Raw genomic sequence first — 72,089 nt, 5'->3', positions numbered from 1 at the left:
TATACATATTATTACATATGTAAATATATCTCATATATATAGTATATATAGTCTTTCAGATGCTAAACTCTCCAAATATTCATTTAAACCCACCTGTATGGTTTTCTGTCTTTCTTCTCTCTCCGTGTCAACCCTTTATTGTGTAGATAAACTCAGCCTCTTAGCTCTCTTCATTCTGTGGGTTCTGCTTCATACGAAGAGTAGGTAAATAAATAATACTACTTGAGGTAAGGATTGGGGCACGCATGTGAGTTAATAAAGACCTGAGCTAGAGGTATGGGGTGGAGGAGGTGGTCTCTCAGTTAAATTCATGCACATCATTACTCCTCCACCATTTGAACAAAATTATTATTTTAGCAAAATAAATACAGTCAAATACTTTAATATCATGCTTTGCTGTAATGTGAGTTTGGATATTATGTGAATGTCAGTAGACTTGTATCATTTATCCAGCATCCATGCCCAAATGGGAGGAAGCTAATGTATGAGGGGTTGTTTGGAAGCAACTGCTTTGTTATTTTTTTGGAATGGGACTTTCTCAGTTCAATGTAAGGTCATTCACGTACTCTATAGGTTTTACTGTTATACAGTTACAACGTGGCAGTCTAATTGATAATAATATTTTTACTTTACTGTTTTAATAGCATAACACATTTTAAGGGACAGAATTTTGTGTGCCCCATATATATAGTTATAATAGAATACCTCATATGGATTATATGAAAATAATATTTAATAGATGCTCATTCTAAAGAATTATATATAATATAATATAAAAAATACAGTAATACAAATAATATAAAAAAAGAAGAAAGTAAAAAAATTACCACATCTTATTACCTACCAACTGATATGAACATTAAAAACCATTTCCTAGAAAACATTATAATTGAACACCCTAGGGAGAACACCATTCTATGTAATACATATAACTATATTTCATTAATAATAAAAGCATGTTTTAAAAGAATGTCCTCATATACAAAAGATAGGTATATAAAAGACGATATCTAAACCAGACACATTCTTGTGCGTACAAGGTAATAAACTTCCATTATAGGTTGTCAGCTTAAGAAAGGGCCTTCTGTCTGTGTGAGTATCAAATAAAACTAGAGCAATAGGATCTGAATTTATAGTCTGGTTCACACAGCTCATCTCAATAAATCTTTTCTGTTGATAGTATAAAATTGCAAAATAAGGAACCCCTCCAGGTATTACGAACAGACACAGGCCACAAGTGATAATAGCAATAAAGATTCTCATGCCCAGGAATTAGCAACTCAGCTAAACTACAGCCCTTACAAAATGGAGCTTGAGTTGGGCTTCTTTGGCCTGGATGTCACATTTGTTCCAATGGGTTTTTCTCCAATAATGTAACCCTGGCATGTGTGGTGGGGTTGAGTGGGGTAGGGTGGTCTTGGATTATTTACCACCTGCTTGTAAACCTTAAGGAAATTAATTATATCTATATGTCTCCTTGTGAAAAGTGTCTCTTCATGTCCTTTGCCCACTTTTTAATGGGGTTATTTGTTTTTCTCTTGTAAATTTGTCTAAGTTCCTTATAGATGCTGGATATTCGACCTTTGTCAGAGGCATAGATTGAAAATATTTTCTCCCATTTTGTAGGTTGTCTGTTTACCCTGTTGATAGTTTCTGTTGCTGTGCAGAAGCTCTTTGTTTAGTTAGATACCATTTGTCAATTTTTGAGAATAGAAGGTGGAAGGAGGGAGAGGATCAGAAATAATAATCACTGAATACTAGGCTTAGTACCTGGGTGACTAAATAATCTGTACAACAAACCCCTGTGACGTGAGTTTACCTAAATAACACACCTGTGCATGTACCCCTGAACCTAAAATAAAAGTTTAAAAAAAAAACAGTAGCAAGAGTCACTAAAGAAAACTTGCATCTATAGAGGCAAAGGTGGATAAAGTCAGTTTAGGGCAGGAGAAACAAAGGTCTTTTTTTGTTGTTATTTTACTGTTGTTGTCTTAAGACCATATAGCATGAACAAAAATAGAACAGTGACGTTGACAACTGAGTCTCAAATCTTGTCTCTGCTGCTATCCAGATGTTGATATATGTGAGTAATTTAGTCCTATAAGCCTCTGTTTCCCTATCTCTAAAATGAAGATAACTCTTCATTAAGTTGTTGCAGCAATTAACTAGAGCAAACAAACGTTAAATTACCTAGTTCGTTCATCTTCACCTTTGTCTCTTTCTTCATGTTTCTGATTAATCCCAGTATACTGGTAAGAAAATAATATGATATATATCAACAGTGCAGAATTTAAATCAGATTATTCAGATGATCATGTAGGACCCAGAAAAATAAACTACATCTCCCACCTCTCAGACCATTTCTGTGTCCTCTGGGATATGTTATTTCTCTCAAAGGATGATATATTCCCCTTTAGTCACTCGCAAGAGTAAGTCCTTTTCTAACTTCCTGGTCCTGAAGACTGAATTTAGTTTCACAGCACGAGAAAGGAAAAAGTCTTTTGTATTTCTCTCAGATGCTGAATCTAGCTGCTTCTAAGGAAAATAATTCAATGTTTCCTGATGAGTAAAATTCACCGATGTGTTTCTACTCCTATTCAGGAAATGAAGGTCCTAGATTATTCACTAAGAGGCAGGGAAGCTTACCGAAGTCCAGAGAATATGATCACCAGCAGGTTAAAGATACTGAAAACAAACAAACAAAAAAGATTTGTGGGCTTTTGAATTTCTGAATGGTAATCATCATAGTCTTGCTGGGTTTGGGGAAGAATACCTGCTTAGCTAGGTTTGAACTTTTTGTAGAAAAGTCCAAGTACTATTTTTTAGATGATCAACATATGAAATCTTGTTTCTATATCTGAACTTAAAACAAAACAAATAGCATTTAGGGAAGATTCATTTGTCAATGAGAAATTAGTCTACAGGATGAAGGTGAGTGTGCAGAGACTAGAAATTTGGGGGAATACTTTTGTCTTATACATATGCACCACTCATTGTAATCATCTGTTTAATTCTGACATTCAGAAGTTTGGAATTGCTAAGTCGATCTTTAATAATATTGGTAGTAGAGGTAGTAGTGATGGTAGTTATATTTGTGGTGATAAGTGTTGATTGCTGCAATTTTAGCACTTCCTACCTAAGGTATCCTTTTAGAGCTTTCTATACCCTAACTTACTTGGCCTTTACAATGTCTAACAACAGTCATAATACAATAGTTGTTACCATCAATTGTGGGCTTTTCATGTGCTAGAAACTGGGCTAAATTCCTTATACACAGAATCTTATTTAACTTTCATTTTAACTCGATAAGGTTTGTATTATTTTCTACAATATATACGTGGGAACTTATTTTCAGAGGTGTTAAGTAACTTGCCAGAGGTGTGAATATATTCTATGTATTTACATAGTTTGTAATTGGTGTAGCTAAGATTTAAATACACATCTAGATGATTATACATCCTGAGCCAGGTTTTCATCATTATTTGCTATTACATGATTTAGACATATCTTATTATTGCTGATGCCATTAATAGCAGTTCATTTTTATTTGGGGCCTTCTCATAATATCAGACATTATACTAGACACTTATTATTGTGTGATCTTGGTTAATATTCACATAGCTTTACCATTGCTTTTATCCCTGTTTAATAGGTGAAGACACTGAGGTTCGGAAGAATGAGTCCGTTGGGCTAAGGTTATACGTCTTTTGAATGACTCAGGTGAAATACTAATCCAGGCCTGTGCTGGTTCAAAGTCGATGGCCTTTCCACTAAAATTCACTGGCTGTATCTACCTAGGGGTGAGGGTAAGTAGAGGACACAGCAACCAAATAATGGTGACTGCATCATTTTAGGTATTGTATATATATCATACTTTATATATGATATTTATATATAAATATCACATATATAATATTATATATGCTATATAAAATATGATATATTGTATTATGTATATGATATAGACCATATATAAAATATGATATATATATGTATTTTCATCCACAGTTGCTGGCTCATATCTCTCATAACCTTTATTACAATAAAAAGAATCTCTCTCTGATGCTCTCCTATCCTCCTTTCACCTGCCAGAGAGTGTCCTGCTCCATATCCCAGAAGAAAAAATGCTACACAGAGAGGCCAAAAAGAATCTGCACTGACAGGCATTGCTGAGTTTAGTTCGTACCCTTTTTGTCCAATCATATTTCAGTATGGTTGTATGTTTCAATCATCTCTAGGTGAAAAAGCTACCATAAAAACTCAAGAGGGCAGGGCTAAGAGAGTTTCCAGATAGCTGAACACATGGAGGTTCCTGGAGGGTGGCGCACCCAGGGAGGGCATGGAAGCTCTCGGCCCGTCCTGCTATGCACTGCTTCATCTGTATCCTTTGTAATATCCTTTATAATAAACCAGTAAATGTAAGCAAGTCGTTCCCTGAGCTTGGTGAGCCATTCTAGCAAATTAATCAAACCTAAAGAAGGAGTTATGGGAACCCCATCTTGAAGCTGGTGGGTCAGAAGTTCTGGAAGCCCAAACTTGTGACTGGTGTCTGAAGGGGTGGGATGCGGTCTCAAGGACTGAGCCCTCACTTGCCAGATCTGATGCTACCACCAGGTAGATAGAATCAGAACTGAATTGGAGGACACCCAGCTGATTTCTGCTGCAGAATTGGTTGGTTGCTTACTTGGTGGTACAGAGAACCCCACACAATGGGTCACAGAAGTCTTCTGTGTTGATGATTGTTGTGGTGGTGGTGTGAAAGCGAAGCAATAAGTGGCTTGTGTTTTTTTCCAAACAAGTATACAGACACCTACTGCCATGTTGAAATAAGTGTTAGCTAAATCTCTGGCATCCGTAAGACAATCATATTAGTTGTGAAATCACCAAGCTGTGCTGATGTATGTCAACTTAAAAAAACACACACACAATTTATACATTTGGAAAAGAAGACTTTATTTCTTATAAAGGTGTACAGCGTGCTAGGTGGCCACCCCACAGGCTGGGAAGCACAGCCCCCGACCAAGACCGGAGACAGGCTCTTCAGTGGAGGAGGGGTTGGGGTAGGAGCTTTATGTTGAAAGAACTGGCTAAACCTATGTATTCAAGAGGTTACAGAAGGAGCTCTGAATATTCATGAAGGTAGTCCTGCTGCATGTGTACTGAAGGAACATGCATGTACGGTAAGGCCCATGTTCATTTTGGGGTGGAGACTTAACACTTAAATGTATTACAATTAGGCCTTATATGTCGAAAGGTCTTTTCTGGACATGAAGGCACTCCAGTGTGCAGCCTCTGTAAACCAGCCAGAACCAATCCATGGTCAGGAGAAAGTGACTGAAGTCAGTCCCCTGTCTAAAGTAAGCTGTAGTTACGGCTGGTGAAACAGGGGGTACAGCTTGTCAGTGTCTGTGACTGGGAGGGTTGTAATTGTTTTAATGTTGCTGATCTCAAGGCCAGTGCTTGTTTAACTGCTAGAGAAAAAGAAAAACCTTGTGGCAGTCAGAACATAGTTTATTCCTTAAGTGTAGGAGTGTGTGACTTAACCCTTGCTTGGCATGGCATTAAGTCCCATTTATAATTTGTTTCTTTATTGCCGTGAAGAGTCTGCTCTGTGAATCTTATGATCTCTGCTTTAACATTAATGCTGTTTTTATTAATTTAACATTAATGTTGTTGTTTATTAATGTTTATTAATTTAACATTAACATTTAATTAATTTAACATTAATGTTGTTGCATCTGAACCATAAAGAGAGGGGAGTTATCATGAGGTGTGTCTGACCTCCTGTCTTGTCATGGCCAGAAACTCAGTTTTAAGGCTTTTCTGGGGTCTCCTTGGTGGCAAGGAGGTCTTTCTGTTCAGTCAGTGAGGGGGCTTAGGATTTTATATTTAGTTTATACATACAAAGATGAAGAAAGTGAACTTTAATCACGCAACATCAAAGAATAGTAACGTAAGACGGGCCGAAAGGGGCTGCATAAACATGTTCTGATTTCCTTTACCAGACTCTTATCCCCCAGCTAAACTGAGGTGAAGCCTACTGGAGAGAAAAGAAGAGCCTCAACCAACTTTGCAACTGACTTGAATTAGCTAAGCCAAAATACACACTCAAATCCGCAAATGAAAACATGTAGACTTCCTTGAGAGTCACACTGCATCCTCGTCGGGGTGATGCGCTTATCTGGAGTGAGAGAGATTGCTGAAGATTGTCTCATTATAGAAAATATCATGATCCTGGCAGGAGAGACTCAATTTTTACCTAAATTATTTTTATATTTGATGCAATTCATGTTTCACTTTATAAAATTCATCTGGAAAATTAAATGGATAAGAACGGATAAAAAAATTCTTTTTTTAAATTATACTTTAAGTTCTGGGGTACATGTGCAGAACGTGCAGGTTTGTTACATAGGTATACACGTGCCATGGTGGTTTGCACCCATCAACCCTATTTCTCCTCTAGCCCCCCACTCCCTCAAAGGCTCCAGTGTGTGATGTTCCCTTCCCTGTGTTCATGTGTTCTCACTGATCAGCTCCCACTTATGAGTGAGAACATGTGGTGTTTGGTTTTCTGGTCTTGTGTTAGCTTGCTGAGAATGATGGTTTCCAGTGTCATCCATGTCCCTGCAAAGGACATGAACTCATCCTTCTTTATGGCTGCATAGTATTCCATGGTGAATATGTGCCACATTTTCTTCATCCAGTCTATCATTGATGGGCATCTGGGTTGGTTCCAAGTCTTTGCTATTGTGAACAGTGCTGCAGTAAACATAAGTGTGCATGTGCCTTTATAGTAGAATGATTTATAATCCTTTGGGTATATACCTAGTAATGGGATTGCTGGGTCAAATGGTATTTCTAGTTCTAGATCCTTGAGGAATTGCCACACTGTCTTCCACAATGGTTGAACTAATTTATACTCCCTCCAACAATGTAAAAGCGTTCCTATTTCTCCACATTCTCTCCAACATCTGTTGTTTTCTGACTTTTTTAATGATCGCCATTCTAACTGGCATGAGATGGCATCTCATTGTGGTTTTGATTTGCATTTCTGTAATGACCAGGGATGATGAGCTTTTTTTCATATGTTTGTTGGCTGCATAAATGTCTTCTTTTAATAAGTGTCTGTTCATATCCTTCACCCACTTTTTGATGGGGTTTTTTGATTTTTTCTTGTAAATTTGTTTAAGTTCCTTGTAGATTCTGGATATTAGCCCTTTGTCTGATGGATAGATTACAAAATTTTTCTCCCATTCTGTAGGTTGCCTGTTCACTCTGATGATGGTTTCTTTCGCTGTGCTGAAGCTCTTTATTTTAATCAGATCCCATTTGTCTATTTTGGCTTTTATTGCCATTGCTTTTTGTGTTTTAGTCATGAAGTCTTTGCCCAAGCCTATGTACTGAATGGTATTGCCTAGGTTTTCTTCTAGGGTTTTCATGGTTTTAGATCTTACATTTAAGTCTTTAATCCATCTTAAGTTAATTTTTGTGTAAGGTGTAAGGAAGGCATCCAGTTTCAGCTTTCTGCATGTGGCTAGCCAGCTTTCCCAGCACCATTTATTAAAGAAGGAATCCTTTCCCCATTGTTTGTTTTTGTCAGGTTTGTCAAAGAGCAGACAGTTTTAGATGTGTAGTGGTATTTCTGAGGTCTATGTTCTGTTCCATTGGACTATATGTCTGTTTTGTTACCAGTACCATGATGTTTTGGTTACTATAGCCTTCTAGTATAGTTTGAAGTCAGGTAGCGTGATGCCTCCAGCCTTGCTCTTTTTGCTTAGGATTGTCTTGGCTATGCAGGCTCTTTTTTGGTTCCATATGAAATTTAAAGTAGTTTTTTCCAGTTCTGAGAAGAAAGTCAATGGTAGCTTGATGGGAATAGCATCGAATCTATAAATTACTTTGGGCAGTATGGCCATTTTCACAATATTGATTCTTCCTATCAATGAGCACGGAATGTTTTTCCATTTGTTTGTGTCCTCTCTGATTTCCTTGAGCAGTGGTTTGTAGTTCTCCTTGAAGAGGTCCTTCACATCCTTTGTAAGTTGTATTCCTAGGTATTTTATTCCCTTTGTAGCTATGATGAATGGGAGTTCACTCATGATTTGGCTTTGTGTTTCTGTTATTGGTGTATAGGAATGCTTGTGATTTTTGCATATTGATTTTGTATCCTGAGACTGCTGAAGTTGCTTATCAGCTAAGAAGATTTGGGGCTGAGATGATGGGGTTTTCTAAATATACAGTAATGTTATCTGCAAACAGAGACAATTTGACTTCCTCTTTTCCTAATTGAATACCTTTTACTTCTTTCTCTTGCCTGACTGCCCTGGCCAGAACTTCCAATACTATGTTGAATAGGAGTGGTGAGAGAGGGCATCCTTGTCTTGTGCCGGTTTTCAAAGGGAATGCTTCCAGTTTTTGCCCATTCAGTATGATATTGGCTGTGGGTTTGTCATAAATAGCTCTTATTATTTTGAGATACGTTCCATCAATGCCTAGTTTATTGAGAGTTTTTAGCATGAAGCGCTGTTGAATTTTGTTGAAGGCCTTTTCTGCATCTATTGAGATAATCATGTGGTTTTTGTCATTGGTTCTGCTTATGTGATGGATTATGTCTATTGATTTGCGTATGTTGAACCAGCCTTGCATCTCAGGGATGAAGTTGACTTGATCATGGTGGATAAGCTTTTTGATGTGCTGTTGGATGCAGTTTGCCAGTATTTTAATGAGGATTTTCGCATAGAAAATTCTTGATAATAAAGGATAATTAGGAAACATAGTGTACTACATTTAAAAATGGATTAAGTGGCTAGATAAACTAAGTGATTTAGGTGCTGGCATATTTCAGGGCTCTTAGAATAAGAAAGCTTAGATTCTTTGGGCAGCTGAAATTTTTTTTTAATTTATAAAAGTTATTTGCTTATTTATCTATTTTTTACAGATGGAGTCTCTCTCTTTTTTTAGTCTAGAGTGCAGTGGGGTGATCAGAGCTTACTGCAGCCTTGAATTCCTGGACTTAAGTGGGCCTCCTCTCTCAGCCTCCCAAGTAGCTAGGACTACAGGTAAGCTCCACTGTGCATGGCTAGTTTTTAAATTTATTTCAGTAAGATATAGTGTCGTTTTGTTGCCAGGCTAGCTGCAATCTTTAATCTATTTTATGCCCTTAGCCTAATCGGGTGTTCTCAGCTTTCTAGTTATCATAATCAGACTAATGACCCCAGTCTTCTCAACTGTCTTTCTCCAACTCCACTTCTAAATTCCAAATTTTCCATTTCACTCTTTTCTTCTCAGTCCATTCTTCAACGGGATTGTCATTAGGGAAGTCCATCCAAGGCGGGTTGTGAAAGTTTACAGTTTATTGCAGGTGACATGGGGCTCTGCTGGAGCAAGGAGGTAGGCTGTACAGTTTGTATTTATTTTGTCTACTCTAAACTAGATTTCCCCAGTTCCCTGTTTTGGTCGAGAGCTGCAATAAAAAAAGTATAATGACTTTATTGTGTTCTCCAGTTGCCACATACACACTTACAATTAAACCAAGCACCATGAGTCAAATGCCGACTTGTGTGTCATTCTTGTTTGCAGCCTCTTCCTGTCTCTAAGCTGGCAGATTTAATAGTTCCCTTTGGAAACAATGTTAAATCCAATGATTTTATTTCTATCATTTGACTAAATGAATAACCCAGGAACTAGCAGTTTTAAGAGATGTTTCAAACATGATTTTATATATATATACATATATATATTTTATAAATATATCCAGGTTTTTCATGACTAACTTCCCTTTAAGACACAGTTTGACATTTTTATGTTGTTAATTATATTATTAAGTTGAGTATTTCAAATAATGATGATTATATTTAATAAATTGTGTTATAATGCAGTTATATGAAGGGTGGCTATATCTTAATGTTCAACGTCTGACAATAAACAGGTTGCTCAGGACTTAAAAATAACATAGGAGACAGACACACTTCCTCCTATAAAAGACTCTGTTGTGACCACTTTGCGAATCTCAATAGTGAGGAGGATAGATGCTTACTGAAAAGGCAAAGTCTAAAATTGTAATAGACATTGTTAGTTGCCCTCAATATCCATTACCCTCCTCCTTTAGTAATTTTTTAAAACTCTGATTTTTTGTTAAGAGTGTATGACAGAAAAAAGTTTCCACTTAACAGTCTTTCTAGTAGATAGGAGTAATCATTAGACTGAATGTGGCAAACACGATTAGGTATTGCCAAAACAGTGTTGTGTAACAAGCCCCTCTAAAATTCCATGGTTATAAGTATAAGCATACATTTGGTTTTTTTTTCCGAGACAGAGTCTCTCTCTGTCACCCAGGCTGGAGTGCAGTGGTGCGATCTCGGCTCACTGCAGCCTCCGCCTCCCGGGTTCACGCCATTCTTCTGCCTCAGCCTCCTGAGTAGCTGGGACTATAGGTGCCTGCCACCACGCCCGGCTAATTTTTTGTATTTTTAGTAGAGACGGGGTTTCACCGTGTTAGCCAGGATGGTCTCGATCTCCTGACCTTGTGATCCGCCCGCCTTGGCCTCCCAAAGTGCTGGGATTACAGGCGTGAGCCACCACGCCTGGCCTAAGCATACATTTCTTACTCACATATCTGTGAAGTCTCCTGGAGTTCAGCTAATGTAGAACTGATTTAGAACTTCTGGGCTTGGCTGTAAGTATGGATAGGGTCCAGATCAGCTTCCTCTGTCTCTTATCCTGAACCAGCAGTTCTCTAAAGGCATATTCTTCTCATGACAAAAGACAGAGAACAAACCCAATTACACAGGCACTGTTCAAGCTTCTGTTCATATTACATTCACTAATATTTCATTGGCCAAAGCAAGTCATATGGTCAAATCTAAAGTCAAGGAGCAGAGAAATATTTTCTGTCTGCTATGAAGCCAAAGCAAGTTACATGGTGTATTAGTCCATTTTAGCACTGCAATAAAGAACTGCCCAAGACTGGGTAATTTATAAAGAAAAGAGGTTTAATTGACTCACAATTCTGCATAGCTGGGGAGGCCTCAAGAAGCTTATAATCATGGCAGAAGGCACCTCTTCACAAGGTGGCAGGAGAGAGAAGAAGCATGCTGGAGCAGGGAAAACTGCCTTATAAAACCACCAGATCTCGTGAGAACTCACTCACTATCATGAGAACAGCATGGGGGAAACGACCCCATGATCCAATCACCTTCCACCGTGTCCCTCCCTTGACACATGGAGACTAAGGAGATTACAATTCAAGATGAGATTTAGGAGGGGACACAGCCAAACCATATCACATGGCCAAGCGCAACATCAATAGAAAAGGAAATAAACTCCTCCCATGAAGAAAGATGGGTAATGAATATTTGCTGCAGAACAATCTAGCCTACCACAAAACCTAAGTAAAAGTCTTACGTGTCAGCCTTCTTTAAAAGCTTTCTTGCTTATGCTCTTTGCCCCAGTGATGACTACAGTTCTAGTTGTCATCTTTGTTCATGAGATAAAGGCTCAATGCCATACCTAGAGATGGCAGAACAACAAAGTAGAAAATGGGTTCCTGAGATCTTTAAACAGAGCCACTACTAGCCCTGTTTTCAAATCCTCTGAACTTTAAATGATAGCCTGATATTGACCATGTTGGAAGTATGTACACTACATAAATCATGAACACTCCAAGTCAGGGCATTCCAACTCTCCTGCAGAAAGTCATTTTTTAAATGTTCACCAGAACATTCTGAGAGGCTCTGTTAATGGCATAAGTGTTCTGAGGATAATTATTGACAGTAAAATTAGTGGCAATTGGCTTATAGACAAGATGACTATACTATATTATATATATCGTATATATATAAAATAATTACATTGGGACAGCATATATACATATATATATTGTACAGCAAATATATTAATATATAAAAAGTGGGTGCTGTTAATAATTAGACTGGAGCAAAAATATAAATATATTTGCTGTTTTGGGGGATGAATGAAGTGGAATGGAGAAATATTTCCCCTCACATATGAGACTCTAGTGGCCCTTGGAAGAGTTGTATAAATATATCCTAGCACTGTTAACATATTGGGTTGGATATTTCTTTGTTGCAGGGGACTGTCCTATGCGCTGTAAGATGGGTTAACAGCATCCCTGACCTCTACACACTAGGTGCTGGTAGCCTCCCATCTCCCAGTTATGACAACCAAAAATATCTCCCAACACTGTCAAGTGACCCCTAGGGAGCAAAATTGCTTCCTTCTGTAAACCAATGTTGTACAGTGTAAGGGTAAAAACAAATCTCAAAACAAAAACCACAACAAACATGATTTCCTAGGTGCCAAGAAAGAAAGATATCCCTTCTTTTCTCTTACATCATTTTCTTTAAAAAACAAGTAATTGTAAATTATTTCTGTCTTTTTTATTTGGATGTAAATCTTCCAAAAAGCTAAAAGCGTCCTAACAGTTTTATTATTCAGGAGTGTTTTTCCTGAAGAAACTTGGAGCCCTGTCTTTGAACTGTACACATAGGGAAGATAGTACCCCTATATTTCTGTCTATAGGAGTTTAACTAGGTTCCTGGCTCTCAGTTGTAATTACCAGCATAGCATAGCATAGCATAGCATAGCATAGCATAGCATAGCATAGCATAGCATCGCATCGCATCGCATCGCATCGCATAGCAGAATAAGACATTTTGGATAAAGACAATCAGCCAACACAGATGTCCACGCAGTACCTAGTGAATTTAGGATAAACTACGTAGAGCAAATGGTTCTGTCAAGTCTTCTTACTGGTGGACAAGTTATCCTTTATCTTGAGAACATACAGGCAATGGGTTGCATCTGCCTTTTTTTTTTTTTTTTTTTTTTTTTTGAGACGGAGTCTCGCTCTGTCACCCAGGCTGGAGTGCAGTGGCCTGATCTCAGCTCACTGCAAGCTCCACCTCCCGGGTTCACGCCATTCTCCTGCCTCAGCCTCCCGAGTGGCAGGGACTACAGGAGCCCGCCACCATGCCAGGCTAATGTTTTCGTATTTTTATTAGAGAAAGGGTTTCACCGTGTTAGCCAAGATGGTCTCGATCACCTGACCTCGTGATCTGCCCACCTGGGCTTCCCAAAGTGCTGGGATTACAGGCGTGAGCCACCACGCCCAGCCGCATCTGCCTATTTTTATAAAATGGTGAGACTTCTTTCTGTTCTTACAATTGCTTTAGCAAATTGCCTGTGATGTGCATTGCAATCTGGTTTAATGTTTATCTAATAATGAAATTGCTTAATTATTTTCTACCTTTGTGGAGAGAATTCAGTGGACTGGCAGAAAATTTTATTTTTATTTTCCCCAGTGAGAACATCAGGAATGAGAAGGAATTGGGAAAGTGGAAGCAAAATAGGACATAGGGGTGACTACAACTGTGTCACCATCAGAGATAATAAACACATGGAGCACTGAGTCTTAAGTGTAACTCTTTCAAGGGCCACTGTCATCTCATATATGGGGGGAAATGTTTCTCCCTCACATCACGTCTGCTCCTAAGTGAAGATGTGCTGAAGATTGCTTCCCAGTATTGTCCGTCTTCTCACCATTGTTCTGGGCTCCTCTAGTGGCCACCCTCTTCCCATCCCACTTCATTCATCCCCTAAAACAGCCACTTAATCAAGACTATTATGTATTGTAGATTTTCTGGAGAAAATGGGATAGGTGATACTGAGGAAGAATGCAACATTATAGCACAGCATACTCACCAGTAGAAAACTAAATACCGTACAGTGTAATCATTATTCTAAAGTTTCTCCCTTGCCACAGGGACTTTTCCACTAGGCAACTTGTTCTCTCTTCATCACTGGATTTACCACTTTGGACTTCCTATCTCTAGACCAATGGCCATAAAAGCTGCCTGATACATCATTTTTGTGTGACCATTTTTACTTCCCACAGTGTCTAAAAATACCATTTATCTAGGCAGGTACTATGCTTAGTCCCAATTGTGAAAAAATGAAGCAGTTAGCAATATAAGCAAAGTGAATGGGGTGCAATTAAGAAACGCCAGATATTAAATTTAGGATCCTGAGATAAAATTGATGTTGAGAAGAGAGGAGTGTCATAGCAAGTAGAGAAAATAGGAAGGAAACAGAAGAGAATAATATACAGAGAAGATCAAATTCAAAAATAGTTATAGTTACTCAGAAGAAAAGCAGATACATGGACAATAATTAAATCACCTCAGTGGCAAAACCCAAGATTGAAGATTCATAATGTCTTGTGACTGAGGCCCCAGTGCTTCATGAACCCTCTTGATTCTAAAAATATATTTAATTATTTGAGAAGGCTTGTTATATGTCTGCTCATAGATTTGATCTTACAACACTTAATTATTTATCATTCGCTTAGCCAAGCACCAGAATAAACACTGAGGATACACTGATGAATAATTTAGACAAGTCTCTGCCTTCATGGGGATTATATTTTAGTGGAATGCTCTCAAGAGATTCCATAGCTCCCTCTTGTCACATATATTCTTAAAGTGAATGCCATAGTATCTTAATATAGCTTAAGTTTTTTTTATAACCAATAAACATAAATGAAACATTATACAAATATAAAGAAGTAGAAGAAAATAAATCTCCTTCCCAGAATAGTCTTAAGCCTCTATAACTTGCCAATGTTGGACAACTTCCAGGCTTTTATTTATAGGTTGAAGCTTATGATATGATCATTTTTTGTAAGTCAAAATGATTGATTATTGGCTGTTTTATATGGTTACACTTTACATATTTTCCTTTATATCCACAGATTACTATAAGAAGAAAATTTTTCTTTAAACCTTCTGTTGGAATGAAAATTGATTTTTGTTAGAATTACATACTTATGGCTAAATAATCAAAACACCTAAACGAAGGTAAAAATCACCTGAAACAAACTCTTTTGAAAAGAAGGACTATGAAATCAGAAATTCCTAATATTAGGGAGTAAAATGATATGAATGAAAACTGACAGTATAATATATAAGTATGTTCAAATAGCATTTTACAAATATTAACCTGATCTTAGAGGAAAAGATTGGCACCAACAAAATTACAAGGAGAGTAAACAATAAGTGGTGTCAGTATAACACTTCCAACTGGTTTCTACAGAATACTGAAAATATACATCTGGTTCTTTGAATACATGGTTTGCTCATACTTAGAGGAAAGTAAACTGGCATTAGAGATTTCTACTACTCCCTATATTTAATGACATCACCTTAAAATAGTGGATCTGCACATCTAAATCTTAGCATTGAAATAGGAAGCACTATTTTCCACCATGGGTAGTAGAGAAGACATAAAAGAAAGTTGGAGTCAAAACAGGAACAACAATAACAACAACAAAAAAGTAAATCTAAACATGTTTCTGGGTCCTGGAGAATTTTCACGGGTTCTCTGGTCAGTTCAGGGAAGTTCCAGTTACTATACCCATTTTATGATGTAGTAGTTGCTGGTGTTTACCCATACCACAGTTTCCTGTGGCATGGGAAAAGCAGAGGCTAATTTTCCTAGTAAAAGAAAGAATTCTACACAAGTTACCCACAGTTGAGAGTCTATTATTTAGTTTGCTACTTCTGCTGTTGTCATCATACCAGCAAGTTGGGCTTGAGCAGGAAATGATTATGACAATTATTTGTAATTACCAGAAAAGAGAAAATGATATGCTTCTGTAACACCTAGCTTACCTAACACACAAATCAAAGGAAATACGCAAAAGACTTTAAAAGTGACAATACTTAAAAGCATAAGAATTAAAGAATATTATCATTTCATAATAAGATGAAAAATGGCCTTGGAAAAATAACAAATATATTAAAATATAGAGAATTTTCTGAAACAAACTCATTTTACCATGAGATCAATATAGGCATAATAGGAGTTCCAAAAAGAGAAGAGAGAGTGAGAAATTTATGCAAACAGAAGTACCCAAAACAATCTTGAAACAGCACAAATTTGGATGACTTACTTCCTGGTTTCAAAATTTAACTACAAAGCTACAGTAATCAAGATGGTGTGGTACTGACATAGGGTAGAAATGCTAATCAGTGGAGTAGAGTTCCAAGTCCAGAAATAAATCCTTACATTGATAATTAATTAATATTTGACAACGGTACCAAGAGAATTCCATAGGGAAAGAAGTCTTTTTAAAAAATGTTGTTGAGACAACTGTATAGCAGTATGCAAGATAATGAAGCTGGACCTCTGCCTTAAACAATATACAAAAAGTATCTCAAATTGAATCATAGACAGAAATGTAAGACCTAAAACTATTAAAGTTCTAGAAGAAAACTTAGAAATAAATCTCTGTGACTTTGGATTAGGCAATGGCATCTTAGACATGATACCCAAAGCCCAAGGGAAAAGAGAAACTAGCGAAATTGTACTTCATCAAAACTAGAAAATTTTGAGCTTTGAAGAATACCATTGAGAAAATGAAGACAACCTACAGCATGAGAGAGAGCACTGGCAAATCCTCTGTCTGATGAGGACTTTTATCCAGAATATGGAAAGAACTCTTACAACTCAACGATGGAAAGATAAATGGACATTTCTCTAAAACAGATAAGCAAGTGTCCAATAGGCACATGAAAAGATGTTCAACATCACTGGTCATTAGAGAAATGCAAATCAGTCTGGGTGTGGTGGCTCATGCCTGTAATCTCAGCACTTTGGGAGGCTGAGGCGTAAGGGATCATTTGAGGTCAAGAGTTCGAGACCAGCCTGGCCAACATGGTGAAACCCCATCTCTACTAAAAATACAAAAAAAAAAAAAATGAGCCTGGCATGGTGGCACACACCTGTAATCCCAGCTACTCAGGAAGCTGAGGCATGAGAATCTTTTGAATCCGGGAGGCGGAGGTTGCAGTGAGTTGCAGTTGCTCCACTGCACTCCAGCCTGGGTGACAGAGTGAGACCTTATATCAAAAAAAAAAAAAAAAAAAATGCAAATCAAAACTACAGATGGTACCACTTCATGCCAACAACCCAAATGTCCATCAGCAGAAAATGGATAAACAAAGTGTATTGTATCAATGCAATAAAATAGTAAGTGACAACAAAAATTAATGAAGTACTATCCATTTTACCACATGAATTAAACTTGAATACATACTATTGAACGAAGCCAGTCATAAAAGACTACATATTATATGACTCCATTTATATAAAATGTCCAGAAAAGAAAAATTCATAGAAATAGCAACTAGATTAGTGGTTGCCAAAGGAAGGGAGAGGGAGAAAATGATGAGTGGCTGCTAATGGGCACAGGGACTTTTGGAGTGATGAAAATAGCCTAAAATCAGAGAGGAGTATTAATTGCAAAACTCTGTGACTATATATTAAACACTTTAAAAGTGTGAATTTTACAGTATATTACTTACGTCTCAATAAAGCTGTTACAAAAAATAGATCTTCACCTGGTTGCTGGAATAAGAGTACAATGAGAATAATGGAAATGACTTTTTAAAATCGGGCACTTCAAAGCTTTCTGTAGTCACCTGAAATTGACACAGTGAAAATATCAGTTTATTGTATCGACCACCATAAACCCTTCATCACCCACCTAAGTGATTAGGAAGTCATTTCTTTGCTACTCATCACTGTAATCCTGGAATAGTGTGTATTCAGGGTAGTAAACACCTGTTTTATCAAGAACTTATGTGAATATGATAACAAAAACAGTAAATTTTCCAAAGTGAAAAAGGCATAGCAAAGTCAGCCAAATATTTTCATTGAATTACCTGTGACATCCCTCCCTCTCCCATTCCTATTCCTTTTGATTACATGTCAGGATTAGCAAATTACAGCTACATATAGGTATCTGAAATTATCTGTCTTATTGGAGGACAAGAAACAAAAAAACTTGGGTTTTGGTAAAACGGAGGCAGAAAAAGTGGACATATATTCCTTAAAGGATTCAGGAATTGAAAGAATAATCTAAATGTAGGTGTCTGCTGCCTAAACCCTGAGAAGACAAATACAGTGATCTGAAAAGTGGCAAAGCTTCTGACAGAGACCTCTTATGATAATAGAATTAGGTTCAAACAAGAAACATATCTTTTCACCATCATGTTCTAATAAGTCAAAAAAGAAAACTCTAATAAGAATCAAATTGTCCTTTAAGAAAAATCATTAAAGTTAGGGTAGGGGATAATCTGTCACCATTTTAATCAAGATACACAATAGAAAAAAAGGAAAATGTGTACAAAAGGTGATAGAAAAAAAAATCAGTGAAAGATGCTTGGTTAACTCTAGGGGAAAAGAGAGGTGAGACCAGCTAATTGGAGAAGAGGACTGCAAATTGGTTAGCATTGAGTGTGGGAAGGCTGTCAGCAGACTTTAACAAAGACCAAGAACAAATAAAGTCCAAGATCAGAGTGGACCTCTATTGCCTATTTCTTTTCTATCTCTTGAATTGCCACCAAACTCTTAGCTCTACACTATGTACGAGTGTACAACAAAGGTGTCTATAGAGACCGCCCAAGCTGCTGTTTAATATATTCTCTTTTTTTAATTTTAGGGGGAGGAGGATCTTATTTTCATTTACCTTTAACAATATTCACTATATCTGTAGGGAGAGAGAGAGATTTTGATTTTTTTTGCACATACACATGATACTTAACTTACTTTAAAATAAATTGAAATAACTTCACCGATTCCCAAATAAAAATAGTATCTTTTGATGGTAGATGTATTTTAAACTATAGATTCTGATGAAACTAAATATTGATGAAGTTAATAATATACAAAAACCCCTCAAAAACCTACTTTCACAATCTGATGTTTGTAGTTGTTTCATTTTGTACTTCATAAATTCAACTTTATATTTTTGCATTTTGATTCCAAATGATTCAATATTTTAGCAGTTTAGTGCTTCTCTTCAAAGCTTTACTATGGATTTGATCATCTTTGTTCCCAATAAATCAAACACCAAATAGGCCCAATTATTTTCTCATTTAACAATGTTTTTATTAGGTATAGAAGTATCCTAATATGCTATATAAACATTTAAATTAGATAATGGAATTTCTAAAGCTGTTATACAGCATCTTGAGACAAATTTGCAGGTTTATCACCACAATCATCCTCCTTATTAACTTGTAGTTTAACGCAGTGCTCCCTATGTTTCCTATTCAACAGTGGTCCATATTAAACAACCTAAGCCTAAGTCTTAAAATAATTACAAACTGTATAATGGTCAAAAGTACCACTGTGGTTTACAGCATTCTGCTAAGTGCTTTATCAGCTGAGTTACTGCGTCACCAGCAGGCTCTCTGGACTATATTAACCATCCTAAACTTCCACTCAATGTGCACATGGGAACTCTCAAAACTGCTCTGTTAAAAGAAGGGAGATTAAATAAATAATATTTTAGTGGATATTTAAATAGCACCTAATTGTGTCTTTAGTGACTTTAATGGCCCAAAATACTTCCATGGGCTACCCGAAGGTCTAAAGAACACACTAAGGAGACACTGACCCACAGCAGCACCAATGGCACTGTCCTTGAAGGCAGGGATGCAAATGAGATCACTCACGTAAAGTGCCTTCAGTGTGTCTAGCAAATAATAAGCTTCCATTGTCTATGATGACAGTGATGACAACAACGATGATGATAAAATAACGCTTCATATTTTTATCATACCAATAATCATTATAATGTTTTCTAATTGTTAGGTTTCGATTCAATTGTTGAAAAGAGGAAGAATAGAGACTGTGCCTGGATTAGATGGGAAAATGGACTGAAGCAAGGTCCACACCAGTGCTGCTCTGATTTTGCTCCTTTGCCTCCAGGGAAGGCACTGGACATCATTCCTATCACCCCCCATCTCCAGAGACCAGAGAGGCCTTTACAGTCCCTGCTACCTGGTATCCAAGCACCCAAGACTAATCAGAATTGCCATGCCAGCCAAAAACTATTGCTATTCTAGACCTCTTATCTCAAGGATTAGGGAATTTAGATGGTGGGTTTTCCAAGCTAGCATCTAAGAAAAGGGTATGAACTTCAGAACTAGAAAATTTAGACTTATGTGACAGATCTACTGACACTTTTTTTAAATAGATACTTACCTACATACATAAGGAATAAAAAAGTCCAAAGAAATCATTTACTAAAGTGTAGTTGATGGGGAATAAGTAAGTAGTAGATATATAAATTGTATATCCATAACCCTGTATCTAAAATTCTGAGATCCGGCATATTTAGAAAAATATTAATATAACTTCATATTGGATATAAATATTATATGGATATCTATGCTATGCATTATTTACTACCCCCAGTGTGGTCTGGGGTCGCTGTCTATAATCAAAAATATTAATATTTCCGTAGCAAAATGCATGATGATACCTGCCAAGTGGGCTAAATAAAGACCATAATTAGCCTCTTATGAGTTCAGGTCAGCTCAGTAATGATTTATAAAGGATGATAAACCTGTATTTAGGATGTAATACTAGGAACAAGAATTTTCATGGAAAACGTTAAAGAATATAATTGTAATATCTTGTCATCCTTTTTATCACCATCCTCACAAACACTTCTATGGTGAATTTGAGCGTAGTTAGTGCCAGACTGACCGCCATTTCACCTGGAAAAGCTATTTTCCTGAATATCCACTACTAAACAGTCCTAGCTTTTAACACTTTTGATAAATGTTTCTGATTTACATTGAACTGCATGCGTTGCATTAGCCTGACTTTAAAACAAATTACATGGAGTATAATAAAATTACTAAAAGTGTTCAGGACTATCCAAGTTCAATATTATGCTGACTAGCTCTTGACGTTCAACCCCTTTAGGAAACCTATTGAGAGAAAGAGAGAGAAACCTAAAATCCCATAGCTGAGAAACTCTCATTCTTTCAAATTTTCCCGTTATCATTTATGATTTAGAATTCACATAATGGACACCTTCTTCTGTTGTGATTAAGTAGCTTCTACTGTATCCGACTGTTTCACAAGTAAAAATTATAAATACTGAACCAAAAAAACATAATGACCTGGAGGTAACTTGAAGGAGCTCCTACTGGCCAAAGATGGAACTATTTGAGCTTCAATAATGATAATAAAGGCAATGAATCAAAGCCAATCAAATGTGTTTACATCCATGAGTTGATCACTTTCTAACAATTAGTAAATAAAGAGATAGTATCAAACTTTCATTGTCTTTCCTAAATGAACTGTACCATTGCATAACCAAATAATAGATACAAGAAAGTATCTTTTCATTAATGTATTTAATCTAATAAATGTGAAAGAAATAATAGAATTAAAACTTCACCATTTTTGCAACCCCCAGTGAACTAACATATATATGGGCATTAAGCATCCATGGTGGTGAATATCACAAATGAAGTTAGAGGAACACAGTCTGTTTTCATAACTAGAGCTATCTTTTTAGTATAAGTTAGATTATGTCTTCTCGCTGATCAATATCCACAATAACTCCTCATTTCACCAAAAGTGAAATTCAACATCCTTACAAATACCTACAAGGACCTGTGACATCTGTCCCTAAACCGGCTCCTTGTTTCATTTCTGTCTGTTGCACTTCTGCTACAGTGAATTCTTTCTGTTCCTTTGACACTCAGTGTGCTCCTGGCTTCAAAGCCTTTGCACTGGCTGTACCTTCTGCCTGCAGTCCTCCTTTCCCCAGTAGTCACACAGCTCACTTCCTCACCTCTTCCTAGTCTTTGCACAAAAGTCATCTTCTCAATGAAAGTATGGAACCATCCCATTTGAAGTTGCATCCATCTCTTTTTTTCCCTCATGCCACATGCGCATGACTTCTGACCCTGCTCTGTATTGTATTAAGATTCTAATCATTACTACTAATATACTGTTATTGGGTTGAATTGTCCTCCTGCCTAAAAAAATACTGAAATATTAGTCTCCAATACCTCAGAATGTGACCTTATTTGAAAATAAAGACATGGCAGATGTAGTTAGTTCAACTAAGATGATGTTCTACTAGAGTGTGGATGGGTTTGGGGGGTGATCCAGTATGACTGGTGTTTTTATAAGAAGAGAGAGACTGGAGCACAGAGACACAGGGAGAACATCATATGACAAGGCAGAGGTTGGAGTTATGCAGCTGCAAGGAATACCAAAGATTGCCAGCTAGCCCCAGAAGCCAGAAAGGGGCAAGGAAGGGCTCTCCTTCAGGTTTCGGATGGAGCATGGTCCTGCAGACACACTGATTTCAGGCTTCTAGCCTCTAGAACTGTGAGACAATAAACGTCTGTTGTTTTAAGCCACCCAGCTTGTGGTGCTTTGTTTTGGCAGCCTTTGGAAACAATACATGTATCTATATAGTGTACCACTACTATATACCTCATTTTATTGTTCTTATTTCTATTGCTTGTTCACCTCCTGCCACTGACTCCCCACCTTCCAGAAAGCCAGCATCAAATGAGTAGGGATCTTTTTGGTCTGTTACCTAAAAGAGTCCCTAGTACACACTAGATATTCAATAGACACCTGTTGGTTAAAATAATCCTCATATATATTTCTTCATCATTTAATTGAATTGCTCTTTGTGCTTTTGCCAGCTTTTTTAAAAAAAAAATCTAGTGTTTTATTATTCACAGTAATGGGCAACATAGCTGGAAGGAATAATTTTTTTTTTTTTTTTGGGACAGGGTCTTGTTTTGTTCCCCAGGTTGGAGTACGGTGGCATGATTATGGCTCACTGCAGCCTCCAACTCCTGGGCTCAAGCAATCTTTCCAACTAAGCCTCCTGAGCAGCTAGGACTACAGGCATGCACCACCACACCCAACTAACTTTTAAAATGTTTGTAGAGACAAGGTCTCCCTATGTTGCCCAGGCTAGTCTTGAACTCCTGGGCTCAAGCAATTCTCCCAACTTGGCCTCCTAAAATGCTGGGATTATAGGTGTAAGCCACCATGTCTGGTCAGGAATAATTTAAATAACCAGTAACACCCAGTGTAACATCTCTTCCTGAATTAAATATTTCTAAATAATTGCAAAAAAGTAATGAGGTTGACTGTTTACAATTTCATCTCATTTCCCCTAGCCATGCTTTTGTGAAGATGCTATTGAACAAGTAATCAAGTCAGACACCAGGAGAGAATAGGAAAAAGATAATCAGCCTTTGAGCAATGTAGAGTTGAATGAACATAAATTGTTTAACTCACTAAGCAAGTGTCTATAAAATAAATCATTATTCATAATAATCTTCTAAAACCATTAATCCCAATCTCAATGACTTCTGTCCACCAGCCCATCCAAAGTTCTCAACTTTCAATTATTAAGAACATTCGGTTATTTCTGTTTAGGAAAGATAAATTTCTTGCTTCGAGTTCAATAGTTTAAGAGCCTCAAATTAGTTTATCCAGCTGAACTAAACTCATCTATCAACAGCCATAAAACCTGTGAAGTTTGGCAGTTATTGTATATTTGCTAATGCAAGTTTTTCTAACAGGATAAAACACCTCCCTATGCATTTATATGAGCCCTTATCGGTGAGATTTTTCTCCCTTCAGCCACTAACATCAAACCTTGAAATTAATTGTGCTAGTGAAAGTGCAAATGCCAATTGCTTTTAAATGAGAGGTCAGTCCTCAGATTACTCCCCTTTCCCTTCTTCTTTTGTCCATGGTGAGATTGAGAGAAGAAAAAAAAAGTTTTAATCACAAAAATCTTCCCTTCCAAAAGCAAGCCTTGATTAACATAGTTCTACTATGTCATAGTGCAGAGAAAAGGGATGATATTCGTGAGGGACATTCTTACTAGGCAGAAAAAAGTAGAATCCCTTAGAATAAAAAGGAAAGAGGAAAACAGAAAAGCAAAAGTGAACCAAGTTTTTTCGCCTTTTCCATCTGTTATAATATAAAAACTTGGGACAGGCACTCATATAGCACCAGAAAGATTCGAGGGAAGCTAAAAGCAGAGGGGGCTTGTGACCAGATTTATATTTGAAAGTCTGAAAAAGGACTGAGAGGCAGAGTGCTATGGTACCAACATGGAGTGGACACAACAGAGTTGATAGGGCAGCTTATCACATATGAGCAGAGAGAAAGCCTGAGTAAGCCCAAGTTGCCTCAGTTCTTTGTTATCTATGTGAGGAATAGTGTTTCATAAGTTCCTGTGGAGTTCCAGTGATGAATGTAAAGTTCTCCAATAGTTTCCAGGTTTGGCAAGGGGCAATGTCATTGACTGCATAGCAAGACTCCACAGAGTAGACAGCCTAACCTTTGAACAAAACAGAGGATGTGGCTGACACTCAAGCAACGACAGTTTAAGTCAATGAGAATATCAATCCTACCATGTCAGCAGGGGTTGGGGATTCTGGAGCTGGACTCTGAGGCCTTAACGTTGTTGAGAACAGAGCATACATGGTACAGCAGAGCCTGATGTAACACAGAAACAAGGCAAGATTATCGTGCCTCAACTGAAGTTCAGCAGGAACCAGTAGAGGATATTTTGTAGACCAGCACTATTTTCCCTGTGGCAAGAAATCACACCAATTTCCCGTATGTGGATATCATCCAGGGAAAAAGAAGGGCATAAAGAATGCCCCATAGAGATTTTGGATTTTTAATTAATTAAATACTTACCAGCATGGCTTATTACTTGTAAACTTAGAGCTTTTGTGTTTGTTTTGTTTCATTGTTTTCCCGTATTATGAACAGGAATCAATATGGAAAAGGCTTAAATCAGTTATAGGAACTGAAGATGTCAATGTTATTATGCACATCTGAATCGTATATGCAAATATGCTATTTTTTTTCAGATACTTGGTTCTTTAAAAGACTAGGCTAAAACAAAGTTTCAACAATTGAAAAGACTGACCTCAATTTAACAAGACAGCATATGAGACTACAGTATTGAAACAGTATAAAGTATATTAATCATTCTATATGTTGGCCAAAAAAAAATTATCTGTGCACATTTAAAATATTCTTTAAAATTATTTAATAATTGGAAATACAGATACCATTTAGACTTCACATTTTAGAATAGAAAAGATGTATATGAAAACAACTTTTATTGGTAGTGTTTAATGTTGTATAATGAGTCTGGAAAGGATTTAAAATTCTTTATTTGGTAAATTACTTGTGTATTACTAGGACAGTGGAGTTAAATTGACAATTTGACCAATTCTCAATAGGCAATAGCATTTTCCTACAGGACTTCCAAAACTGTACTTAATGTTGAAGATTATAATCATAATTTGGGCATACATCTGTCATTTAGTTGTGATTTTCCAGGCATATTAAATTTTTTCTGTACTTCACAAACTAAACATTAAGAAGCCTATGGAGTAGAAATGAATATAGATAGCTGGTAGATATTCTTCAAGTTTGAAATTAAAAGTTCCTTGAGAAAAATTTTTTCTTATTATATTTTTGGACAAAAGTACTGAGTTGGTTAGATATAACTTTTACTTTCAACAAAAAATACAATTCATTTGTTTATAAGACAACATGGAAGTGGAAGGTAATACAACTTTCTAAAGTGAAATTACAGATTGGATTGACACTGACTGCACAACTAAATAAATTAATCCTACTGTAACACATAAAATTATCTTCCATATATTATGAACTGACATTTGAATCCAGAACTCTTTCACATAAATTAAATTCCATGTTAACAAAATTTCTATTTATTATATGTAAATAGTTATCATAAATATATTTTATATGACCCCAGCATTTGTTCTTTCCTTGGTAAACAGTGAGAATTATTACATATGAAGACAGTGTATAAGGGACACTAAATCAGCTTTAATCCCATTATTAAGAAATCCATATAGAATTGGATTAAGACAACAGGACATCATGCCCAACAAATGACAAATGCAATACACCAACTTGAAATGCCTATTTGAAATAAGATTGTCATTAAAATCAGTTACCACATGGAAAAGGTGTAGTGGCATCCAACTAACAGCAAATACTAATATCAGTATGGTCAGTCTGTAGAAAACACTTCGAGATCTCTTTTTTATTCTTGTAACAGAACGTTTTACTCTCAATTCATGAACATCTGAATTTTCTTCAGGTTTTATCTCAAAGCAAGTGGGGACCCCTGGTATGAACTTGCTGGATGAAGAGAGCTGACTTCTTACAGAGCCAAAGTTTTCTGGAAGTATTCTGGAGTGGTTCTCTTGAGAAGGTCTTTCTGGAGCAGGTAACACACATGCTGTCTTCTTGCTATATCTTCTTCTGTGTTTTTTGATGAATGAATAACTCCATTTATGGCTGCCAGAGAGTTTCACCTGAGGCCCACTCTTTTTGGATGGATGAAGAGTTAAGTTGATCATCTCATTTTCTTCAAGTCTGTTTTCTTTGTTGGACAATCCACAGCTTATACTTCTGCAGACACTTGTATGACTTACAGTAAGACAAACTAAGGGCAGAATATACTGAACTAGCAATAAAGAGATAGTAAAGGCAATTCTGTATGAATCAGATGGCCATGACTCAACACATAAATACCTGCTGCTCAGCAATGCTGAACCAAATGTTTCTTGAAGTTCCACAAGACTGTGAAACACTGGAAGGGGAGAACAGATGGCAAAACCTAGTGTCCAGACAGTAGCTATCAGAAAGTAGCCATGGTTTGCTGTTAAATTATTAGATATGGGATGTTTTATCATATGATACCTGACAATGGCAATTGATATTAAAATTAAAGTTGAAACCAAAACTGACACACATTGAAGAAAAGGCATAATATGGCACATGACTTTGCCAAACATCCACTGATCCAGCAAGACAGACGTCAGTGTGAAAGGTGAGCAAAACAGCACAACCAAGATATCAGAAAAGGCCAGATTGCCTATGAGGAAGTTTACCGTAGTCTTCTGATTACGCTTTTTCATGAGAGCCATTAAAATAAGTAGATTCCCCATAAAGCCAAGAAGACTTACAAATGTATAGAGCCCAATCAGAAAATACTGTAAGTCATCTACACTGCTTTTATAGTCATCCCAGACTGGGAAATCAGAATTCCGAGTGGCAGCAGTATTATTCTCTGTGGCAAGTGTCTTGTTATAATACTCGTCGAGCTCTAAATCCATATTATAGTCCTGCTTGGAATAAAAAGACATTTGTCAGCAACCAAAAAAAACATTACATGACTACTTTAAATTAATCTATTCAGAAGGAAACTAAATATTACAATCAGCTCCCGTGACCTTATTAATCTCCTAAGGAAGTTTATGATATCTTTTTTTTTTTTTTTTTTTTTGAGACGGAGTCTCGCTCTGTCGCCCAGGCTGGAGTGCAGTGGCGCCATCTCGGCTCACTGCAAGCTCCGCCTCCCGGGTTCACGCCATTCTCCTGCCTCAGCCTCCCGAGTAGCTGGGCCTACAGGCGCCGGCCACTGCGCCCTGCTAATTTTTTGTATTTTTAGTAGAGACCGGGTTTCACCGTGGTCTCGATCTCCTGACCTCGTGATCCGCCCGCCTCGGCCTCCCAAAGTGCTGGGATTACAGGCGTGAGCCACCGTGCCCAGCCCAGAAAGTTTATGATACCTTTAACTCGTTCCAAGGGCAATGCAAGTATCAGCCAATAATGATTATAGTAAATTTAATTTTATCATTACTTCTAAGATGTATTAATTTATGTTAAGGTAGTAGATTGCATTTTTAAAATTTCTGTAGTAAATAACGTAAGGAAAGAAAAAGGCAAATGTAGACAAGAACTTCAAGATACATACTTTGCAATCACTCATTAATATTATTCTCCAAGTCAATATACTTGGTATGTAGTATAGTCACATAATCTTATCATAAAAATTCCATTTATTTCTATCTCAATCTAGGCCAAACTTAAAAGTCACTTGTCCTGGTCAACGCGGCTGGACATGATCTCCTCTTCAGAACTCCTGTTACATTCTGTTTACAGTTGTCTGATGCTACATATCATAATCTGCTTTCATTGCATTATAATGCCTACCCATCTACCTTGTTTATTTACAAGCAATGGAAAAGCAGAAACTATCTCTTACTCACTTTGGAATCCATCCCAATACATGGCAGAGTAACTTCATCACTGCAGGTATTAAATAAATGTTTATGAGAGAATAAAACGTTCAAACAAAACTCTAGTAACAAATATCACCTAGTTCGTACAATGTTCAAATTTATGCTCCTTGAGAATAGGATCACTATCTCATGACCCAGATGCATATAGTAGGCACTCATTAAATATATTTATCAAACTGTACTGTTGACTGTGTGGACACAATGCTGGATGATGACATCTTTCTGTGACCAATCCTCAATGGTTTGAGATGTGCCAGATTATCTCTGATTAGGACAACCACTGACAGACTAGCAGTGCTGTTGGCGTTTTAAAAAAACAAACAATCAAACTTCACCTGTTTATTAATTTAAAAACTGTGTATAGATTTTGGCTTATGAAAGAGTCAATGAATTCATTGTTCAAGGAAAGCATTATACCTTAAACGTAAATGTAGCAGTGATATTAATATAACTCCCGGTAATAAGTTTTCTTCATTTCAAATTAAATTAATGTCATACCTCAATGGCATTACGTATTTACCTCTACATATTAGACTTTTGATGCTACTGCCTGATGAAGCACTAAATTGCCTATAACATACCAATAAGAGGCAAAAAGACTCCCTCCTCTCGTTTAAAAAAAAAAGGACTTTTTTTTTTTTTTTCTTAGGAAAGGGGTCTCATTCTGTTGCCCAGGCTGGGGTGCAGTAGTGTGACCACAGCTCATTGTAACCTTGAACGCCTGGACTCAAGCAATCCTCTCATCTCAGCCTCCCAAGCAGCTGGGACTACAGGCACGTGGGACTACAGGCACTTGCCACTACATCTGGCCAATCTTTCTATTTTTTGTGGAGATGGGGTCTGGCTATGTTGCCCAGGCTGGTCTCAAACTCCTGGCCTCAAGTAATCCTCCCACCTTGGCCTCCCAAAGTGTTGGGATTATAGGCATGAGAGGCGTGAACCACTGTGCCCAGCCACTTTAATGTTTTTTTAACAAGAATTTCCTACAGAAAACACAAACCAACAAAGAAATTAATTCCAATAAATACATTGTCGTAGAGATTGTGATATATATAGTTAAAAAACCACTTTTGTTACCTATCAATATATGTTTATCTACTTATTTCTAGATCTATAATTGAATAATTATACTAAAACTATAAAAATACATGTTTATTTAAATTAATAGTAAACACTGTTATCTTTAATTTATGAGGGACCTGCAGGTCTTAGTTCAATAAATTTCCAAATGGCAAATACTATTGTGTACATACATTCATTACAAATAAGTTTAACTTCAGTTCTATGTGTAGCAAGTTTCAAACAGGATGACAGAGTCATCATTGTGCTATGAGAAAAGTTACAAGTTTTTCACAACTTCTACAAGTGATTCTATGTTGACCAAATTATTTTCTGGAAGCTAACTACATCCTTTTAAAGGATAAGTTAATTCAAAGACTTAGGATTGTATTCATTCATTCTTAGACCCTAGCCAACAATTTACATTGATATTGCCTCAATGACAAAGAACACCTGGTACAAAAGTGACTCGCATGACCTACTGAATCATATTATTCATCATATTCCCAGTCAATGGCCTCTCAGCACCTACTCCGGATAGGTCAGTAAGCTTCTAATCAAAACAGCTTTGACTGGTGCTTTTGCCTAATTTCCAGAGTTCTGATGATCCCCTGGCTCAATTCAGCTTATTCATGATCCTATTTATATTTATAATGTGTACAGGCTGCTTGTAACTGAAATCCTGCTTAGTTGTTCTTCTCTTGACTTACTTTCTTGAATCAATCCTTTCTTCTAACTTTGTGGCAGGTCAGTTGTTACTGATAGCCTTTCCTTGTAACACCTAAGCAAGAGCAAGAGAGAAATTAGATGGCCCCTTCTACAACGGCTTTGTGCCTTTTTGGAACATGTAACTGTGGATGATACTTACTTAGTGTAAAATTGCTGTTCAAAATTTTTTGAAGAAAGAGAAGATGCAGCACAATTTGTGGTAATAGAAACAATGTAGTTTTGAGTCTAAAATTCAGATTTTTCTCCATTCCATGTGGTTAGACCTCTCTATTATATTCGAATGGAGATAAAAGTCTTAATTATTTTCATTCTAGAAATGATGTTTAATAAAGCATATTACACATAGTGGATGCTAAGTAAATATTTCTTACCAATCGTTTTAGAAAAGCAGTTTAATTTCCCTTGCTTTAAAATAACAGAAATGAATCATTCTGGCAATGTGGGAAAATTCAGGATAGAGTATGACTATATTTTTGTGTGTACATATATATGTGTGTATATGTATCTTTATATATACATTTATAGAGAACCATTGAAATTATAGATGTTTTAAATGGCCCCAAAATGCAATGAGGAGGAGATACCTACACAGACAATATAGTTTAGCACTTTAAATTTGGATATGTTCATTGATAAAGGCTATCACACAAGTAACATGAAACTAAAACTGTAAGATATATTTACAACATTTAAAAAATGTAAACAAAAAAAGAAGTATATCCATTTCCACGACTGTGCAGTCTGTTATTAAAACTTTTACTTTAAATATATGCACATAAAATATTGAATGCATTAAATTGTAAAACCACATCTCCTTAGTAAGAAGATGAAATAAATGCCATCTTGAGTGTTCATTGGACACTGGAGAAAAAACTGAGGATGCTTCTTTCATTCCTTAAAACATTTGAGTATTTTAAGAAAGTAGATAATTTATATATAATTTTAAAGGGTAGGCTCCTTCTATTAATGAACAGCTAAGAATGATTAGTTGTTCCTTCTTTTATTCATTCAAAAAGTATTTATTGAACATATATTCTGCTAGGTGCTCTGCTCTGCTCTAAGCATAAAGACAACTAATGCAAGGTGCTATGCCAAGAATATTCTATATAGATTAATTCAAGCTCACACCCTGAGTAACTGTAGATTGCTGAGATATAAAAGGCCCCAAATTGGATGATGAATGAATTAATAAATGAATGGCATTCTCCTGACTGATAGTAATATATTATTTCTCTATAGCATGGACACATGCATTACTGCTGAATATAATGAATACTTTATGTAGCTACTGATAGATTGATAAGCAAATTTAAAAAATTCTCTCTTAGCATTCATTCATTCAACATTCATTTATTCATTTTATTTTGGTGTGACTGTAGTCAACTTTCTCCTGCTCTCCCTCTAGCCCCACCCCACACCATCTACCACATAAACATACACACATGTAATATCTAATATATAGTCTGCACAAAATGAACATTCTGTGAATCTTTGCTCCAATGAAGGAAGAATTTCTTCTTACAACTAAATAATGAATATTGCAAATGCTGGAGGCGGGGAGGGGGGGTGGGGGAGAGGTGGTGGTGGACGTGTAGTTTTTTTTAAAGTGCCTCCTGGTAGCCAGGGGATAGTTTAAACATTAGGAAAATTTTGTACAATAAGATTTAAGTTGAAAATCTAAGGTACAGGAACGCACTTAAAATGAAAAAACAAACAAAAAAGCAGGATTTTTTCCATTAAACTTACCCTTTCCCTTCCTTTTTCCTGAAAAACACAATGAGCAGACCTACAATGGAAATCCAAATTTCAACAAGTGTTATTACGAGTGCTGTACATTTTTATGCAACATATTTTATCTATTATAAAAGTAATGATATATGTGAATCTTCTGAGATTGCTATAGAAATTATGAAATATAGCCAGAGAAAAAATATTTTAACATGGAATATTATTTGACAAGAAATCTGATATTGACAGCATGAGACTTTTGTCATACCTAATTACTATATTTACTCATTCTCTTTTGTATTAGTTGTATCTCCCACCATCAGAATTTCCAGGCTGAAACACAGAACTTTAATCTCTGAGTAAAAAGTGTGAAAAATAAAAGTTCTTTATTAAACTATGGCAACTTATAAAAAATAACATCTTTTTAAAGGTTTACTGGAATTTTCTTATAAACTCTTCTATATCTGACACCTAGACAAATGAAACCTTCTGAATAGATTTTAAGTATTTTAAGAAAGTAGATAGTTCTTAAGAATAATAGGAGGAACTGCAGGGAATTCAAAGGATATTAAAAGTCTGACTTGTACATTTAAATAAGGTTTCTTTGTTTGAATAATTTTTTGCTTTATGAAAATACACATCATTCTTTTCACAAAGGATGACAATCACACAAAAGAATAAAATATATGTAATTCTTTTTCCTCCTGCAATGATACAATATCAACTATTGTCTGTTTTGCTGTGATCGTGGAACAGCAGCATGATTCCATGTTCTCAAATATTCCCATGGTTTGTTCTTAAAGCCAGAATCTGGCACAATTTGAATTGGAAAGATAAATACAGCTCTGCTCAGCTGACAAACACACAGGCATGCACCACCCTCCCTTCCAAATTCTAACAGCAGAGTTTCTCTTCCCTTGAGAAATCTGAAATCTAAAATTGCATTCGGACTGCAAAATTCTGCTGAAAGAGCCTTAGGCTATTTTCCATGGTCTAAGGTAAAATCGTTTTGGCTTTGGTCCAACACAACGCCTCAGTTCCTTTAAAAGATTAACTAAAGGTCTGTGAACTTGGAAAAAAGAATTCCCGTTTCTGGAATTCGAGTTCTATGGATGTTTGTTATTGCTCGCATTTGTTATATGAAGACACCTCGCAAACAGGAGCGCAAACCTTAGAGCGCAGCTGCCTCCCGGGCTCGGGTCAGCGCTGGACCGCGCGGCAGCTGGACGGCCTGAGTGGCGCCCCGCGGGCTGTGCCCCTGGCCTCGCCAGAGACCCGCTAGGGTTGAGCCCTGACCCGGGCACCCCGCGGGCTGCTGTTCCCAGCTCCGGACGCCAGCCGGGCTGCAGCCAGAGCGCGTCCAGCCGGGGGCAGCGCTTTGTCCATCCCCCGCCCCATCCCCAGGAGGCCCCTTCGCGGATCCCCGACACTCTCCTCCCGGGTTCGGCCCGCGCCTGCTCCACCCGGGTGAGTTGGGAACCGGAGGGACCTGCTCGGCACGAAAGAATTCAGCCCAGTACCCTCTCCGCTGTCTCTTCACTCCTGACAAGTGCCTGTTCCGCCACCCTAATCCCCATTTTTCCAGCCGCGCTCCCTTCACCTTCCCCACCCCGCTCTCTTGGGACCCCCGACAACGCCCTGGCACCAGAGACAGGGGTGCGGGACCTGCGCAGACTCGCAGCCCGCGCGGGGACCCGCCACGGCCCCTCGGTGCAGGCCTACCCGGCGCGAAAGGGGTTGGCAGGGAGGGGCGGGAGCCCGTACCTCGGGGCGCCCCGGCCGCTGCAGGCCCTGGGCTCCCGGGAGCGCGGCCCAGCGCGATCGCTCCTGCACCCCGGCGGTGGCGGCAGCAGCAGGAGCAGGACCTGGAGGCGGCGGTGGGGAAGAGGGGGCGGGGGTTTAACGGCGTCTCGAGAACACGTGACTGTTCCGGGGACCCCCGAGACCCTGCTCCAAGGCGCCTGCTCCGCGCCAGCCTCTTCCAAAGCCGGGGGCCGGGGGCGTCCCAGACCTACGCCGCTGTTTGGGCGCTCTAGGGAGAAGCCACAGGGCCCCGGGATGTCGTCCCTTCACCCTGGCCTCGGGTCCCAGGCCGACCAAGTTAACTTGATGGGCAAATCGAGTTTTGCCGGTCCAGCCCCCAACCCTGTGTAGTGAACTCTGAGAAGTCTTGGACTGGTGTGAGGATGGCTGTGCCCCTAAGTTCTTAGTATTCCTGAGAACAAGCTTCGACTCTCAGGTTTTATCTTTGTTTGGGGTGGGGGACGGTGGGGGGTGGTGTGGTGATAAAAAGAAAGAAAGAAAAAAGAAAAAACACTGCTCTTCCTTTGCACCTTTTTGAAGTAAGAAGAGTGGAGGTGGGGAGGCTGACCCAATGTTCAGGAGAGGCAACAGCGTCTGCGGTAATGAGCCCAGCAGAATAGAAGGGAAGTTTCCCCACTCCAAGGAGTGGCAGCTGTGGGTGTGGGCAAGTGGCAGGAGCAGGGGAGTGAAGCTGAAATGAAATCAACGCTGCTCAAGACTATATTCAATAGCAAAGAGAAGACGAAGGGCTAAAAACGAATTGTCATAGGTTAAAAAAAAAAAAAAGACGGGAAAAAAGCCCACACAAAAGAAGAGAAAACCTGTCCTTCTGTTCCTTCCCAACATGATTTCCATCCCTAATGTTTCCAAATCTGTATTGCGCAGGTTTGCTTTATTTTTAGCTCATCATTAGGTGGCAGGTACTTTAGGCGCGCGCGCGCGCGTGTGTGTGTGTGTGTCTGTGTGAGAGAGAGAGAGAGAAAGAGAGGGAGAGAAGGGAGAAAAGAGACATTGGGTAGATGTCCATGTGTCTTTGGACATAGCTTTACCATGAGAAAGGGTGTAGTTATTGTACCCTTTAATACTGAAAACTATTATGTAACAGACAGCATCTCCTGCTGAGTAGAGTCGTGTGGGATAAACCGAAGAGAACTTTACCCCTTGGGAGCAATGTGACTTGTAATTCTGACATCTGGGGCAGACATCACTGTTACACCAGAGGTCAAAGAAAATTTTTTGTGTCCCCTTTCTGCTGAATTTCAGCATTCAATACTCAGGGGATCTGTATAGATTGCCATTTCATCAGTCAAAGAGTCATCCAAGAGCTTTTAAAGAACTCAAGTAAACACAGTTCCTGTTTTATTCTTCTGTGTGTTATTTCTGAAATATTAATATATTCTCCCCAAAAGCTTAACAGAATAGGCCGTCTGAGCAGGCACCTGGGATTCTGCAGTAAGGAGCAGGGGATGAAAGTGTCAAGAAGGGATGACCTTGAGAAAATAAGGCTTGTTTTTTAGACTTTCTTAACTCCACCGTCTCTGCGGTTAATGCAGTACACATTGCCACATAAATTTCTATCTTTCCATCTCTTGCACAGTCATAACATGTACACTTCAAATACACATTGTCTTTAAAACAAATTCCAAGTGAACCCCATTGTGACTTTCAAAACACTAGTCTATGCTACAGGCTTTTGCATATTAAAAGTATTTAAAAAATCTTATTTTTTATTTTCCACAAATTTGTTTTCTATTTTGATGATATGAACCTGTAGGTGTGTTATTAGAGTATTGAAAATAAAAGGCTACCTGCCACTGATACAAAGATTCTAATTAACCTGGCTATTTTCCCTTCCCACTGCACCCACAAACAAGCAAGTCTCAAAAACGGGAGTTGGCATTTCTTCTTTAAATACACGTGACAATACACAGTATTAAGGACACTTGGAGTGGACAAGTTATTAAGAGTTTTTTTGTTTTGAGGAAATTATAAATTTACAAATTTAAGCAATATGCTACATAAAGAGGAAGATATGAAGATAAGTGTGTTTTTACCTTTAAATTTCCCAGGGGGTATTTGAGACTGATCATCATTACTCTTTGTAGAACATAATAATTTTATTTTTATTTTATGGAGTAACATCTTAGCGAAGGGGAATACCAGAACAGAAATAGTAATGTCCACCTCATTTATGTATTTTTCCTACTCACTATTTATAAAATGCTCATTTGGGAAATTAAGTTGGATTTTATGCATGTTACAAAATTAAACTGGCTATTGCCCTGTTATTACAGTTCATTATCAGTTATGAAAGAAAGCTTATCTGTAAAGGTAAAAGTTAAAGGTGACTTGGGACTCCTAAGACAAATTATTGAGCAATAAAACAGTCACCCAACAATTCCTGGGGTAGTATTTTGCTGAGGAACATGGCTGTGGTTTTTGTCAAAGCTACTGCTGCATTTTAATAACAGCTACTATTTGTGGAAAGCAATTACTAAAGTGCTTTGGTATAATCTCAAATGATATTTGACTTTGATATATTAGTTATAGAACAAGTAGAGGTAAATAAACTAGAGAAAACAGTATTATTTTACTTTATGCATTTATTTCTCTGAGAATTTCATTGTATTCCTTAAGGGTAAATGTTTCTTCATCCACTTTTTGTATCACGGTAACTTTAAACCCTTAATACTTAAAAGATGTGTTATCAAAAATATTTTATGATGCTCTATGCTGCATTGATTTCTTTGGAATAGTAATAATTTGTCGCATAAATCAATATTTAGGACTTCAAATGAGGAGCCAACTTCTTATTATGAAATACATGATTTTTTTTGAACAAAAAAAAAAAACCCAAAAGCTATTGAAAAAAAGTTTAGCCCAAAGTATTGTGTACATTGAGTCCATTTCCCAGACAACTTAACGATAATTGTGAGGCCCTACCGGGGCATCATTAACATTGTACTGACTTCTGATCAACACTGTGCTCCTTAAGCAACACTTTATTTATCCTTTTGATGCCCTAGTGATTATACCATAAAGCAGTGACTGACTTTCAGAGAGAATGTATAATTATTTTTACTAGCAAATACTCATGTTAAAAATACATACACACATAGATATGATACAGATGTATTTTATATGTTCATGTATTACATACATATTTTTATAATAGACACTTATCAGAACACCTGAGTTGTAGCCAGGCTTGATCTCAAATTAATGGTGTGGCTTTAGATAGGCACTTGATTTTTCAGTCTTCATTTTCTTTGTAAAATGAAATATTTTGAATCGAAGATCTGGAGTCCCCTTTGAGACCTGACTACTTACGACTTTATGCCATTAATTAGCATGCATTACAAACATATGTGTAGAAAAATCATCTTTTTAGATCTTCAGAAAAATTTGATAGCCATAGGCATTGTTTATTTTCCCTCTATATTAAAATTTACAAAGAAAATACTGATGCTAAAGTTTTCCATTATTATTGGCACATTCTCTTCTCTGCAGCTAGTATTAACTATATTTCATGTATTCATTTCAAAAAGTTATGGCTGTCTTACATATCAGTACTTCATTCTTTAATTACATTGTTTTTCAGTTTTGCAGCACAAATATATATATATATATATATGTACAAGAAGAGAGCATGGATTCCTTTGAAAATATAACATTTTATTATGTCAATCCACATATAGGCCATACAATTATTTCCTTTTGTAGTTTAAAACTCCTCTGAGAAAAGATAAGTATCCTGTAATATTTTTAAAAACGTTTCCATTTCCTATCTATTTTTGTAGTTAATATTTTAAATCTAATTATAAGTCTAAATATAGCTTTACTATATTTAAGTGGAAATGAAAGGGAAACAGTTTGTTTATATTTGGTATATTGGTTTGTTTTAATCTTTAAAAAGAATGTTTACAGAACTGTTCAAAGCATAAGCCCAGGATCAAAAGTTGAATGATATGCCTTTTAAAATGTATGTTACCACATTCTTAGTCTTATCATTCTCACAGGTAATACAGCTATTAAAATATGTTATTGAACAGGTAGAAAAAAATATGAGACCGTTCCTCAAGTAGACATTATAAGCATTTTCAAAGGAAGTAGGGTCCATATTCAAGTTTATACCTAATAGAGGAGGCAGAGCTAACACATAAGAATATCCAAAAATATGAGGCAGATCATCAGAAGGAGTGTATTAGTAAGCAAACTATGCATAAAATGTATATGCATAAAGTAGCAATCATCCATCATAGCTGCAAATGCTGAAGACACTTTTTTAATGTTTGAGATGAACAAATGGGCTTGATTTGTGATATTCAAAAATTTTTGTAGTCCTACCCTATTCCTAGTTTTTCAATCTTTCAACAAAACTTCTTCAGTATCTTATGATGTGTTAGATACCCCTCCAGGCTCCTAAGTTTAAGAGATGAAAAAAAAACAGTCACTGTCAGTAAGAAATCAGAGTATAGTTGTAGATATGTGCAGCTACATAATTAATGGCAATACAATGTGATAAGTTCTGCAATTGAAATAAACTCTAGGTTTATTTCTTATTTATATTCCTGGGTAATTCATTCTTAAAAATAAACTGGGGATGTAACAGAGGGCTTTATACCTGAGAAGACACTTGAACTGAAATGTAAAGGGTTGGTAAGAGTTAAACAGGCAGATGGAGGGGATGGAGAAGCGAGAAGTGTTGTAATAGCATGAAGGTGAGAGAGTATGAGGCATTCAGAATCATGTAAATGGTTTCGTATGACTGCAGTGTACAGGGTAGAGGATGATACTGAAAATGTTGATTAAGAAGGATGTCTTTGGCCCTTCACTTGAGACACCTGGATGGAAAGCAGCTAAAAGATTTAAACTGGGAAGCTGTATGACTGGATGGCTGTGAAAGAAACTGATGGATTTAGACCCTTTAGAAGAGAAATAAGTAGAGCTTGATAGAGGTGAAAGAACACACGTGAGAGATACTTAGGAGATAAAATCAGTGGCAATCTGAGACCAGTTGGATTTGTGAGTGATAGTGAGAGACGGGAATACATGGGACAATTCTTAGGTTCTGGCTTGAGGGAGAAGAATGATGCTGCTGATCAGGTCCATAAGCAGAGAAGCACAATGTCCAAGGAAACCTGAGAGGGATCTGTACTTTTGGTAAAGATTGAGGGTTGGGTACATGCAAGCATGTAGTTGATTGCAGAGGGTGTATTTGTGTGTTAAGAATGAAAAAAGGAGAAGATTAAGATTTGGATCTCTGGTGGATTCTGGTAATTTGGGGGTTGGTCAAGGAAGAAACAAGACCACTAAAAGCACAAGTTTATTTGGGTGGCACTTGCAGGAGGTTGCATGACAGGAGTAGTCCCTCCTAGCAAGAGAACTTCTAGAGACAATGATGTGGGGTACCACCTAGAAGGCGCAGAAGGGGAAAGTAGAGAGGAGACTTACATGTGTGGGTGATGTCACTCAGCAACAAACTGGGGAGCCTCTGGGTCAGAGTCCTCTGAAGGGAGCTGTGGTTTGGTGTCTTTCACAGCTACAAGATTTGTCTTATGTATCGTTAGCAGATAGATGTTGGGTGGAGTTTCATGGGGCATTTAAGAAGGTAGGCTCTAAATGGGCTAAAATTAATTTATTTTTGACTATATTTAGAGCAATTAGATGCGTGAGATTTTGAGGTGGTGCTGGCAGGCTTTGGGCTAAGGGCCTTAGCCTGCTGTGAAGAAGCAAACAGTATGGGGACCATTTTAGGCCATCACCCATGGGCCATCTCTCGCCCATCTACATAACAGGATCCTAGGGGAAAAAAAAAGCCTAAGAAGTAGATGGAAATAGTAGATCTTGGGAGAGATGACTGAGCAACAGCCAATGAAGAAAAGCCTGAAGTGTGGAGTTGGTGAAGTCAAAGGAAAAAAAGATTCCAGAAACAGTGGATGCTCAGTTGAGTCCATTGCTACATAAAGAACAAATACAAGAAAGTCTGAATTGTGTTCATTGGCTTTGATCATTAGTGTCCTGGGCAGAAACAGTTTCAGGTGGGTCATATTTGAGGAAAAAATGAGGTGACTGTATACGCACCTTATCCTCAAAGATGCTTGCCAGGAAAGAGAAGCAGCTAGGGAAGATGTGACTCCAGTAAGGGAGTTACTATGAGAAAGAGATGAGTAATTTTGTTTTGGTCTTTATTTTAGTCCTAAGCTAAGAAAAGTGAATTTTTGACTAAACAGGTATTATAGTTATTTTATTGTTGTTTAATAAACCTTCCTCAAACTTAGTGGAATACAACTCATGGATTTTATGCTTATGGACTGCGTGGTGGGACAGCACCTCAGAGGAGCGGAGTGAGATGGCTTGTCTGTCACATGGTGCTTGGGGCCTCAGCTGGGAAACCTCAGCGGGACAGGCTGACTCAAAGCCTGGGGTTGAAACAGCTGGGTTGGAGAACTATTGCCAAAAGGAGGGACTTGAAAGTTAGGGGGTAAATACCCTATGGCGTTTAATTATCCCAAAAAGAAGGAGTCCGTTGAGACTGAGGGTATGAGGTAGGAGGCTGGGAGAGGGGTGGAATTTCAAAATAGCTTCTAAAAGGAGAGAGATTGGTAATCACCCAAGCCAAGGCATTTCTGGGTAATATTTAAGGCTCAGTGAAGGTTTTGAATTTGTAGTTGCAATAATCTGCACAGTTGAGCTTTAACCTACATGCTATGCTAGCGGAGAGTGGCAGCTAAACAATCTCATAAGATCAGATGGGTCATATTATACCATTGACCATCCTTAGATGTGTGTACTCTTTCTAGATGTATTTGTATCTGGGGAAAGGAAGCAATAGCTAGACCTTAAACAAAGGAATGAAAGGAGGATACTTACCTTAGCAAAATGATGCCTCAGAACATTTCATGTCATTTTTGCATGCACCTGCTTGTGCTATTATGTAGGTGTACAAAAAAAAAAACCACTTTCTCCTATTTATTTGTTTATTTATTTAGAGATGGAGTATCACTCTGTTGCCCAGGCTGGAATGCAGTGGTGCAATCTCAGCTCACTGCAACGTCTGCCTCCCGGATTCAAGTGATTCTCCTGCTTCAGCCTCCCGAGTAGCTGGAATTACAGGCACATGCCACCATGCCTGGCTGATTTTTATACTTTTAGTAGAGACAGGGTTTCACCATGTTGGCCAGGTTGGTCTCGAACTCCTGACCTCAGGTGATCCACCCGCCTCAGCCCCCAAAGTGCTGAGATTACAGGCATGAGCCACTGCACCCAGTCTAACTTTCTCCTTTCTTTAGAAAAAATTATACCTTCATAGCTTTTCTTCATAGGCAAAATCTGATCTATTGACATTGGCCATCTGAAGTGTTGTGCTGTGAGAAAGTCTAATACCAAGCTTGAGATTTTGGGGAGTGGGAGTCAGGGGCAAGACGAACAAGTAGAGATGTTTGTCACAGATGATGAGAGCTGTAGTGGTGGCATTCATACTTATTCTTTTTGCCAGCTATTTTTATTTTGTCTCTTCAAAAGATGATATGAAGGGAATAGTAATAATAATTATTAAAAACAATAATAGTAACAGTGGCAAAGCTCCTTTCATTATATCATATAGTAAAAACATAATGTTATGGTTTTGTAATATAACATTACACATTTTTTTGAATGTCTAAAGGGTATCTGACAGTATGAGGCATGCAGAAAAAGATTTGGCTATTTACTAAATTTTAAGATCCTACTTGTCTAGAGCCTTATTGTGACAGAGTTTTTAAAAATGCCCCGAAATATGCAGCCCATGTAACAAAATGAGAACTTTACTGAAAGGCATTCACATTTCAAATCAAGATCAAGAGAAAATCCACAAATAGTATTGCGTGTTTTCTGCACAAAGGAGATCATTGAATTGTCTGTGCACTTGTATACTCACATTTTTAACTAAATTAATCATCACTTTTTTTCTGCTAGTTAATGCTCTCCAAAAGTCAGATGAATAAAATGATTGTACTGACTATTTGATTGTGCTGATTAAGTCAAAACTCTTTACCAACTATATTTCATTGGCTTTAAGATGTGGGCTTAAAAAGCATTTTAATATTTTAATATTTATTTGCTATTGATGGTATGCCATTGCTTTACTGAAAGCATTTTTTTCTTGGTGGTCCATAAAATAAAATTGTGCCTTACATTCTTGGGCGTCAAAGATCCAAAGAAATGCAGCAGGTAAGTCACAGAAAGAAGGAAAATCCTGACACAAAATCAATTCATAGAATATGAACTGATTCACTGACGTACTTCATCATCGTTCTACCCCCATGGAATTACCCCCTTATCAATGTCATTATACATTTCAGTTTTCTCGTGTAGTATTAATGCCTATTAAGTTTCTTCTGAGTGACAATTCATGGTAATTTACCTGTATCAAGGCCTGATAGCATTTCAGAAACTTTAACTCTTGTACCAGAAATTCCTCAGAAGACTAGTAAAGTAATTAGTGTGTTTCAATTCCAGTAGCAAGCATACTGTCACACTTTTATTTAAACAGTTACTGAATCATGGAATTTAAAGGCTGAACCAGGCCATAAGTTTGTTCCATTGTTTAGAATACAAAACTTAGATTTACAGAAATTTAATGAGTAGATCCTATCCCTCAGTTTATATCACAGAGCAAGACTGTGGTTCAAGAGAACATGAGATTAGGTTATTAACATAATTCCCCTTGGTTTATAGGTCAGGCTGTTATGAAACTACAGAAAGAAATGCACAGAATTAAAGAAAAAATTCTCCCTAGCAAAGATGAAGTTTTATCTAGTTTGAATCCCAGATAGGAAAGTAGGCAGCTGATTATTCACTGAAGAGTAGAAAAATATATGATCTTAAAATTGGAATGAGGAAACTCTTTAATAAGTATTTTCTAAGAAATTCAAACTACTTTGCATATTTAAAATCTTCTATAAGATCACATTATTGGAGAATTTTATGTTGTGTTTGGCCATTGGACCATGCCTAATTTCTCTATTTTTCACATTGGAAAGAATCCTAGTAAATGGTATTCCTAAAGAATTATATAATTTTGCTGTTGAGCATTTCTTTTTTTTTTTTTTTTCCAAAACAGAGTCTTGCTCTGTTGCCCAGGCTGGAGTGCAGTGGTGCAATCTCGGCTCACTGCAACCTCTGCCTCTTGGGTTCAAGCAATTCTCCTGCCTCGGCCTCCTGAGTAGCTGGGATTACAGATGCGCACCACCACACCTGGCTAATTTTTGTATTTTTAGTAGAGACGGGGTTTCACTATGTTGGCCAGCCTGGTCTCGAACTCCTGACCTCATGATCCACCTGCCTAGGCCTCCAAAAGTGCTGGGAATACAGGCGTGAGCCACCACCCCCAGCCACTGTTGAGTATTTCAGAACTTCTCTTTGTATCATAAAGTTGTCATAGAAAAGAGTCCTTGAGACCAATGATCTTTCAAAGATTGGTATCTGACATTAATAACTCAAGAATGCAGTTTCACAAATTTTCCTTAGGGAGAACACTTCATAAAAATTGAGTTAATAAAATGATAAAATACAATGGCCACAATAGTTCAGACCTCTGGCAGACATGCCTTCATTAGTATTCTTGGGAAATAGAGAAAGCATAGTACCTAAGTCCAAATTATATTCTCAAGTCCAAAATATTTGCTGACATAATAAAAGTTTCCACATAAAAATATATTCTTAGTAGAGAATTAAATTACTTCATTTGTAATTCTTATAGCAGGCTAAAGATAGCCAATTTGATTATCAAAGTCATGGGGAAAACTTCCTTCTAAGAACAGAATGTGACTTAAAGCAATAGAGTAGACAGAGGATGCATAGAAACCTGAATGAATATTAGTTATTCTTCCCTGAAAGAGTTGAAATTCCTAAATTGTGCCTTGGTAAAAATTATTGTGCCTTGGTTAAAAAAAAAGTATGTGTGTGTATATGTGTGTGTGTGTGTATAAATGAATCTGTTGTCATTTTACTCTGCTTAACCATTAGAGATTTTTATATGTATGCTTATATCTGTTGTTATACACTAATAGCACAATCATTACATAATCAAGACATTTTAATTCTTAATTACAATGCCTTTCCAACTATATAAAAATATGTCTAGTGACACATATTTTGGAAAGCTTTCCTGGAAAAACATCCAGAGATTGTGTTCATCACTATTTATATAAATGAGCTTATACTGAACCTTAAATATGTTTATTCAGCCTAACAATCAGAAAAAGAAAACGTTTTTTAACAGTATAAAGTTCAGATGAGTCCACTTGTCTTGGAATTTTATTTTGATTTTAATTAGAAGAAAGACTGCCATTAGAATTGTTTTGTAACGAAATCTTTATAAATTCTCTGGGCAGTGCCCTATATCTTTATTAGAAAGACTTCTTATTTTTAACAATTTTATTTGGAAGAAGTTCTACTCATTTGCATCAGTTCATCGTCTACAAAATTTGTGTGTGTGTGTGTGTGTGTGTGTGTATGTGTGTGTTTACAACTTTGACTTCTGAAACTAGAATAGAATCAGGTAAAACATCTAAGATCAGTGTGTCAGTAATTGGCCTGAATCATCGGGCACCATGATGGGTTTGGCCGCCTTCAACGTACTCGGTGTACATTCTATTTTTTTCTTCATAATGTTCAGTACTGTAGTACTAATCACCGAGAAAATTGCATTGACTCTTTTCGACCACCAGGGAAATATTCAGCTCATGGTTCTCCCCTAAAAAAACTAAAAAGCATCTAAGCGCTGGGAACAAATCTGACTTAATGCATTTTCTCAGTGGGCCAAAGAAAGGAGGGCCGATTGACTGCTTTGACTTTTTAAAGGTCTTCTCTTTGTTCACTTATAAAGTGAGGAAAACAAATTCTCGGCACTGGCGTGAGAGTTATTTGAGCGTCACAAAAGAAAGCAAAAGAAAATATTAGTGCCATTATTGTGGCGAATTTCATGTTTCCCAGCGAGCCCTTTGATTCCTGGTTTGGGCTGGCGCTCGAGCTCTCCAGCCGGGTATGTCTTCGGCCACAAGATGGCACTGACCTGCAAACAAAGAAAAGCACAGTGGCACCGACTTTTTCAAGCCTCGGGAAACTGCCCTGCCTTCCCCGGAGTCAAGGACTGTGGGGATTAGGGCTTCCTTTCCCCTGCGCTGGGCGTCTGTGTCGAATAATGTGTGGCTTCTGTTGGATTGCTTTTCTTTCCAAAATTCCTAGGCAATGCTTCCCCGAGGTGTGCACCTTTGTGAGGTGTTTGTGGGGTTGGGGGAGCTTCAGGCGCTACTCGCGGGACGCCGTCACGTGATCCGGGATGAGGTGGAGTTCGGCTTTAAGGAGGCGTCTCTTCCTAGCTTCATCAATCTTTAGGATCTGAGCAGGAGAAATACCAGCGGATCTTCCCCACTCTGCTCCCTTCCATTCCCACCCTTCCTTCTTTAAAAAGCAGGAGCGAAAAAGACAAATTCCAAAGAGGGTAAGTTGCGAGTTTATGCCTTTCCAGAGACTTCTGCGAAATCTCTCATTGACAAGGTGAAGGATGAGAGGGGAAGAAAAACGATGCGAGTGTCCGAAACTGGCTCTGGGGGACCAAGGGGGGGTCTCCAGTGCAGGCAGGTCGCAGGTTGCTCCAAATCACCGGACCGTTCGCGGGCTCCTGCCGAAGGGTATGGGGCCGACGCGGGTGAAAGGAGAGGGTACCCTACGCGGAGTTCGGGCTATCCCACCACCTGCTCCCGGGGAATTTCTGGATGGGGATCCAAGTTTTCCTCTACCCCGGTTCTCTTTAAAAGGCCGAGGCACTGGGAAGGCGCCCGAGTTCGCCTATCCCACACCCGCTCATTTTCCTTACGTGTCTTGAGCTGGCTGGAGGCGCTGGCTCTGGCCGCACCGGAGTTTTCGCGGAGTAACTGGCTGGGATGAGCCGGAGAAGGGTGGGCTTGGCGCGTCGCCCAACGTCGCACGGGTCCCGCGGCAGGTGTCGGGCTGGGAGCTGGCGGAGGTGGGAGTAGCCCTCGGCGCGGACCCCAGCGCGCAAGCCCACCCCCACTTGCGGGTTCCGCGCGTCTCGGCTGCAGTCGAGCCGCGCACCGCAGTACCGGGCGCTTCGAGTGTGGCGCTGCGCCCCGATAGACACCCGAAGCTTTTAATCATCGGAGTTCTAATCAGGGAACTCTTTAGCTCTTTCTTTTAGAAAAGTAATGATGGAACGTGGGTGGGTTAGGAGATTGGGAATGGACAGGAGGTGGAGGTGTCTTGATAGGGTGTGCCGTTGGTTCCCAGGTAGACTGGAGAGATGAGAATGTTTTAAGGTCTGATGTTGGGCCAAAGAGAGAGAATTGACTTCGGTTTGGGATCTGCTTGTTTTTGGTTGTTTATATCTTTTCTCTTTTGCCAGTCTCTTATCACTGGTGGAAAGATTTTTTGATGGGAGAGAGAGAGAGAGAGAGAGAGTGTGTGTGTGTGTGTGTGTGTGTGTAGTAGGGAGTCAGGAAAGGAGTAAATTTCGGGCGATTCACCTAGTTACGCAATACGAAAAAGGTGGGTGGGTAAGCGTGCCAACAGGAATTTTAACTGAACATGTCCCATTTCCCATTTCGTTGTTTGATAACTTCTGGAGCACAGGAAAAACCTAGGGGAGAGGAGCAAAAGAGAGTGTGTTTCCATGTACACACACTCACACTCACACACACACAGAGCACGCATTGCTTCCCCCACTCCCCATCCTATGAGAAAGCATGACGGGCGGGATGCCTGTGTGTACAGGCAGGGGACACGTGGAGCTTGTCTGTCAGGTCTGGAACAGAAAAGCAGTAGCTGTTTGTTCTCGACCCTGGGCCGGCTCTCTGGCGAAGCAAGCGAGGGAGCAGAAAGCTAACCCGACCAGGTTCCCCACCCAGGACTAGACCGAGTGCTCTTCCGTGACTACTACTTTATTAGTCTTTATTGTCTTAAGGCAGCAGTCTGTTGAACAAGCCCTCCCCAGCAAGGAAGGAGCAGAGAATTATGTAATTCATTTAGATAAGCTAGCAGTAACTTTGGGAGGCTGTATGTAACAAGGCTGACATTTCTTTTCCAACACAAGTGAGGTGAACAGCCAATCCTGAGTATTTGAAAAAATTTATCTGCAGCAGGTTATGATCAGGGAGCTGTATTTTCAAGTAGTAACAGCACTGCGAAGAGCAAGCAATGAAAGGCCAGCATTCTAATTGGAAAGAAAGAAGAGGAAATTTCCCTCTCCAAGGGGGCAAATTTGCCAACTGGTGATGTATGTAATGTCTGTTTTGTCTCTATATGCACATGGCAGCTACACTGAGATTTAACAGTCTTTAATTTTTGCAGTTTCTGCAGTTGCATAGCTTATTTTACAAATTATATTAGAATAGTAAATATCAAATTATTTTCTTTTGCAAAGATAAAGTGTGTAAATTCTCTCTTAGTATTGTTATTTTCTGACAGTTATTCTTTCTTGAAATTACACTAAGGTAAACTGAAAATACACATTTTATCCAATGCAGAATTGGTTTACACAACTGGAATAACTATCAAATGTGCACATAGTAAAACACCTTGAAAACACCTTAAAAAATAAACTTTTCGTTTTCTCTACAGCTAAATTAACTTCTACCTAGTAAGAAAAATGCTTCCTCATTGGGCATGCCTATTAAATACAATTTCAAAGGTTATCAGGCTAGAGCTTCAGTACGTTTACCTGAACTCATCTGTAAGAAAGCTATGTTTGTAGCCTGTACTTTGCAATAATTTAATGTCTGCGTGAATTCTTATATGTATTCATTTTTGCCAAAATCAGTCAGTGGATAGAATATTTCTGTTTCTTTTTCTCCATGGTATACATCTTGGTCTCTGTCCCTATTATTTCTCTCCAAAATTATTGCACTAGCTTTCTAATGAATCTCCCCATTTCTTCTCTTTCCTTGAGTGTGTTGAAAACAGCAGCTAGAATAGTAATTTTAAATCAAAAGTCGTAAAACTTCACACCTTTGCCAAAGACTCTCCAGAGGCTCCCCAGCTCTCTCAGGATTATAGGCATAGACCATAAAAAAAAAAAGGCTCTACAGTCTGTATCCCCCTCTTTAGCCTTCCCAATTAATTTCCTAAGAGTCCCTCCCTTATTTATCCTACTTCTTATTGCTACTTAGCACACCAGTTACACATGGGCCTTAGGGATTTTTGTTCTTTCCATATGGGATGCAATCCCTGAGATACTTGCGTAGCTTCCCTACTCACCACTCCTCTCAGGTCTTAACTTACATGCCTTCTTCTCAGACAGTCAGAGGCCATCTTTTACAGTCAAGTAATAAATTGCAGCTCCCCCAAATCCCAGTTTCTCTTTCTTTTTTTTTTGAGACGGAGTCTTGCTCTGTCACCCAGGCTGGAGTGCGGTGGCCTGATCTTGGCTCACTGCAACCTCTGCCTCCCAGGTTTAAGCAACTCTCCTGCCACAGCCTCCCGAGTAGCTGGGACTACAGGTGTGCTCCACTCTGCCTGGCTGATTTTTGTATTTTTAGTAGAGCCAAGGTTTCACCATGTTGGCCAGGCTGATCTCAAACTCTTGACTTCAGGTGATCCGCCTCGGCCTCCCGAAATGCTGGGATTACAGGTGTGAGCCACCTCGCCCGGCCCCAGTCCCTCTTTCTTGCTTTGTTTTACTTCATAATATTTATTATCATCTAGCATACTATATCTTTTACTAATTTTTTTCTTGTCTTTCTCTGCCCACAAGACTAGAAACTCAGTGAGAAGGTCACATTATCTCCAGTAAAACCATGCCTAACACAAAATAAATGTTTAATTAATATTTGTTGAATGAATAAATTTTCTTTCAGAAATAATTTTTTTATATAAAATGTAACATTTTCCCCTATATACATGACCTAGGAGTACGGCTGTTGTGATTAGCATACATTTTGCCTGTTCAAGGACTATGATGGAATTGAGCTATTGATGTTAGGATTAATTTACCCAAGAACCTACTATTCCAACCATGCATCAGTTATATCAGTCAACACAGTTTTATTCTAAATCTAATACTTGCAAGGTACTATGAAGTACGCACAATGCCTACCTCAAAGATGTTATATTAAAAATGAGAGGAGCCAACGAAGGATTCTAGGGACTAAATGGTGCTTTGAAAGATGGGTAGAGTTTGGATTGGTGGTGGGAGAGAGAGAACACCCAGCAAGAGGAATGGCAGAGGTGGAGACGCAGAGCTATATTTGGTAGACTGTGAACAGACTCACCTGCCTAGAGCAGTGTATTCACATTGGGATTATTAGAGTAAAGTGTGGACAAGAGGTATAATGCAGAGGTCTTAATGTGTCAGGCTGGGGAATGTACTTAGTATTCTGTCTCTCATGTGTCTCAAACCAGGGTCCTCATTCACCTGTTGGTACTTGGTGACAAGGATAAAAAGCTTTTCCCTACTCTGCTAGTTTTACTTCAAATAATGAAGGGAAACTTATAATTAATTGATAAGTCATGTTAAATATCTCTGTAGCAACTTAAATAGGAAATATGATGCTAAATTTTCTTGAATTCTTAAAATAAGAGATTTCCAAATAATTTGAAGTTATTACTGCTCTTTTGAGATTGTTTTCAAACTCTGACAATCGCTGATCATTCTCTCTGCCTTTGGAATTCTTGAGAGAAAAAGTGTGGTTATCACATAAGTATTAGGGAGTCATTACAGGTTGATGCATAGAGGAAGAGAGAGCCACGTTTCTAATAACATTCATACCTGAAATAATTCCATTACCATTCTTTAATAGTTTCATTCTGACTTCATTGTAGCAACCCTTACTTTATTCTTCTTAAGTTTTTAAGGCCAAATCATGGTTTCATAATAAAAAAAAAAAACCTCATGTTCTAGAAAGCAAAAAAATTAAAGGAAAGGTTTATTAGAGGCATTAAGTAAAAGGCAAATGCATTTCTTGTTCATTAAGTTTCTTATCTTTCTTTCAATGGAAGTAACTCTGCATGATTTTCTTTATTGGTCTTATTTAAGAAAGAAAAGAATGAAATTCAGTTTCTTAATACAAGCACGATGGCCTGTTAATTAACATAAGAAACTCCGTCTCACATATTTACTTAGTAATCTAGGGAAGATCAGACGTATTTTTGAAAAGGAGTTTTTAAAATAATTTCAAACTTTTTAAAACTCTACAAGTCTGTGATTTGTGTTGTTAATAAGAGAAAAATGTATCACAAAATGCTGTGAAAAATCAAAATTACAACTAAAATCTAGATCCTTGCATTGGGCACACATATAGTCTGGTGGGTAGGGAAGATATTTACATAAATAATACCTTAGAAATCCTTGAAAGCTTCTAACATATTAATAAAATAACAGACTCTTAGAGTTAGAATCTCCCACACAAGATAGAAACTCTCTGAAATGGTCTTTCATATGGTGGTTATAAAATTTGTATATGGAACACTTGCTAGATTTGCAGGCAAATAATTCCATTTTATTAAACTTTTGTTCCTCACAATGATGTGATTAAAAAAATAATGTGCACCTCTTGGTCCTACTTTTAACTTGTACGTAGAATTAGATGTAACATTCTAAGCTCAACGCTGTGTTCTACATGCTACCCATTAAAATACGAGAAGACACCTGTACCATTCCTACTAAGTATTTTCCGGATTAAACATTGTCTAGTCTCTCAATAGTCATTCATGGCAAAGTTTTTTGATGTTTCACTGTAGTGATCATCTTTTGTTGAATATGTTCGTGCTGAATAACATCTGCCCTAAAAAGCAGTCCAGTGTATGTATGGTGGAGCTATTGCTACAACTTGACCTTGACACTAATTCTTCCATTTCTATAGCATATGGAAGAATTAGGTAATTTATTTTCTTTTGCTTTGTTTGTTTATTTTTCTTATGTTTTAATCTGTGCATTAAGTGGTTTTTATACATTCATATTCTTACAATGTTTAGGAATGTGCTGTTATTACTGTTTATGTAAGACTTGGGGCATAATATTTATATTCCTTACTAACTTATAGACCATTATGTTTTACTAAGACTTGTTCTGTAAGCAAGTCTAATTAAAATTTTTATTTTTTCTTTATTCAGTATGTTTTCACCATTTCTGCTATTTTAGAAAGATGTTTACAAGATTACATTTTGTTTATTTATTTCAGTGTTTTCACTTTAAAGAGTTCTGTGAGTCAGAAGTCATTTTGACTGCCCTCAATAAAATTAGTAATGCAATTGGTCATTTTCTCTTTACAGATTGTTCAGTTCAAGGGAATGAAGAATTCAGAATAATTTTGGTAAATGGATTCCAATATGGGGAATAAGAATAAGCTGAACAGTTGACCTGCTTTGAAGAAACATACTGTCCATTTGTCTAAAATAATCTATAACAACCAAACCAATCAAAATGAATTCAACATTATTTTCCCAGGTTGAAAATCATTCAGTCCACTCTAATTTCTCAGAGAAGAATGCCCAGCTTCTGGCTTTTGAAAATGATGATTGCCATCTGCCCTTGGCCATGATATTTACCTTAGCTCTTGCTTATGGAGCTGTGATCATTCTTGGTGTCTCTGGAAACCTGGCCTTGATCATAATCATCTTGAAACAAAAGGAGATGAGAAATGTTACCAACATCCTGATTGTGAACCTTTCCTTCTCAGACTTGCTTGTTGCCATCATGTGTCTCCCCTTTACATTTGTCTACACATTAATGGACCACTGGGTCTTTGGTGAGGCGATGTGTAAGTTGAATCCTTTTGTGCAATGTGTTTCAATCACTGTGTCCATTTTCTCTCTGGTTCTCATTGCTGTGGAACGACATCAGCTGATAATCAACCCTCGAGGGTGGAGACCAAATAATAGACATGCTTACGTAGGTATTGCTGTGATTTGGGTCCTTGCTGTGGCTTCTTCTTTGCCTTTCCTGATCTACCAAGTAATGACTGATGAGCCGTTCCAAAATGTAACACTTGATGCGTACAAAGACAAATACGTGTGCTTTGATCAATTTCCATCAGACTCTCATAGGTTGTCTTATACCACTCTCCTCTTGGTGCTGCAGTATTTTGGTCCACTTTGTTTTATATTTATTTGCTACTTCAAGGTAAGAAAATTTTTTTTCTATCATTTCCATTTTTACCTTCTTTACACAGAATTCCTCATCAAATGAGTGTTTCTATTTAAACTTTTTTCTTCCATAGATATATATACGCCTAAAAAGGAGAAACAACATGATGGACAAGATGAGAGACAATAAGTACAGGTCCAGTGAAACCAAAAGAATCAATATCATGCTGCTCTCCATTGTGGTAGCGTTTGCCGTCTGCTGGCTCCCTCTTACCATCTTTAACACTGTGTTTGATTGGAATCATCAGATCATTGCTACCTGCAACCACAATCTGTTATTCCTGCTCTGCCACCTCACAGCAATGATATCCACTTGTGTCAACCCCATATTTTATGGGTTCCTGAACAAAAACTTCCAGAGAGACTTGCAGTTCTTCTTCAACTTTTGTGATTTCCGGTCTCGGGATGATGATTATGAAACAATAGCCATGTCCACCATGCACACAGATGTTTCCAAAACTTCTTTGAAGCAAGCAAGCCCAGTCGCATTTAAAAAAATCAACAATGATGATAATGAAAAAATCTGAAACTACTTATAGCCTATGGTCCCGGATGACATCTGTTTAAAAACAAGCACAACCTGCAACATACTTTGATTACCTGTTCTCTCAACGAATGGGGTTGAAATCATTTGAAAATGACCAAGATTTTCTTGTCTTGCTTTTTACTGCTTTTGTTGTAGTTGTCATAATTACATTTGGAACAAAAGGTGTGGGCTTTGGGGTCTTCTGGAAATAGTTTTGACCAGACATCTTTGAAGTGCTTTTTGTGAATTTATGCATATAATATAAAGACTTTTATAGTGTACTTATTGGAATGAAATTTCTTTAAAGTATTACTATTAACTGACTTCAGAAGTACTTGCCATCCAATACGGTCATTAGATTGGGTCATCTTGATTAGATTAGATTAGATTAGATTGTCAACAGATTGGGCCACCCTTATTTTATGATAGGCATCATTTTAGTGTGTTACAATAGTAACAGTATGCAAAAGCAGCATTCAGGAGCCGAAAGATAGTCTGAAGTCATTCAGAAGTGGTTTGAGGTTTCTGTTTTTTGGTGGTTTTTGTTTTTTTTTTTTTTTTCACCTTAAGGGAGGATTTAATTTGCTCCCAACTGATTGTCACTTAAATGAAAATTTAAAAATGAATAAAAAGACATACTTCTCAGCTGCAAATATTATGGAGAATTGGGGCACCCACAGGAATGAAGAGACAAAGCAGCTCCCTAACTTCAAAACCATTTTGGTACCTGACAACAAGAGCATTTCAGAGTAATTAATTTAATAAAGTAAATTAGTATTGCTGCAAATAGTTAAATTATATTTATTTGAATTGATGGTCAAGAGATTTTCCATTTTTTTTACAGACTGTTCAGTGTTTGTCAAGCTTTCTGGCATAAATATGTACTCAAAAGGCATTTCCGCTTACAATTTGTAGAAACACAAAATGCGTTTTCCATACAGCAGTGCCTATATAGTGACTGATTTTTAACTTTCAATGTCCATCTTTCAAAGGAAGTAACACCAAGGTACAATGTTAAAGGAATATTCACTTTACCTAGCAGGGAAAAATACACAAAAACTGCAAATACTTCATATAGCCCATTTTAACTTGTATAAACTGTGTGACTTGTGGCGTCTTATAAATAATGCACTGTAAAGATTACTGAATAGTTGTGTCATGTTAATGTGCCTAATTTCATGTATCTTGTAATCATGATTGAGCCTCAGAATCATTTGGAGAAACTATATTTTAAAGAACAAGACATACTTCAATGTATTATACAGATAAAGTATTACATGTGTTTGATTTTAAAAGGGCGGACATTTTATTAAAATCAATATTGTTTTTGCTTTTTCTGAGGAGTCTCTTTCAGTTTCATTTTTTCTCATCCCATGACTTCCCTCCCATGATGTTCCCAAAGCATCCTGTATCTGCTTGCTAATGAAACATAACCACTGATGTGATATAACCATTGATGGCTGTGGTATAACCATCAATGGTTATAACCATTGATGTAGTATAGCCATTAATGGCTCAGTCTCCCTCTCTTGCTAGATCGTAAGCTTCTTTAAGGCAAGAATTGTTTAATATGACTGTCCCCAGTGCATATAGCACAGTGCGAATACTTAGAAGCATTTTCAAAATATATTTCCAAAACAAATGATTAATGACCAAGTTTCCTTCCTTCTCGTTGATAATCTTATTGAACTCACGTCCTGCAGTGTTCTTGGATCCTTCCTCCTAAGTTATTCTTTACCAAGAAGATGTTTTCTCTTTCATTGTATTATTTTCATTTCTAAACTGAGCAAAAGGGCATTTTAGATTTTAGAAATTTGCATTATCAGTCCTGTAACTCAAATGTCACACTTTTTGCATTGAATGGTAATATGAAATAAAATTATGGCCTAAGAATGTCCTTTAGTTAACCAAATTTAAAAAAAAAAAAACAATTCGGCTGGGCACAGTGGCTCACAACTGTAATCCCAGCACTTTGGGAGGCCGAGACAGGTGGATCACGAGGTCAAGGGTTTGAGACCACCCTGGCCAATATGGTGAAACCCTGTCTCTACTAAAAATACAAAAATTGGCTGGGTGTAGTGCTGTGTGCCTGTAGTCCCAGCTACTTGGGAGGCTGAGGCAGAGGTTGTGGTGAGCTGAGATCATGCCACTGTGCTCCAGCCTGGGCAAAAGAGCGAGACTTCATCTCAAAAATAAAATAAAATAAAATTATAAAATTATAAAATTATCTTTTAATACTTATTGGAAAATATCATAATTTTTCCTTACCCAAGCCTGAATTTTTGAACTACTTGATGTTTTTTCTGCTTTTGGGGACAAATGGGATCTTCTTTCTTTCTCTGTCTAGGTAATATGGAAACAAGTTGTTACTTGGGAAGAGTCTTAATAAGTAAGTGCTTCTTTGTCATACATTTGCTGAAAAGGCCATTTCTAGAATTCTCATTCAGTTGTGTATGCTGCCAACTCCTTGACTTCACATAAATAATGAACCAAACATCAAATTCTTCTTTTGTCCAAATATGTTGATGAGCTACTAGTAAAGTCAAGGGTCAGCCACAGATGCATTGGAGTTCAAGAAGAAAAAAATGGCCATATTAAACATGAACTATGGAACGAACCACTGGGTTTTCTTAAACCCAAGAACAAAAAAAATTAAGTTAGTAGAAAAGTATGATGATAATGTGGCTTATATGAATTTTAAGTAAGTTGATAATAGCTAGAATATTTAAACTAGTATGTGCCAAGTACTGTGTCAAGTACTTAAGTACCTGTGAGGACTAATGTTACTGCCACTTTACATAAGAAGAGACTGAAGCTCCAGTTGGAATATCTGTATGAGGCACACATTGAATAATAGGTAAAGCAGGAATCAAACCCAGGCCTGTCCAGTGCTCCTAAACTAATGACTGAACTATACCTGCAACAGTTTAGAAAATAATTTTCTTCTCTCTTTACAAGTTACAATCTTAGGGTGTAACACTGCCATCCACCTTCTTTCTGATTTTTGGCTGCAGAAGGAATGGAGTGAAGTAGAAGAGTTGAGAGAAAATGGTCATTTTGATTATATGTACCCATTATCTCCCTTTCTGAATTAAACAATTCTGCTTAAAAATAGAATTTCATTATTCACATTAATTTTATTTCTGTACTGTTAACTTTATTCTCTTATTTTATTTTACATATTCCAAGAAAATATAAGTACATATTGTACTGAAATTTATTCCACAAATTCTCAAGGAAATATAAATACATACTGTAATTTCCAATTTTGACAGTCAAATAGAGACTTTGACAATTTAAATATATACACATAATAATAATGGTGGAAAGAGGCAATTTAAGCTGGGGCTTCAGGAATGTCTGGCCTTGTGTCGTTACCGCAATTCAGAGTTTATGGGTACTGCTAGGTGTTTCATCACAGCCAGGGTTGCTTTCCTCAGCAATCAAGGATTGTGCTGCAATTAAGGTAGTTTCTCAATGAGTCTTGAATTCTTTGATAGTCTCCATATTTTCTTTGTCTACTTATCTCCATGAGCCATCAAACAACATGTTGGATTTAAGTGTCTGAGCAGGCGAGAGCAGCTAGTGAGAATGAGAACATGACTTACCAGGGCAAATTAGTAAGATTTCTCAAATTGTATTTTTTAATGATTCGTTTATTAAGATATTTTTGTGTAAATGTGTGTGCACATGCTACATATTATATGGCTAAGAATATATATATTTGTATATATAGATATATGTCCTGTATAATTCTACAGTGAGTTTATTTTCATTGCTATTCACTTCTTGATCTCTTATCAAAGCTATTACATATGTAGTGCTTATCACAAACTACCCTATGAAGTAGTACTTTTGTTTCTCTCATTTCACAGATAAGGAAATTTAGCATGAACTTGCCCAGTGTCACTCAGCTAGTAAATGATAGAACTAGGATTCAAATCCAGGCAGTTTGGTTCCTGAGTCTTAATATGACAATAAGTTTTTAACCAGCACACGCTAAAAATCTTCCCCACACGCCAGCCTCTGCCTGAATTCCTCAACCTCTGCATCTCATATCTTTCCATTACTGGATCCACATATGACCCCATCTGCAGTCCAGGTCTGTTCTGAGCCTTAATAATTTCAAAAAAATAAAAGATATTTTTAAGGTCACCCTCTGAGATCTAAGACAAACTTCTAATCATGGTGGTTTAGACACAGTTGCAGAATTGAGACACACATCTGTTCCATCCAAAAATTATCACTGCAAAGCTGCAGGTCTTCATTTCCTCTGTCGTTTTGGTTCACACAATCCTTATTTTTCTAGTTTCCTAGAAGATGTCAGAGTCATCTTCTGGGAGCATTTTCCCAGTAAATGGCTGGGGCTTTGAAACCTGACTAGTTTTGATCAACTCTCTCTCCTTTGGAGTCCAGAGTATTACTCTACATGGTCCCATATTCTAGCCCACAGACTAGAAAAACATCTATGAATTCAGTTTTAGAACAAACACTGCTGCCTATCTGACTTCTAAATCTTGAGTATTGTCTGGGAGATAACAAAAAGGGCTATCAGTTAAAATTGTTGACTAATGGTGAACACTATTTTATTCAAGTCAAAAAACATACTGAAGCAAAGTAATTGATAAAATGACACTACTGTCACCTAACAGCGTTATATTGTGATCTGTGCTTTGTGACATAGCATTTAAATACATTTTATTATAGGACTACTTTTGTCGTAAATAGCATTTCTCGAGCATCTTTTTGTTTTGTCATCGGGAATGAAAACTGTGAAGGTTATTTGTATTTCAGGCTAATCTGTTGTATGATTTGATTATTGAGATACAATTGACATACTAAAAAGTGACATACATTCATTTTTTAAAAGTATACAATTCAGTAGTTTTTAGTATATTAACAGAGTTGTTAAATCATCATCCCTATCTAGCTCCAGAGAATTTTCACTACTCCAAAAACAAATTTCCAAGTTTTGGTTTCTGGTCTCATATGAAAGGGGCTTGAAAGTTGTCACTTTGTCCTAACAAGCAAAAACCTGAACAAACTGAAAAATCAACAACTCTTCTTAGATCTTTCAGAAAAGTGAGGTCAGAAGGAAAATCCGCTGCCTCCCAAATTAGAGAGGCAGACCAATATAAAAAAAATCATAATTCACCATAGCAGAAACCCCTAAGAAGAAACCTCCATTGGAACCAACCAGTGCCTGAGTATGAGACCTGAGTGGTTCCTACAATAGGGCAAGTGTGAGCATTAAAAACTCCCAGGGAAACCAGTCATAGGGTGATCCCCCCACTTTTGTGAGTTTTACCCCTGGGAGTTCAACTAAATTATCACAATGAATATTGGAGAAAAATTCCATGTGCTTCTGGCAGGGAGAGGAGAAAAGAAACCAATGCTCTGAAACAGACCAAAGCATTCTGCTCTTCCTAACAGGTCTGCCCTCAAGAGACACTGTTTTACTATAGTGTAAGCTGTTACAGTTTTATCAGCACTTAAGTGACCTGGCAGAAGAGAAATATCCAATTCCTGCCTCCTGTAGTCATCCTGTTTCACTTTGTGAGAGAGAAAACTGAGAAGCACTTCTGAAATTCCCATTTCAAAGGCTTACTAAAAGACTGAGGACAAATCTTAGTTCTATAGAATGCTTTCCCATCCCCCATACCTTCCCACTACATTACTAAAGGCAAGTCTATTCCCCAGCACCTCATATCCAGCCATCAAGGAAAAATTACAAGGCATACTAAAAGGCAAAAAAAACACAGTTTGAGGAGACAGCAAGCATCAGAACCAGACTAAGATATGGTAGGGATATTGGAACTATCAGATCAATACTTTGAAACAACCATAATTAATATGCTAAGGGCTCAGATGGATAAAGTAGATAGCACACAAGAACAGATGGACAATGCAAGCAGACAGATGAAAATTCTAAGGATAAAAAAGAAATGCTAGAGAGCAAAAACACTAACAGACATGAAGAATGCTTTTCATGCTCATTGGTAGAATGGACATGGCTGAGAAAGAGTATTGAGCTTGGACATATGGCATGGAAACACCTAACAGGAAAGCAAAGAGAAAGAAGATTTTGAAAAGAACAGATATCTAAAAACTGTGGGTCACCTATAAAAAGTATAACATAAGCAAAATGGGAATATGAGAAGAAAAAGAAAGAGAGTAAAGAACAGAAGAAATATTTGAAGCGATAACAATAAGGAATTTCTCAAATTAATAACAGACACCAAACCACAGACCCAGGAAGCCCAGAGAACACAAGATAAATATTTAAAAAGCTATATATAGGTATATCACTTCATATTTTAGAAAATCAAAGATAAATAAAACATTCTGAAAGAAACCAGAGGAAAAAAATGTTACCTATAGAGCAGCAAAGACAAGAATTATATCTGACTTGTCAGAGACCACGTAAGCAAGAATAGAGTGGAGCAAAATATTTAAAATCTTGAGAAGAAAAAAAAACTTACCAAGCTAGAATTCTGTATCCTTTAAAATTATCCTTTAAAAGTGAATGAGAAATAAATACTTTCTCAGGCAAACAGAGAAATCATCAGAAATCAAAATAGGCCTGTTTTAACAAAAAAATGTTAAAAGGAGTTCTTTAGAGAGAAGGAAAATATTATAGGTCAGAAACTCAAATCTACATAAAGATGGGAAGAACATCAAAGAAAGAATAAGTTAGGATAAAATAAAACTTTATTTTTTTGTATTCCCAATTGACCTAACAGATAACAGTTTGCTCAAAATAATAATAGAAAAAATTTATTTGATTATATATACATTTCTGTATATATACATATATAATATATGCTTAAGCTTGCTTATATACAAGTAACATGAATGACAGCCATGATACAAGGGATGGGAGGAAATAATTTAAATTATTTTATTACAAGATACATTACCTGTGAAGTGGTGATATGGTTAAATCTCTGTTCTCACCCAAATTTCATGTCGAATTGTAATCCCCAGTGTTGGAGGTGGGGCTTGGTGGGAGGTGATTAGATTATGTGGGTGTATTTCTCATTAATGGTTTAGCACCATCCTCTTGGTGCTCTTCTTGTGATAGTGAGTTATTGCAAGATCTGGTTGTTTGAAAGTGTGTCGCACTTCCCCCCACCCCCCAGAGTTCTGCTCCTGCCATGTAAGAAGTGCCTCACTCCCCCTTTGCCTTCTTCTATGAGTAAGAGCTTCCCAAGGCCTCCCCATAAGCAGAAGCCAATATGCTTCCTGTACAGCATACAAAACTGTGAGCCAATTGAACTTATTTTCTTTATAAGTTGTGTAGTCTCAGATATTTCTTTATAGCAGTGCAATAATGAACTAATACAGAAAATTGGTACTGAGAAGTGGGGCATTGCTATAAAGATACCTGAAAATGTGGAAGCAGCTTTGGAATTGGGTAACAGGCAGAGGTTGTAAGACTGTGGAGGGCTCAGAAGAAGAAAGGAAGATGAAGGGAAATTTGAAACTTCCTAGAGACTTGTTAAATTGTGATCAAAATGCTGATAGTGATATAGACAGTGAAGTCCAGGCTGAGGAGGTCTCAGATGGAAATGAGGAACTTATTGGGAAGTGGAACAAAGCTCCTTTTGGTTATGCTTTAGCAAAGAACCTGTGCTTCTGTTCTAGGGATCTGTGAAACTTTAAACTTAAGAATAATGATTTAGGGTATCTGGCACAAGAAATTTCTAAGTAGCAAAGTATTTAAGATGTGGCCTGGCTGCTTCTAACAGCCTAAGCTCATATGCATGAGCAAAGAAATGATGTGAAACTGGAACTTATATTTAAAGGGGAAGCAGAGTCTAAAAGTTTGGAAAATTTGCAGCTTAGTCATCTGGTAGAAAAGGAAAGCCCATTTTCAGAAGAGGAATTCAAGCAAGCTGCATAAATTTGCATAACTAAAAGGAAGGCAAGTGCTAATATGCAAGACAATAGGGAAAAGGCCTCTAAGACATTTCAGAGAGCTTCACAGTAGCCCCTCCCATCACAGACCCAGAGGCTTAGGAAGACAATGGTTTTGTGGGCCAGAGCCAGGACCCCACTGCCCTGCGCCAACTCTAGACACTGCTTTCTGCATTCCAGCTGCTCCAGCTCCAGCTGTGGCTCAAAGGGGCCCACGTATAGCTTGGACCACTTCTTCAGAAGATGTAAGCCATAGTCTTGGCTGCTTTCATGTGGCATTAAGCCTGCAGGTGCACAAAATGTAAGAAGAGTTGAGGCTTGGAAGCCTCTACCTAGATTTGAGAGGATGGATGGAAATGCCTGGATGTCCAAGCAGAAGCCTGCTGCAGGGGCAGAGCCCTCATGGAGAACCTCTATTAGTGCAGTCCAGAGGGGAAATGTGGGGTTGGAGCCCCTACACAGAGTCTCCACTGGGGCACTGCCTAGTGGACCTGTGAGAAAGAGGCCACTATTCTCCAGATCCCAGAATGGTAGATCCCCCAGCAGCTTGCACCCTGTGCCTGGAAAAACTGCAGACACTCAACATCAGTCTTTGAGAGCAGCCACTGGGACTGGATCCTGCAAAGACACAGGGGCAGAGCTGCCCAAGGCCTTGGGAGCCCCCTCTTTGCATCAATATGCCCTAGATGTGAGACATAGAGTCAAAAGGGATTATTTTGGAGCTTTAAGATTTAATAAATGTTCTGCTGGGTTTTGGACTTGCTGGGGGCCTATAGCCCCTTTCTTTTGGCTAATTTCTCCCTTTTGGAATGGCAATGTATACCCAATGCCTATAACCCCATCATATGTTGGATGTAGCTAACTTGTTTTTGATTTTACAGGCTCATAGGTGGAAGGAACTAACCTTGCCTTAGATGAGAATTTGGACTTTGGACTTTTGAGTTAATGCTAGAATAAGTCAAGACTCTGAGGGACTGTTGGGAAGGCATGACTGTATTTTGCAATGTGAGAAGGACATGAGATTTTGGAGGTGCTAGGGGTGGAATCACATGGTTTTAATCTGTGTCTCCACTCAAATCTCATTTTGAATTTTAATCCCCAGTGTTGGAGGTGGGGCCTGGGAGGAGATGATTGGATCATGTGGGTGCCGTTCTCATTAATGGTTTAGCACCACCCTCTTGGTGCTCTTCTTGTGATAGTGAGTGAGTTATTAGAAGATCTGGTTGTTTAAAAGTGTGGAGCACTTTTCCCCCACAAGTCCTGCTCTTGCCATGTAAGAAGTGCATCACTCCCCTTTTGCCTCCTGCCATGTGTAAAAGCCTCCTGAGGCTTCCCCAGAAGCAGAAGCCATTATGCTTCCTGTACAATGTGCAAAACTGTGACCCAATTAAACCTCTTTTCTTTATAAATTACCTAGTCTTGGATATTTCTTTATAGCAATGCAGGAATGGACTAATACAAGTGATACAGTGTTTCTGAAAGTGGGCTTAGATTAGTTGTAAATGTGTATTACAAACTCTAGAAAAAATATTATAATAGTAAAAAAACTACAATACTAAAAATAGTTTTAAAAACCCACTAAAAAAATTAAAACATCATAACTGACATACTGAGAAAGGATAAAATGGTATTATACGAAATGAATAATTAAAACCATGAAGGCAAATAAAAGTGGAAAAAATTGGAACAAAGAATAAGTGCAACAAGCTGAAAATGGTAGCAATTATGACAAATATTAATCCAACAATATCAAGAATGACTTTGAACATCAGTGATCTAAATGCACCATTTAAAATATGGAGATTGTTAGAGTGGGCAAAAAACAAGATCCAACTATTTGTTGTCTACAAGAAACCATTTTAAATATAAAGATGCATAGATGAAAAGTACATGGATAGAGAATGATATACAATGCTAATACTAATCAAAGTAAAGCAGGAGTAGCTATGATAATTTCAGACAGAACAGAATTCAAAGGAAGGAAAGTTATCAGACATAAAATGGGCCATTATATAATGATAAATGTCAGTTCTCCAAGAAGACATAAAAACATTAACATTTAAGTGACTAACAAAAGAGTAGCATAATGTGAGAGGTAAAAACTGATTTAACTACAAGGAGAAATAGATGAATCCACTATTATAGTTGAAGATTTCAACATCCCTTGATTAGAAATGGACAGATACAGCAGGCAAAAATTCAGTAAGGGCATAGTTGAACTCAACAACACCATCAATCAACTGGGTATAATTGAATATCAATTAATGTAATTTATCACATCAACAGGCTAAAAAAATCACATGATCATGTTAATGGATGCAGAAAAAACATTTGAAAAAATCTACCATCCATTTATAATAAAAACTCTCAGCAAAGCCAACTAATAGAGGAATAGAAAACCAAATACCACATGTTCTCACTTACAAGTGGAAGCTAAACATTGAATACACATAGACACAAAGATGGGAACAACAGACACTGGGAACTACTTGATAGGGGAGGGTGGGAAGGAGGCATGAGTTGGAAGGCTACTTATGCTACATTCGCTACCTAGGTGATGGGATCATTCATACATCAAGCATCAGTGACATGAAATTTACCCATGTAACAAACCTGCACATGTACTCCCTGAACCTAAAATAAAAGTAAAAAAAGCAAAGAGAGAATGAGAAGAGAAGCCACAGACCTAGGAGAAAATATTTTCAAAAGACATATCTGGTTCTAGATCCTTGAGGAATTGCCATACTGTCTTCTACAATGGTTGAACTAATTTACATTCCCACCAACAGAGTAAAAGTGTTTCTATTTCTCTACAGTCTCACCAGGATCTGTTGATTCTTGACTTTTTAATAATTGCCATTCTGATTGGCATGAGGTGGTATCTCATTGTGGTTTTGATTTGCATTTCTGTAATGATCAGTGATGTTGAGCTTTTTTTCATATGTTTGTTGGCTGCATAAATGTCTTCTTTTGAGAAGTTCCTGTTCATGTTCTTTGCCCACTTTGAAATACCATTTGACCCAGCAATCCCATTACTGGGTATATACCCAAAGGAATGTAAATCATTCTATTATAAAGATACATGCACATGTATGTTTATTGCAACACTATTCACAATAGCATAGACATGGAATCAACGCAAATGCCCATCAATCATAGCCTGAATAAAGAAAATGTGGTACACACATACCATGGAATACTATATAGCCATAAAGAGGAATGAGATCATGTCCTTTGCAGGGACATGGATGGAGCTGGAAGCCATTATCCTCAGCAAACTAACACAGGAACAAAAATCCAAACACTGTATCTTCTCACTCAAAAGTGGGAGCTGAACAATGAGAACACATGGACACAGCGAGGGGAACAACACACACTGGGGCCTGTTGGCAGGGGGTCAGGGGAGGAAGAGAATCAGGATAAATGGCTAATACATGTTGGGCTTAATACCTAGGTGATGGGTTGACAGGTGCAGCAAACCACCATGGCACATGTTTACCTATGTAACAAACCCACACATTCTGCACGTGGATTCCAGGACTTAAAATAAATTTTTTAAAAAAGACATATCTGATAAGAGGCTGTAATAAAAAATATATAAAGAAATTTGAAAACTCAACAACAAGATAAGTAATAACACAATGTAAAATGTATAAAATACTTGAACAGATGTTTCACCAAAAAAGTTGCACAGAAGTTAAATAAGCATATGAAAAGTTGCTCAATATCATATGTCATTAGAGAATTGAAAGTTAAAATAACAAAGAGATACTACCACATATCATTAGAATGGCCAAAAGACTAACAACACCACATGCTGGCAAGGATTTGGGGGCAATAGGAACTCTCATTCATTTCTAGTGGGAATTCACAAGGGTACAATCACATTGAAAGATAGTTTGGAAGTTCTTATAATACTGAACATACTCTTACCATATGATCCAACAATCACACTCCTTGGTATTTACCCAAATGAGTTAAAAACTTATGTCTACACAAAGCTTGCACATGGATGTTTATAGCAGCTTTACTCCTACTTGCCAAAACTTGGAAGCAACCATGATGTTCTTCAGAAGGTGAATGGATAAACAGTGATATATCTATGTCAATAGATATATTATTTAGTGCTATATTATTTAGTGATATAGATATAGTGATATCTATATCAATAGAATATTATTTAGTGCTAAAAAGAAATGAACTATCAAATCATTCAAAGATGTGAAGAAACCTTAAATGCATTTTACTAAATGAAAGAAGCCAATCTGAAAAAGCTTTATACTGTATGATTCCAACTATATGACATTGTGAAGAAAGCAAAATAATGGCAACTGGAAAAAATTCAGTGTTTTCCAGTGGCAAAGGGAATGAGGGACAAATAGGCAGAGTGCAGAGTATTTTTTAGGGCAGTGAAACTACTCTGTAAGATACTATGATGGTGGATACATGTCATTATACATTTGTCAAGACTCATAGAATGTACAACACCAAGAGTGAACTGTGATGTACACTATGGACTTTGCGTGATAATGATATGTTAATGTAGTTTCACCAATTGTAACAAATGTTCCACTCTGGTGTGGGATTTTCATAGTGGTAGAACTGTGTGTATGAGGGTGGCAAGGGGTAAATGAGAAATTTCTGTACTTTGCACTTCATTTTGCTGTGAACCTAAACCTGCACTAAAAAATCATCCAGGCCAGGTGTGGTGGCTCATGCCTGTACTCCCAGCACTTTGGGAGGTTGGGACGGGAGGATTGCTTGAAGCCAGGAGTTCAGAACAGCCAGGGCAATACAGTGAGATCCTGTCTCTACAAAAAATAAAAAAATCAAAAACAGTAAAATAAGTAAAAAAACAAAATCTATTTACAAAAACCAACAAACAATAATATATCCACTAGCAATGGCTTCTGATTCTTTTTCCTCTCCACCCCCTGGCAACCACTAGTCCTATTTTTGTCTCTATGCATTTGCCTATTCTAGACATTTCCTATAAATGGAATAATATAATATGTGATCTTTTGTAACTTACCTCACTTTGCTTAGCATAATATTCACAAGGTTCATCCATGTGGTAACATATGTCAATATTTCATTCCTTTTTTATTACAAATAATATTTCTATGTATGGATGCACCATATTTTGTTTAACCTTTCATATGTTGATGGGCATTGGGATTGTTGCCACTTTGTCAGCTATTATGAATAATGGTGCTATGAACCTTCTTGCATACTTTTTTTTTGTGGACATATGTTTTCCTTTCTCTTGGATATATACCTAGAAGTGAAATTGCCAGGTTGTCTGCTAACTCTATGTTTAGATTTTTGAAGAACTGCCAAACCATTTTACAAAGCAGCTGCACATTTTACATTCCTACCAGCAATGCATGAGGGTTCCAATTTCTCCACCATTGTCTGTCATTTTGATTATGCTCATCCTTGTGGGTGTGAAGTGCTTATCACCTCAGCATGATGTTAATTTTCATCTCCCCAGTGACTAATGTCATTGAGCATAGTTTCACATGCTTAATGAACATTTGTACATCTTCTTTGGGGAAACATCTATTAAAGTCCTTTGCCCATTTTCAATAGGGTTTTTTTTTTTGATATTTTTGAGTTCTAAGAGTTCTTTATATATTTTGGATAATAGTCTTTTATTAGACGTATGCTTTGCACATATTTTCTCTTATTCTTTGGGTTGCCTTTTATAATTTAATTTTAAAATATAAGTTCCTAGGAGGAAAACTTACATAAGAGGCATTTAATTATCATAAAAAATGAATTTTATTTTCACAATGATTTCTACAGGGGAGAAAAAAGTACAGAAAGCCAGAAAACTACTAAAATTTGAGCACCTACTATATGCCGAAAATTTCATATATGTCATCTCATTTGATCCTCATGAAACATCTGTAAAGTCACTTCTCTATCCTAATTTCACAGATAAGGAAACAGTTTTGGACAGATTAAACAGCATTCCAAACTCACTGAGTTCATAAATAGCAAAGCAGGAATTGAATTGCATGTGTTTGACTCTAAGTCTTGTGCCATTTCTAGTGTACCAGATTTCCTCTCTTATTTTCTAAACTTCCCTAAACTTGGTCAAAAGAAAATTAATAAGAAATTCTGTGCAATGCTTCAATGCTTCCAGTGAAAGCTGCTGTATTAATGCCTCATATGCATTTATTGGGCAAGCACTAAATACTCCCTGGAGACAATGTCACAGATCTACAGACTTGCATCCATGTTAGATTTTGCATTTGCATCTTACACTCCTAAAGGAAACAGAAGAGAAGTATTTGTTGATGTAAATCATGTCTTTTGAAAATTGCAGTAAAATATGTATCTGACTTAAGTTATTTTGCCAGATGCTTTTATTTCTACATTATCTCATAATATTCCAAATAAGAAGTGATAAGATTGGAACCTAGGTCCATGTGACTGCAAATTCCATGGATTTTTCTTCTATACCGCTACATCAGTGAGCAATTGAATGACATCATACAGTTGATTTATTTTTGTCTATGTTCCACATAAACAAAACTACTAGTGAAAAAAAAGATGAGTAAAGGCAATCATGCAAAATATTTTGCTTTGTCCAAACGACAAAATAAAGAAGAAGAAAAGTGCTTTTTATAACTAAATATTTCTGTTGTTTTGGCATAACATCACCTTTGTGCCCCCAACCCCACCTCCTTTATTTTATTTTTATCTTGAGCCCTAATATTTTATAGCTCTTCAAAAGATTGATGAAATAAGTAAGTTTCTCTAGTTCCATTCGTTTTGTTGTACTGCTTATTTCCCTTAGGAAGACAAGTTTGGAGATTGTTGTATCTATCCTATGCATGCATTTCCCCTAGTTATGTCAAATAAACTTTAATAATAATAGCTGACAATTATGCAGCACATATGTGGTAGATGCCTTTCTAATTTGTATCTGATTTTCACTTCAAGTTTGCATTACGGTACTTGTTAAAGCCCAGAGAGGTTAAGTTAGTTAACCAAGGCCACAGGCTGGCAAAGTGGTAGAATTCAATCCAGATCTGTCCAGCCTCAAAGTCCAGGGTCTCTTTGCCATATACAACGCACACTGTCCTTTACGGGGACTGAGTTTATCCAAGGGCCTAACAGATGGCAGGGGACAAACAGAAATATGGTAGAGGCAGGTTCTACATCCTCTCTGCTGTTGGTTTTAAGCACTGACAACAAGGGCACCCATTACAGGCACAGTGTTTTGATATTTTGACTCTAAAATTATATCAAAATCTTTCATAGTAGTTATTATTTTCTCAACACAAAAGCATATTTAGATTTTGCAGACACATGCAGATGTGCATAAAATGTAGTCTTTGCCTTCAAGGAGTGATTGTAATTGGAGAGAAAGGATAGACAATGTCTGTTATGCACATCTGTAGGCTTCAGCACCCTCATTTGCGAAATGAGGAAATTAAACTAAATGACATCTAAGATAGATATCAGCTCCAAAATTTTGTAATTTGTAAGATTAATGGGTTAACAGAAAGGGGAGACCTGGTCAGGGACTCTATCCAGATAAAATACGTCCTTTATTAGACATACGCTTTGCACACATTTTCTCTTGTTCTTTGGGTTACCTTTTATAATTTAATTTTAAAATGTAAGTTCCTAGGAGGAAAACTTACATAAGAGGCATTTAATTATCATAAAAAATGAATTTTATTTTCACAATGATTTCAACAGGGGAGAAAAAGGTACAGAAGGCCAGAAAACTACTAAAATTTGAGCACCTACTATATGCCGAAAATTTCATGTATGTCATCTCATTTGATCCTCATGAAACATCTGTAAAGTCACTTCTCTATCCTAATTTCACAGATAAGGAAACAGTTTTGGACAGATTAAACAGCATTCTAAACTTCATTCCAAATGTTCTACTTACAACAAATCATGTAAGAGAAAGTGTCCTGAAAAATAAAGACAAAGGCTGGGTGTGGTGGCTTACACCTGTAATCCCAGCACTTTGGAAGGCTGAGGCAGGCAGATCACTTGAGGTCTGGAGTTTGAGACCAGCCTGGACAACATGGTGAAAGCTCGTATCTACTAAAAATACAAAAATTAGCCAGGCGTGGTAACACACACCTGTAATCCCAGCTACTTGGGAGGCTGAGGCACAACAATCACTTGAACCCAGGAGGCAGAAGTTGCAGTGAGCCTAGATCGCACCACTGCATTCCAGCCTGGGTCACAGAGCGAGACTCTGTCTCAAAAATCAATAAATAATAAACATATAAAGTCGTGGTATAGCAAAATAAGAAGAACTCTGTGACTTATACAAGGACAGACTGGGGAAAATGGAGGTGAAATTGTGGTCAAAGAGAACCAAGTCTGGCTGAACATATGTAAGACTGAGGCAGACTGGAAGGAGCGGAGGGTGTGGAGGAGCTGCCTAGGAAAGTGCACCTAATTTTCAAAATGGACAATACATTTAAAGGCCATATAAAGGACATTTTGCAACTGGAAAGAGAACATGATGTTCATAAATGTATATGGATATGAATGAAGTAGAGGAAAGCAAATTAGCCAAACAGACTCTATATGCAAGGTGAAATTCACATTCAATGACTATACTATGCATGGAATCATAGAGACCAGGAGTTTGTGGTGAGATAGAAGGAAATAGAAAACATGGCAGTTAGTAAGACAGTTAGTAAAATGAAGACAGTGATCTGTCTTTCCTATAATAGGTTGGAAATTAGAAAATACCCAATTGGAAAGTAGACAAAGAAATCCCTTGACATCAAGTGAATAGTTAAAAAAAAAAAACTATTTCATAGAGGGTATATGAATAGCTACCAATTGAGAATTTAAAACCTCAAAACATGCCATATGTATACAGCGTTATTATTTTATAAGTGAGAAAGATGCAGCTCAAAGAGATTACATAGAATCCCCAAAGTCTCACTTATTAATCTGCAGAAGTTGAATTTAATCCCACATCTGGGTGACTCCAAAGCATGTCTACTTAAAAACTAGAGTATTACACTTTCCAATGACAGCCAAATGGAATTTTTAAAATTGCATCCGTAGCTTTCTGCTTGAGCACATCCATAATACTAGTCTATTTTTAAAGTAATCAATCTCAAGATACTGTGGTTAGCCTATATTTAACACTAAATAAAGAACACAAAATACTTTTGGAAAAAAGTGGAAGTTTTTCTGCAAATTTTTTATGTGGGTATTTCTTTAGGGGAAAACATGTACCTAATATGATTAAGCACTGTATAAAAACTTTAAAAAGTCACATCTTGAGAGAAAATACAAATTATAATTAAATAGCCATGCTAATACTCCAAATATCTCATTATTACTAGAATGTCTGCACCTAAGTCAGCCAAATACAGGGTGAAAATAAAATAAGCTAATATATTAGAAGCTAGAATATAGTTAAGTCTTACTCAAATATTTTCCCTTTGAGGAAATCAGAAACTTTGTGCTTTGAAAATATTTCAATTGTTCCTGGCTTCCAAGGCATCTTAACACTTCTAACTTTATACTTCTAGAGAAATTCTTTTATTTCCTTTTCATGCTTCCTGTGGCTTGGACATAATGTTCTCTTTCCAGCCAGATTTGCTGGGTTTCTGAACAGTTTAACACAGTATTCTTGGCTGGAGGGTCGGTAAGGGAAAAACAGCAAAGTAGGAAGTTAAGAATTCTCATCCCATCTTTATTTAGTAGAATATGTTCATCTCACTCTCAGTTTATATGAGAGAAGAATGGATTACAGCAAGAGGTAGTATCAGTTCAGGTTCATTCAACTGACATTTAAGGTGTAAACCAGCTGGTGCCAAGTTCTGCGGAAGATGATGGCAGTAAAATGAGACTGTCCTTACTTTGGACAGACACTAAATTCAATGGGGAAAATATACAGAAATATATCATTTCGCATGTAGCATATGGTGAACATAACCCTAAATGTATATTCACAGCATTCTCAGAGGTTCTTAGCTCAGACAGGACTGAAGGAAGCTTCTTGAAAACACCTGAACCAAACCTTGAAAACAAGGTAGAATTACAGTTACTTGACAGAAAAAATTATAGAGAACCTTAATCTGTCCAGTTCATATAACATACAACAAAATTATTAGAGTTTTTTGTTTGTTTTTTGTTTGCCTATGTTATACATAATTTATGCATTCACATCAAAAGTTATTTTTAAACACAATAAAACTAGAAACATTTTAGCTAAGGAAGGAACTAACATTAATCAAAGATAAGTGTAAACAAAATGTTGGCTACTATTCATAGTGCTAGAAAAATAATTACCACATTTAAGAATCATGCTTTTTTTTTTAGCTTTTTGGTTCTAAGTTCAGTTATTTAAGGACTGTTTCTTCCTTGAATACAGCTATGGGCACATGAATAACACCTAGGCCAGTGCTGGAAACTCCAGTTTAATATATTTAGGTTGATTGAGGAAGATGTATTATTATGGGTGTCTATTGTGTAAGTTAGATATTTGAAGGTGAGGTACATGTGATACCCAAGTACACTTCCATTTTCTTCAAGCAGAAATTCTTCTTTATTCGAACAATCAGACTTGAAAACAGACGCCAGTTTATTAGTCAGAATGAAGAGGCTCTCTTGGGGATCTGTGTGAGTATGAAGCAGGTTATTTTTTCTAATAATCTTGACTTGCACCCAGCTTTGCTCACCAAGTCTTTTCCATTCCAATTTGCTGTCAAAGCCACTTTGTTTGCTAAATAATAACCAAGTAAACTAGGTGAAGTTCAAGTGGGCAGACACTGTAAGTTAGTTGCACTGGGGCGACCAATAGAATGGTTGACTTGATATTAGGGCTAAAGGAATATCACGGCCTGGCTCAGTGGTTCACACCTGTAATCTCAGCACTTTGGGAGGCCAAGACAAGCAGATCACTTGAGCCCAGGAGTTCGAGACCAGCCTGGGCAACATGGTGAAACCCATCTCTACAAAAAATAAAAATAAAAATAAAAATAAATTGGCTGTGCATGGTAGCATGCACCTGTAGTCTTAGCTACTCAGAAGGCTGAGGTGGGAGGATCTCTTGAGCCTGGGAGGTGAAGGTTGCAGTGAGGTAAGATCATGCCACTGCACTCCAGCCTGGATGACAGAGTGAGATCCTGTCTCAAAAGAAAAGAAAAGAAAAGAAAACAAGAGAAGCAAAGAGAAAAGAGAAGAGAAGAGAAGAGAAGAGAAAAGGAAAGGAAAGGAAAGGAACAGAACATGCCTATATCTCCCACTGCCATTTATATTACCTGATAAATGGCCACACTGACAAGAAGATGGTGCCTCAGAAGGCGCACAGGACACCATTTTCAGTTTCTATTAGAAACTGACACTAAGTCCCTGAAAGTTTGCACTCATTCCTTGTACTAAGTAATTCACTATCTCTTGTTCCCAGGTCTTCCTTGACCTGATAGCTCTTTAGAGGAAAATAACTTATATTTAAATAATATTTTGCAATTCATTAACTGCTTCCATATAGTTTGCTTTATTTAGATATTTTCGGCCGCTCTTTATACTAAGTAATTATTAGCTCAATTTTACAGGCCAGAAAACCCAGATTAAAGGAGAATGAGAAATAAGATTTAGTGATGCCTGCTAGTCTTCATAAACCCTGTCAGGTAGGTGTCATTCATCCCTGTTTTACAGTTCAGAAAACTAAACGTTTCTGTAACATCTTCAAAGTCATAAACTAATGTATGGTAGATTTGGCACTTAAAATTAACATTGTCAGAAAGTTACTCTTTGGAGTAATTATCAACAAGAATAATGATTGGAATCACCTATGGAGCTTTCTCAAAATACACATCTATCCTGTATCTTATACTTCTTTGAGACTAGTAAAACATTTGAACTTTGAAAGCCTCCACAATTTATTCTAATGTGCACCCCTGGTTAAGATACTCTGCTTCCTCATTTGCTTCTTTATTACATATTATCTTCTCAAACTAGAGTTGGATCATTAAGAATCATTTACCATCTTTTAAAAATGAATCATTGGCCAGGTGCGGTGGCTCATGCTTGTAACCCCAGCACTTTGGGAGGCCGAGGCAGGTGGATCACAAAGTCAAGAGATTGATACCATCCTGGCCAACATGGTGAAACCCCGTCTCTAATAAAAATACAAAAATTAGCTGGGT

The 72,089-nt window shown here is 37.4% G+C and overlaps 2 protein-coding genes across 11 annotated transcripts; one reads left to right on the top strand and one right to left on the bottom strand.

Moving 5' to 3' along the window:
• Positions 1 to 25,050: 25,050 nt before the first annotated feature.
• On the bottom strand, positions 25,051 to 33,404 carry NPY5R (neuropeptide Y receptor Y5). 5 transcript variants are annotated; one of them, XM_055384226.2, is made up of 5 exons: positions 33,303 to 33,404; positions 31,557 to 31,596; positions 29,792 to 29,862; positions 27,990 to 28,029; positions 25,051 to 27,062 (listed from the first exon to the last, which is right to left on the bottom strand). In XM_055384226.2, the coding sequence occupies exons 4-5, from the start codon at positions 27,999 to 28,001 to the stop codon at positions 25,716 to 25,718; spliced, it is 1,359 nt and encodes a 452-aa protein (XP_055240201.1). In that variant the 5' UTR covers positions 28,002 to 28,029; positions 29,792 to 29,862; positions 31,557 to 31,596; positions 33,303 to 33,404; the 3' UTR covers positions 25,051 to 25,715. The 5 variants fall into 5 exon arrangements, 4 of the variants coding, with proteins under 4 accessions (XP_055240201.1, XP_004040628.1, XP_063561696.1 ...); XR_008678861.2 differs by lacking the exon at positions 27,990 to 28,029 and having other exon boundaries at positions 25,051 to 27,065; XM_004040580.5 differs by lacking the exon at positions 27,990 to 28,029.
• Positions 32,473 to 53,343, top strand: NPY1R (neuropeptide Y receptor Y1). Of its 6 annotated transcripts, none has more exons than XM_019025945.4 (4): positions 45,812 to 45,890; positions 46,435 to 46,617; positions 50,610 to 51,459; positions 51,557 to 53,343. In XM_019025945.4, exons 3-4 carry the CDS (start codon positions 50,761 to 50,763, stop codon positions 52,007 to 52,009), a joined length of 1,152 nt encoding a protein of 383 aa, XP_018881490.1. In that variant the 5' UTR covers positions 45,812 to 45,890; positions 46,435 to 46,617; positions 50,610 to 50,760; the 3' UTR covers positions 52,010 to 53,343. The 6 variants fall into 6 exon arrangements, with proteins under 6 accessions (XP_018881492.1, XP_004040627.1, XP_018881489.1 ...); XM_063705628.1 differs by lacking the exon at positions 45,812 to 45,890 and adding an exon at positions 45,953 to 46,357 and having other exon boundaries at positions 46,481 to 46,617; XM_019025947.4 differs by lacking the exons at positions 45,812 to 45,890; positions 46,435 to 46,617 and adding an exon at positions 32,473 to 33,005.
• Positions 53,344 to 72,089: the final 18,746 nt, after the last annotated feature.

Source organism: Gorilla gorilla, chromosome 3 (genome assembly GCF_029281585.2).
Source record: "Gorilla gorilla gorilla isolate KB3781 chromosome 3, NHGRI_mGorGor1-v2.1_pri, whole genome shotgun sequence".
Classification (NCBI taxonomy): Eukaryota; Metazoa; Chordata; class Mammalia; order Primates; family Hominidae; genus Gorilla; species Gorilla gorilla.
This window is presented reverse-complemented; position numbering and strand designations above follow the sequence as displayed.

Excerpts from the sequence above, each read along its gene's own strand:
- NPY1R (XM_019025947.4), top strand. The coding sequence starts at position 50,761 with ATGAATTCAACATTATTTTCCCAGGTTGAAAATCATTCAGTCCACTCT. Across the intron at positions 51,460-51,556 it reads TATTTATTTGCTACTTCAAG|ATATATATACGCCTAAAAAG; the intron begins GTAAGAAAATTT and ends TTTCTTCCATAG.